Raw genomic sequence first — 72,089 nt, forward strand, 5'->3', positions numbered from 1 at the left:
AGTAAAATTTTAAGCATTTTCATTTCATAGAAAATGTGGGGAAGCTATGGTAAAAATTTTATATGAGTTTATGTATATATTAAATTCTATGTTAAAAGTGTAATTCTGAGCATTCTCATTTCATAGTAAATGCGAGGAAGCCATGGTAAAATTTTATCATTAGAAAATAAAGGTTTATGCATAAATTAATTTTTATGCTAAAAGTGAAATTTTCAGCATCCTCATTTCATAGAAAATATGAAAAAGTTATGGTAAAATTTTTATCATTAAAAAATAAAATTTATGCATAAATAATTTGTATATTAAAAGTGAACTTTTAAGCATTATCATTTTATAGAAAATGCGAGAAAACTATGGCAGAATTTTTATCATTAGGAAATGAATTTACGCATAATAAATTTTATGCTAAAAGTGAAGTTTTGAGCATTATTCATTTACTAGAAAAATAAAGAAGGTTATGCACAAATTCTCTAGATTCATTTAATTTATGAGAATTATGAAAATGATTATGAATATAATTCATTTAGATAAAAATGAATTAGTAGGTGTGCATAAGTATTTTAAAAGAGAACGAAATTTAAACTTAATTGAATTGAGTCGAGAAAAAAGTTACCTTTAACTGAGCCAAGTAATGACCGAGACTTAGAAAGTTCTGTCAATAATAAAAGTAGAGTAACTGTACTTTTAATCTGGTTGATATGGAACAAAGATTCTGATAACTAGATCAAGGAAAGTTGATAATCAAAACTGATTCGCTCGAAGCGAAAAGAGACCACCTTGTTTGTGAAAATTGGATTAAGGTGAGGAAATGATGTAGGGTGATGTGTAGTGATGTGTGGAATGATGTGAAGTGATGTATGAAAGGATATGAAATATGTGAAATGATGTGAAATGATGTGTGGAAGGATGTGAAATGTGTAGTATGATGTGTGGAAGGAATGATGTGAATGAATGTGAAAATGATGTGGGATGATGTGAATGAATGTGGAATGATGTGGGATGATGTGAATTGATGTGGAATGATGTTGAATGATGTGGAATAATGTCGAATGATAAGGATGATGAGCAATGATGAGAAATGATGTGAAATAATGAGAAATGACGAGAAATGATGTGAAATGATGGAATGATATGGAAAGATGAAAATTTTGCTTGGAGACTGTATTTGCATGTGAAACCTATTTTTTAAAGATTGTTTTACGTCAAGAATGCTGGGGAAGCATTTCACTATCTTATGAAATGAGGTCGTGGTGGGGGACCTAAGCAAAAAATGTTACAACAGCTGACGGAGAGTCAAAGAAGGACATCTCGCGTGACAAGGTCGACCGAGGTCTTGACCAGCCTCGGTTCGATTAAAATGGTGAGCTTCTGGTACGGTGGATGAGGAGCCAAGGAAGCGGCCTATGAGTGAAGCGTTAGGTCACTTGCGAAGGAGCCTAGAGAGTGCTGACCATACGGTGCTCGCCCAGGATATGCATAAAAATCGATAATGATGAAAGTAACACTTTTATAATAAAAAATATATTCTTTTATGCATCATTTTATGCATAAATTAAATTTTGATGAAAATAACACTGAGTGAGCAAGTGGTGAGCGTTTTGGTTGCCAATGAAGTCATAGGTACGTTGAGGAAGGAATGAATGGAATATGGATTTTATGAAAAAATCTTGATTATATTCTTGGCTAAGAACTATTGAAAAAGCCCCTTAGTGAAGTACTAGGTGAGCCTAGAGAGACTGACTAGGTGGTGAGCGTTCTGGTTGCCGATAATGCCATAGGAACGCCGAGGAAAGAATGATTGAAAATTGGATTTCATGATTGGATAGTGGAAAAGTTAAAATTGGATCCTGGAACTGGAATACTGAGGATTATGATGAAAACAGTGGTTTTATTGTAATGTTGTTTTGGAAATAGTTGAGTCTAAAAAAAGGCAATTTCATATTGGGTGCGTAAGTGGTGTCTATTTAATTTTTGCATGAGAGCCGGCTCCTAGGGGACCTCAGAACTCTTTTCCCTGGTATCCGGGACAAAACATAAAAAGAGGGGGATCTTCAACCATACAATCAGCAATGCTTCCACATTAGAATGTGTGCTAGACTTGAGCATCGAATTTTTTTTGGAAAGTTTTACCACTAATATGGCATTACTTTTTACAAGCCGTATTGAATCTTGCCCAAGACCATGATGAAGGGGAATGGTCAACCCAAAAATGGGTTGCCCTAAAGAAGGCTCCCCAATTTTCAATGGGTTTGATTTCTCCATAACCAATCACTCTCTATTCTACATATTTGCTTGGGGGGTGAGAATATATTTTTTTTGGGAACAAAGAGCCCCTCCTTTACTAAGACAAACAAAAATGATAAACTAAGCTATAACGAGTTGGTAACTCAACCAAGGAAAATCAAATCAAACACCCCTCTTCCACAATATACACCTTAAGAAAGTGCATGTATTACCTTTTTCCATCCATAGTCCTATGTTTCCACCTCCAAACACTACAATTTTCCCTCATGCTTCCTTACTATACAAGACCAAAAATTTGCTTCTTTTTATCTTCTTTTAATAGACTTAATAGTAGGCAAATTACCTACTAGTAGAGAATATCTACTAGCAATCCAACAAAGTGTACAAACATGTGCAAATTAAACTGTGAAGGACTAAAATTCAATGGCTTTGATGGCTTTGGAGGTACAGAAAGAAAATCCCCTACTCACTGGATTTCTTGGAGAGGGGGTGGTAACTGTTCCTCATGTGGAACCCGGGTCCACCCCACTGACGTCCACACATCAGCGGATAGTCGCACACACACACACCCACTCTCCCCTGCGCGTTCACTCAATATATGTGGACACATCCAATTAAACCATTAAGAGAGAAAAAACAGACGTAGGTCAAACAAAATGATAAGAATCTCAGTGCTTGCATGCAAAGCTAATGTGAAAAGATTTATTTGAAACACAGTAGTCTTCCACCTATATTACGTCACTTTATACACAAAATACACCTCTGAAAGTCACTCATCATGCAAGGGATAAATTCCTATTGTTTATACATCTTCCGTTGCTGAATTATTGCCTTTCGAAACATTGTACTTGCAAAGTGGACAGGTAGAGTTCATACGGAGCCATCGGTCGATGCATGCACAATGAAAATGATGGCCACACGGGAGCTCCCGGAGCTCTACACCATCATCGTAAGATGAGAGACAGATGCAGCATTCCTGCAGCAAAAAATTGAGCAAGTGAAGGGTCACCATTGGCCTACCTTTGAGTGGGGTGGGTCCTTTGAAGGAATTCAGGTATGTCTGTAATTATTGCATCAAATATTAAAGATTATTTTTGTTTTGCTCTCGCTGCATGTGTGCGTGCGTGCGTGCGTGCGTGCGTGCGTGTCTGTGTAAATAGTATTTTCAATTATTGAAATGATACATCAAATAAGAATAGAATAACAATTCATATATTTCATAATTATTTCAGATAATACGTAATAATGTACATATTAGGTTTATTATCTAGATATAAAACTGGATGTAAAAATATGTGTTGCAAAACATGGAGACTGGTGAGAACAGTGAGAGGAGAGGGATAAGGAAACAACTGAGTTCAAAAATTTTGCAACTTTCCCTCACAGCAGCCATCAGATTGTCTTACCGCATCTTCTGCAGGCAGAACACGCTCCACAACAGCTCCAGATGTGGCAGCAAGCATACTCATAACTCCTCCAGAAGGGCCTGCCATGTCCCCACCTGTTTTGGCAAAGGTCCCAGTGCGTCGAAATTTGTATTTTGGCAGCATGTTGATATCTTCTTCGGAAGCACCTTCCTGTCATAAATTTTTGGGGGAAAAAACTCAAATTACACCACCATCAAGCAAAATTTTTATCCTTAACCACTCTTCTGCATAAAATCAAGCATTTGCATAAGATTGATTAGCCGATTTATGTAGATTGACACTCCTCTTAATCACCTCCATCCAGCTCACAGTGTAAGCTTTGCATTTCCATCCCAGTAATTTAAATGTTCTCTTTCATTTGCCCCTTCGGTTAATGATTATTTAGGACCTAATTACCTCTACAGAGAGGATGAAAATACTTCATTTTCTGCAGGGTTACTTCAGTCCCTCACAATTGGTCAGCTAAGAGGGCCTTCAGACCCATCAGCAGACAAGGCCAACCATCCTTTCCCTCCTTGTCTGGGTGGTCTTTCACAAGGTGTGGGCACAACTTGAAAATATTATTTGTAGATAAATTTATTGAATCACAGCCGGGGTGGTAGGCCTAGTAAAGCACAGCTTTCTATTGGCAGAGGCCAGAACTCTCATCCGCGGGCGGATTGTGGGCCCTCATGGTATGGACTGTGTGAAGACGAAAGTCTGTGGACCTTCACATCTTGACCAGCAGACAAGTCTAAAGCCACCCTTGGACTATGTGATCGAATATCCCTCCCTACTCATGCCCTTAATCCCCAAGAGTCAGTGCAGGTCTTAAATTAAATATTCCCACCTCTGAAACTTCGACAAACACCATCAACGGGAAAAAACAAAAAGATTAACAAATAATGAGGCACGTGTTTAAGCGTTACCTGTTCGGCTACCGCATACATAATAGCAATGATGCAAGGTAAACAGCAACAGACAGCAACACCAATTATACACGCCAAAGATACACAGAAGACCACAAAGAAGACATCAAATGCCAGAAATGCTACACAAAGCCTGTCCAAATCAGCCACAAGAGTTAGTCATATGCAATAATGTTAAGCAATACACAAGAAATAAACATATGAGCTGCACATGTGTGTGCATGTCTGTGCATGCTCTCTACAGACATATCAGCAATTAGATGCACTTCATCAATATTATACCATCATCATACATACCAGAATAAAAGAGGTGCATTGTGAGACTGGCTTCCTGTGGTGGTCCAGTAGAAACCAACTACCCACCAAACGAATGAGAAGGACGTGTTGGCAGACTCAATCCGTTTAGCAATGCTGCCAATCCATGTAAGCTTGTGAGATTCAAACATTATGAAGACTTCGACGTGTGATGGCATAAATGAAACTTTAAAACATGCTAAGAGATATATACAACACTTGCATTTCTTTGCAGAGGTTGCACTACTCTAACGTTTATTCCTATCATGCATGCTCCGTGATTGTTTGATAGATATAGCTTCATAAAACCGAACTTAAAAGCCTGCTGCTTACTCAATAGATATACCTTCATGGGACAGAACCTTAAAAACTGTGCTGCTTACCAATAGATATACCTTCATAAACCCAAAACTTTGCAAGCTTACGCATCAAAAATGGCTCCAAAAAGAATTACATCCTCCGCAACAAGCTGAAGCATCCCCCCCATCCCTCCTCTCGAACGCTTCCACCCGCCTTCACCCTCTCCCTCCCACCCCTTCTCCTGTGCGCTGCGTCTTCCACCGCCTGCCCGCCCTGCATCATGTGCGCCCTCGCCTTCATCCCTCCTGCTGCCTGCCCCCAGTGCGCCCCCGTTTCCTGCGCATCTGCCCCCCACCCCTATGCACTCTTGCCTCCATTTTGCCCTGCCATCTCCTTCGATTCCCTCCTGCCGCCCTTCCTCCCCGCCTTCTCCCACCTCTATGTCGCCTCCTCTTTCCCTCTTGTGAGCACCCCCTTTGCCTTGCCTTCCTTGTCACGCCCCCACCTCGCTGCCTCCCCAATAGCGCTTCTTCACAGCAGGTTCTTACACTCAGGCTGTTTTCTCTCGGCAGGTGTCGCTTGCTTTGGTCTTCACCCCTTCAAGAGGACTCCATGGCAGCCACTCTGCAACTAAAAGGGGACCCAGAGCGATAAACCAACACTTCAAATACCATACAGCATGAAAACACAGTGGAAAAACCATAATCACGCCACACTGAGCTGGAACGGCCAGCCCCCCATAGGAACAACTTTATTCAGATAGAAACTTTTACAATAAACCAAGGTGTGGGTGCATACAGGACCAGATTTTCCACAAAGCATCAGCAAATCTCTTGCCCAGATCACTATCCAAGACCAAGATACTGTCAAAATGAGCAACGGAAATGAGACAAAAACAGAGCAAAAAAGAAACGCAAAAGTGCTGGAGAGAGAAACGCTGTATAAACTCTGCTATATACACGATATCCAGTACAAACCAAGCAGGGAGGCAAGGCCCACAATTATATGGGCTGGGGCTGCTGGTTGGCCTATGCAAAACAGGCCAACAGCCCCAAGAAAGCCCACGACTGGGATAATATCCAGTCGGCCAGCAAATAGCAAGTTGGCTAGTAGAAAAAAATAGTGGGCCCCACCTGAGCAGCCAAACCTACAGGCTAACAGGGAAAAGATAGCACCCCCATGACTGGAAAAATCTGGGAAAAACATGGACAGTGGGAAAAATGGAGAAACACTCACACCGGGAGGGCACACCCACAACACTGGCCCTCACTCCCTAAAGTGTAATATGGTACAGACAGGAGATCACTGCTAACACCCCCTCTCAGCTCTTGGATGTGGAACCAACCCCAGTGAGCTGGAGTGCTGATGGAGCATCTACTGCGGTAGAGGCTTCGTGAAGAGGTCCGCCGCATTGTCCTCCGTCGAACAAAAGACTAGCAGGATGTCACCAGCCAAAATCTTCTCACGAACAAAGTGATATTGTCTCATCCATACTTATCACATACACATCCATATCTATCCTTTCACATACATCCACATCCATATTTATCACATACACATCCACATCTATCCTTTCACATACACTCATCCACATCCATTCTTTAACATACATCCACTTCTATTCTTCACATACATCCACATCCATACTTACCACATACACATCCACATCTATCCTTTCACATACATCCACATCCATACTTATCACATACACATCCACATCTATCCTTTCACATACATCCACATCCATACTTATCACATACACATCCACATCTATCCTTTCACATACACTCATCCACATCCATTCTTTAACATACATCCACTTCTATTCTTCACATACATCCTCATCCATCCATCCATTCATTCCCATCTATCTGATTCGCATCCCATCAATCTAATAGACCGGCCACTGCAAAGAAGCAGCAAGGGCAAGAACTGTCCGAATCGTAATCATCCTGGCTGTCGGTGCAAAAGCGTCCTCATAGTCAATGCCTGGCTGCTAGGCATAGCAGCCCTTAGCCACAAGTCTGGCCTTGTGCTTGTCCACGAACCCATCGGACGTATATTTGATCTTGTAGACCCACTTGACACCAATGACTAACCAATTTGACGGCCTCAGAACTAACTCCCAAGTTCTATTCTTCTCTATGGCTTCAAGTTCCACTTGCATGGCTTTCCTCCAAGTCTCCTGGGAAAGAGCATCCTTAATTAAAGTAGTTTACCCATAAAGGCTCCTCTGACTGACTTTTATCACGAACTCTGGGCGATATTCGAGATCCATCCTCTGTGATCCACTCGAAAGGATACTCCATAACACCTAACTCCCGAATGGTATCCAACAACCACTTTGGTACGCGAACAAAACGCGAAGCCTCCTGTTGCTGCTGTGGCATATCTCCAACCTCGGGCTCAACCTCTACCACTAACTGACGCTCGCTAGCTAGAACAATAGCCTCGGACTCATCCTCATACACATTTGGCTCTCCAAGAAGCGTTGGCTCCTCAACAGTGGAAGCTGAAACATGCTTATCAAAGACATCATCTTTGTTGACAACAACCTCATTCCGCTCCGAGTCATATAACCTGTAGCCTTTGTAAAGAGAGTTATATCCCACAAAAACAAGCTTATGGGACTTTGAGTCAAGCTTCCCCCTTTGCTTCTTTGGTATATGAACATAGGCATCACTCCCAAAAACACGAAAATGGGAGACATCTAGTTTCCTACCAAAATCAGCCTCAAACGGAGTCATCGTAGGCACTAAAGTCGTCGGAGATCGGTTGAGGATATGGACAACCGTGGCCACAGCCTCTCCCCAAAGTGGACGAGGAAGGTCTCGATGCTCCAAAATCGCCCTCGCCATCTCCACCACATTCCGGTTCTTTCGTTCAACTACTCCATTCTATGAAGACAACCCTGTATCGACTAGCTCCCGCTTGATGTCATGCTCCACACAAAACTGCACAAAAGCATTAGAAGAAAACTCCCCTCCTTTGTTAGCCCGAACAATCTTCAACTGCAATCCAAACTCCTTCTCCATCAAAGCATACCAATCCTTGAACCAAGCAAAGGCTTGGTCCTTCTGGGAAAGGAAATACACCCATGGCAATCATCCACAATCAGCATGAAATACAAGGATCCTCCCAAAGATGGGGTCTACATGGGCCCATATAAGTCAGTGTGAACCAGCTCCAGAGGTTTCAAAGCCCGCCTAGTAGCTTGCTTCGGAAAAGACTCCCTATGCTGCCAACATCTAGCAAGCCATACACCATTTGGTCCCGGAAAGCCCGCCGCAACGCGTCCACATTCAAGTGGCCAAAACGGAAATGCCACAAATCACCAAGCTAAGTACCTGTAAGAGAAGAGAGTGCACGGAGTCTGTAAATCCCATTCTCCACTCTGCCTTCCCAATCAACCTGGCCTGTTGCTTTGTCTCGGATAGCAAACAAAATGCTCATCAAACTCCACCAGCATGCCAATCTTGCAAACCTCATGCACTGACAAAAGATAAAATGGGACATAAAGAACCCGAAGGAATGCTTCTCCCCTTTGCCATCGAGAATGATCTCCAACCTGCCCTCACTGCGAATTGGGATAGTGGACTTGTCACCAATAAAGATGTGACATGTTTGCCTTCGAAGATCATGTAACAACTCTCGAGAAGGAGTCATGTGCCTCAAAGAACCACTATCTAGAATCCACTCCCGACCTCTCTGCTCGAAGAAGACGAAGCTCCGGAGTCCATAATCTCCAAGTGTACAAAAGCTGGAGTCTTCGCAGCTGCAGCTGAGAAATTAGCACCTTTCTCAGTGCTTCGCTAAGGACATTTTCTCCAATAGCATTCATGTCACATCACATCTCTTTACATCACATCACATTCTTTCACATACACATCTATATCCATTCTTTCACATACATCCACATCCATTCTTTCACATACTCATTCGCATCCATTCTTCACATACACATCCATATCCGTTCTTCACGTACACATTCACATCCATTCTTCACATACACATCCATATCCGTTCTTCACATACACATTCACATCCATTCTTTCACATACTCATTCACATCCATTCTTCACATACACATTCACATTCATTCTTTCACATACATCCACTCACATCCCATATCATTCATTTACATCCTGATTCACATGACATTACATCTCACCCATTCATTCACATCTATTTGATTCACATAACATCTCATCACATCTATTCACCTCACATCTCATCACCTCTATTCACATCACATCCATCCATCCATTCATTTACATCCATCTGATTCACATCGCATCTCATCACATCTATTCACCTCACATCTCATCACCTCTATTCACGTCACATCCATCCATCCATTCATTCACATCCATCTGATTCACATCACATCTCATCACATCTATTCATGTCACATCCATCTGATTCACATCACATCTATTCACCTCACATCTCATCACCTCTATTCACGTCACATCCATCCATCCATTTATTCACATCTATCTGATTCACATCACATCTCATCACATCTATTCGCCTCACATCTCATCACCTCTATTCACATCACATCCATCCATCCATTCATTCACATCTCATCACCTCTATTCACATCACATCCATCCATCCATCCATTCACATCTATCTGATTCACATCATATCTCATCACATCTATTCACCTCACGTCTCATCACCTCTATTCACATCACATCCATCCATCCATTCATTCACATCTATCTGATTCACATCACATCTATCTATAGAATCTAAACATAAAATTTAAGAGAATTCTAATTTTCATATAAAAATTCTTTATGCATCTTTCTATGTATAAAAATCAGTTTTAATGAGAATAATACTTTTGAAATAAAAATAATTCCTTTATGCATCTTTCTATGCATAATAATCAATTTTAATGAGAATAACACTTTTGAAATAAAAATAATTCCTTTATGCATCTTTCTATACATAAAAATCAAATTTTATGAGAATAACACTTTTGAAATAAAAATAATTCCTTTATGCATCTTTCTATGCATAAAAATCAATTTTAATAATTAATATCAGTGATATCCATGCATATTCATAGGTGTACATGGAGTAATCATAATTTTTTTTTTTAGATGCAAAAATGATGGGAATTACTCTTTTAGAATAACATAAAAACAATCTTTCTTTTTCACAAAATTCTGGAGCCACAATGGTTACAGGTCCGCTCAGCCTTCAAAGCATCACGCTTTGAGTTGGGCTTCTTCTCAGAAGACTTCGACTATGAAGACTTCCCTTTACCCTTGTTGATGCTACTGTTGTTGTGGCTGGAAATTCAAAGCCTCAGAACCTCCACCCTTTGAAGGGTTCAAAAACCGCTCTTCCTGGTCAAAAACCATCGACACAAGCTCCTCCCATGTAATGGTGCTGAGCCTCCCACTGGTGATCAAAGAAGAATAGAAAGCTGAGTACTGAGGGGATAGCTGAGACAGCAAGGTGATGGCCATGTCCTTTGATGATATCTCCTTCCCAACTAGAAGAACCTCCTGTTGAAGAGCGTAGAGTTTGTTGATGTACTCACACATCGTCGAAGACTTTGCAAGATTCATCACTCGCATCTGCACTTCCAAAGAAATTCTCTTCATGGGCGATACCCGATTGTACAAAGAAGCCAAGTGCTCCCAAATCCCTCGAGCCGGCGTCATGTGTTTGATGTGGTTAATTACTTGGGGTGTGCAATTAAGAGAAATGAAAGAACGGACACGAGCATTGACATGATCCCATAGCTGTGCCTAGGCCTCCCGCTCTTTCTTAGTGGATAGTGAAAGTTCCTCCTCTAACTCTGGCCTTGGAACTTAAGAGAAATGAAAGAACGGACACGAGCATTGACATGATCCCATAGCTGTGCCTAGGCCTCCCGCTCTTTCTTAGTGGATAGTGAAAGTTCCTCCTCTAACTCTGGCCTTGGAACTCCAACCACGATGAAATCAGCCAAATCATAAGACTCCAAGACAGACTCCATCAATACCTTCCAGATGCCATAGTTGTTCCCGTCCAACTGTTAGTCCACCGGGCACGTCCAGAGGGTAGGGATCTTCACATATGTCTGCTATCTCGAGAAAATCTGCCATCTCGGGGTTCACGTGGTCTTGTGAAGGGAAGGTGGGTGGGAAAAAAAAATGAAGAGGAGGCTTCCCCTAAATTCAAGGTGTCTGTCCAGCAACGATACCACCTTCTACCTTCTTCTCCACATCCCGTACAGCCCAAAAACACTCCAATCAGCACAAAACGCAGCAGTCCCGAATGCTCTCACCGTCTCCAAAGCTTCAAGCCACCTAGGGCTCTGATACCATGTCAGAATGAGTAGCAAAAACGAGACAGAAACAGAGCTAAAAAGAAACAGAGAAGTGCTGTATAATAAACTTTGCTATATACATGATATTCGGTACAAACCAAGTGGGGAGGCAAGGTCCACAATATATATGGGTTGGGACTGTTGGGTAGGAGGACAGCTAGCCTGCACACACACACACACACACACACACACACACACACACACAAACTCAAGCACAGAGAAACGTGAGAGTGCTGGAAAAGATGTACTCAATAATAAATAAAATGAAAGTACAGATGAGTACTAAAAAGCCTAGGGCTAAGTGCCCAACACACAAGAGTGTGTTCACACAGGAAAAAAACCTGTGTCCCGCCACAGGAAAAAGTGCCCGTGAGTAAGCTAAGTTCACACCTAAACTGGCCGGGAGTGGCCGGGTGGACATGACCAACAAACCCCCCTCAAGTGAACGGTGTGAACGGGTAGCAAGATGATAAAGTTGTGAATGCTGCCTTGCACTAAGCTCCACAGTAAGAGTGCTCAAGAGAGATCACGATGGCAAAGATGAACTCCAGTGCCAATGGAAAAAGCAAGCACTATATGACGGGAAAAATGAGAAACCCCAATGTCATAGTGCTAATGGTAGAGCACAGTAGTACATAAACGCATCACTTGAAATGCATGTCAAAGATCATGTGGACATCAACTGCATCAAATCAAGAGGCATCACATAATACCCCCCCGAAGGCAAGCATCCAAATGCCAAACTGAACTGCATGTAATCCACATCAATGACAACAAGAGAGCAAAGCATAGCTCTGTAACTACACCAGTGATGAGCATAATAAGATGTGGCAGATATACGCATGTGTAAAGGCAACAGGATCCAGAAGTCATGCCTGTGAGACATGCAATGTATGTTGGGTTTTATGCTGTGTATGCACCCAGAGGAGTGCTAGTGATCATCAGTAGATTACTGGGGCACTTTTTACTTCAGTTAGTGGAGGTTTTTTCCCCCAGTTTAGCTCAGTTTCACTTATATGCAGTTTATAAGTGTTTTGGTCCACCCGGCACATTTATGGTCGGACATGTGAACACTTATCTTTAGGGTCACTATCATGTGGCTATTGTACTTCACTTTTTTATCATTGAAGCATACTGAAGTCGTGTTCTCTCTTCTCTTGGTTTCCACGCCTGATTGTACCTTCTGTAAACCCTAACCCTAACACCCATTCCCTTCAATTGGTATCAGAGCATTGAAGCTCTGCATTGCCCTGCCCGTACACTGCCAAGCTTTTGTTGCTGCTGCCCGTACAGCATACGTACATCCAGTCTGCGCCGCCTTCAGCATCTGCTGCCCGTACACCTAGTCTGCGCCGCCTTCAGCTACAACTGTGCGCCGTACAGCATTCCGTACCTGACAGCGCCGTACAGCATTCTGTACCTGTCAGCGTACGTGTACCAGCCCCGTACAGTAAGCGCCGCCAGCAAATCGCCGCCTGCAGCCTGTCGTACTTGTTCGCTGCTGTCAGCATCAGTACCAGCTCTTGTCAACGCTGGTCGCCTTGAGTACTCAGTCGACTTGCTTCCGTACAGTCAGCGCCAACCGTCACCTGCGCAGAGAACCGTGCAGCATTCAGTGCTGCGTACCTGGCGACTGTACCTGGCGACTGTACAAACCTGCGCATTCTGTACCTGACGTGTACCTGCTCGCCCAACACAGTACTGTACCTGCCCGTACAGTAAGCGCTACCTGCACAGTACTTCCACATCATCAGTCCTATGAAGTACAGTTAACTGTACTTGCACTTTGGTGATCTGTACCTGCAGAAATACCACAAGCAACTCAGTCATTTAGTGGTAAGCATTAAAATTCAGTTTTTGGGCATTTTTATTTTCTCTGTGAAAATATACAGGCACAACAAGCAGATTTTTCTAGCAAGGAAATATACAGGTTTTTTGCACAGTTTGGGTGCAGCAAATTTGGGCATTTTTGGGGCATTTTGGCATTGTGTACGCCATTTGCTGCTCTACTCAGTCATTGGTGCATTGAGCTGCACATTCAGAGGATTGAGAGTGCAGGCAGATTTGGGTGAACTGTATTCAGTGGAGTACAGTTATTATCAGGGTTTCTGCTATTGGGTTTTTTGGTAAACAGGTACAACATTGTGCGTAAAGCATAATGGCAAATCAACAGCAAAGTGATGTATTCACATATTTGTCTAAGGAAGACAAATTGGATGGCACGAACTACTCCTTGTGGAGTTTTATGCTGAAAAATGTGCTTGTGGCAAAAGGTCTTTGGGATTTTGTTAGTGGTGATGAACCACGTCCAGGTCCATTGGCTCCAGAGACTCCTCCCCAAGGGGGTGCTCGTGGACGAGGACAACAGGTACAGGCTCCAGGACAGCCATTGCCTGTTCAAAGAACAAATGCTCAAAAGACATGGGATGCCAGGGATGCACAAGCTTTGTCACTCATTGCATTGTCAGTACAGAGGTCCATTATACCTCATATTCGTTCAGCTGGCTCTTCACAGAATGCATGGGTGACTTTGGAGCAGATGTATGCTGCTCGTAATGAGGCTAGGATCTCATTTTTGAAAAGAGAGCTGGAAAATCAGAAAATGAATGAAGATGATATGTCTAGCCACTTAAACAAGCTGCAGGATTTGAGAGAGCAACTCATCAATGTGGATGAGATTATTCCTGAGACAGCTTGTGTCCACCATCTTGCACTCTTTGCCAAGATCTTACTTGGCTTTCCATACCTCTTTGAACCTCAGCATGAGGAATGCTGTTGAACCCCTCAAGTATCAGGAACTTGTTGCTCTCTTACTACAAGAGGAGCAAATGAGGAAGAATATGAATATGAACACAAATGCTGAACAAGCATTTACTACAGGTCAAAAGGGGAAAGGAAAATCTCAACCAAAGAGTGCAAATCAAAATTCAGGTGATGGTGGTTCTTCACAGGATACCAAGAAAAGTGATGGACAGCCCAAGAAGAAGGGCAAATGTCATTACTGTAAGAAGCCAGGTCACTACATCACGGAATGTAGGAAGAGGATTGCCAAAGAGAAGGCAAAGGAAGCTGGGATGTCTGTTAATGATGCTTCTAAAGCTCCTCCAGAGACTGCTTCTTTTGTTGAGGACAGGGATTACTGTTTTTATACATGCAGCTATGATGCCTCTTGGTCTTCACAGGCACTCAGTTTGACAGAGCATGCATGTACTTGGTATTTTGATAGTGGTGCCTCAAAGCATATCACATCTCGCAGGGATTTGTTTAGTCATGTTGGCCCAGCCCCCTGTTGGCAAAACTGTTGAGTGTGCCAACAATGCTTCATATCCAGTTCGTGGCATTGGGGAGATTCAGCTTACAGCCATTGATGGCTCCATTCTCCACCTTACAGATGCCTTATATGTACCAGGGATAAAGAAGAATTTGTTGTCCATTTCTTCTTTAGCACATTGTGGAATGCAAGTCCACTTTGATGATGATAAATGCATGGTCAAAGACAAAGCTAATGCCTTGACCTTGATGCTTACTGGTACATTATGTCATGGACTTTATCAGTTGGATGCATTTCAGCCAGTGGATCAGTCTGCTTATCATGCATTCACTCTTACTCCAGCTATGCTTGATGCGGAGTTATGGCATGCTCGCATGGGGCATGTAAATTTTGGTAGTCTTATGCTTATGCAGCGACATAACATGTTTACAGATCTACCTCTCATGGAGAAGCCTCCAGATCACATTTGTGAAGGATGTATTTTGGGAAAAATGCACAGGTTTTCCTTCCCACGTGATCAGGCTCTAAGAGCAACTGCAAAGTTGCAACTTATACACAGTGATCTTTGTGGTCCCATGCAGACGAAGTCATTAGGTGGTTGCTTCTATTTTGCAACATTTATTAATGACTTCTCTCGTATATGCTGGGTCTATCCTTTGACACAGAAATCACAGGTATATGATACATTTTTGGCCTTTGTAGCACTTGCTGAGACAGAGTCAGGATGCAAGGTGAAGACTCTCCGTTCTGACCGAGGGGGGGAATATATGTCACATATGCTGAATTCCTTTCTTGGGAGTAGAGGTATAAAACATCAGTATACTACTCCTTACACTCCACAGCAGAATGGGGTTGCAGAAAGGAAGAATCGGTCACTCATGGAGATGGCCAGATGTATGCTAAAGGCAAAAAGGCTACCACATATCTTTTGGGTGGAAGCAGTAATGTGTGCTTGTCATATTTTGAATCGATGTCCCACAAAGGCATTGGTTTCTATTACTCCTTTTGAGGCTTGGCATGGCCGCAAGCCTTCTGTATCGCATTTTCGTATCTTTGGGTGTCTTGCATATGCACACATACCCAAAGAGTTGAGGAGGAAGCTGGATGATAAAGCCACAAAATGCATTTTTGTTGGGTATAGCCGTGAGAGCAAGGGCTACAGGTTATATGACCCACTATCCAGGAAGATATTCACTAGTCGGGATGTGATTTTTGATGAAAAATCAGAAATATCCATGGCTGGTTATGAGGCAAATCAGGCTGAAAATGATGTGTTTGAAGGTCTACTACCCATGGAGTTTCATTCCACAGTTGGTGATCCAACTCTTGAGGGTACAGGACAGCCAGCAAATGATGTAGGTGGTGCAGAAATTCAGCAGCCAAATGAGCCAGAAGCTGAACCAAATATGGGGCAGCAGGCACCACAGGTCAGACATATACCTAGATGGTATTTGAGGACATTACAGGACAGCCATTTAGAGGGTCCTCTTGCTGGTCGTACTCGTAGGGAAACAAGGACCAATGAGCATGCACACATCATGGATTTGAATCTGGTTATGGCAGCCACTTTACAGGATGATGATGAGCCTGATTCATTTGTGGATGCACGAGATAATGTGCATTGGAACAAAGCCATGCAGGATGAGCTTGATTCTATTAAAAAGAATCAAACATGGGATTTGGTTGATCTGCCCAAAGGCAAGAAAGCAATTGGTACTAAATGGGTCTATAAGTTGAAAAGACATGCAGATGGATCCATTGACAGGTACAAAGCCCGTCTAGTTGCAAAGGGCTATGCACAGAAGAAGGGCATTGATTATGAGGAGACATTTGCTCCTACATCCCGTATGTCGACACTTAGGTGTGTCATTGCATTGGCTGCACATCGTGGTTGGGTTGTTCACCAGTTGGACATAAAGACTGCATTTCTACATGGGGACCTCGAGGAGGAAGTTTATGTATTTCAGCCCATGGGTTTTGCAGAACATGGTCATGAGGGAAAAGTTTGCAGGCTGAAAAAGGCCTTGTATGGTTTGAAACAAGCTCCACGAGCTTGGTATGCAAAATAGATGCTTTTCTACTCACTCAGGGATTTGTGAACAGTCCATCAGAGGCCACTCTGTATGTAAAGAAAGAAGAGACAGATCTGCTGGTCATCAGTCTTTATGTGGATAATCTCTTGCTCATGGGATCAAATGATGACAAAATTGCAGCTTTTAAGGAGATACTGCAACAGACATTTGACATGTCTGACTTGGGCCTTGTACATTACTATTTGGGCATACAGTTTGTGCAGGATAACAGAGGCATTGGGTTGTTGCAATCACGCTATGTTGCTAAACTTCTGGAGAAGTTTAAATTTCAGGATTGCAAGCCTATTAGTACTCCTATGGAGCCTGGGATGAAACTGTCACTACAAGATGACACTGTTTCCTTTGATGCCACTACATATGCTCAGGCTGTTGGGTGCCTCATTTACTTGTGTAATACAAGGCCAGATATTCAGTATGCAGTCTCTCAGTTGAGCAGATTCATGCACAGCCCACGGTTGTCACATTGGCAAGCTGTGAAGCATGTATTCCGTTATTTGCAGGGTACCTTGTCTCTTGGATTGCTTTATCCTGAGGGGGGTGACATGCAGTTACACGCTTACAGTGATTCAGATTGGGCTGGTAATTTTGATACCAGACATTCCACTAGTGGAAATTGTTTCTTTCTTGGCTCTTCATGCATTTCTTGGCTAAGCAAGAAACAGACCACAGTGGCCACTTCGTCTTGTGAGGCAGAGTACAGAGCAGCCTACACTACTACTGTTGAGTGTGTTTGGCTGCGTCGTCTTATGACTGATATGGATATTTCAGTGGAGGAGCCTACACCTATCTATACTGATAGTCAGAGTGCCATTGCTGTGGCCAGGAATCCTGTGTTTCATGCTCGCACGAAACACATTGAGATTCACTATCATTTTGTTCGGGAGAGACTCCAGGCAGGAGATATCAGTCTAATCTACTGTCCTACAGATCAGAATGTGGCAGACATCTTCACCAAGGCATTACCACGTCCGAAATTTGAAGCATTCCGCAATGCTTTGAATTTGTTTCCTTTTGGTGGATGATGTACAGTGATCACATATCACTCCAGGGGGGTTTGTTGGGTTTTATGCTGTGTATGCACCCAGAGGAGTGCTAGTGATCATCAGTAGATTACTGGGGCACTTTTTACTTCAGTTAGTGGAGGTTTTTTCCCCCAGTTTAGCTCAGTTTCACTTATATGCAGTTTATAAGTGTTTTGGTCCACCCGGCACATTTATGGCCGGACATGTGAACACTTATCTTTAGGGTCACTATCATGTGGCTATTGTACTTCACTTTTTTATCATTGAAGCATACTGAAGTCGTGTTCTCTCTTCTCTTGGTTTCCAAGCCTGATTGTACCTTCTGTAAACCCTAACCCTAACACCCATTCCCTTCAATGTAAGCTACAAGAGAGAAACTCATCAATGGAGGATCCGATGAGGAAAAATCAGCAATGGTAGGGCTGATAAAAGTAAAAATTCAGCAATGGGGAAAGCTGAAAATCAAGAGAAAAAGTGGAATGGGTAAACTCTCAGCGATGCCATGATCAGTGGCATGTACGGCAAGTGTAAAGATGTATAATCCCACAATGAATAATATACATGTGACATGTCAAAACCATGACGGCAAGCCAACACTGGCCAAGTGTGTAGAAGGCACTCCCAGTAAACACCACATGTGAGAAAGTGACAATGTCAACACTGTAGAAACAATCCCGCTGCAAGGGAAAACAGTATAAAAGGCATCTCCAGTAGACATCACATAAGAGAAAGCGTCTAGCATAGACAAGCAGGGTTAACAAGCGTAAGTGACCATGAGGCATCACCAACCGCATGTGGGCAAGTAAAATCCCCCCTGAAATACATCTGCCAAACAATGCATACCAAGGACTATAGAGCATAGTCATCAATTGCAACGACATCAGAAGACATCTCTACAAGTGATGAAGGTGTAATGGTCAAGACTGATACATGTGTAGCCAAATTGGCCTGACCTGCACCTGTGGAAGAAGATGCCAGCTGCTTCTTTTTTTTCACTCTCAATATGCTTCCTGCATTCCTCTATGGTGTGCCATGTTTTCCTGCAATAATTACAACGCTTTTTCTTTTCAAGCTTGTCATCTGTCTTGGGAGGATCCGATGGGGTTGGTTTAGGCCCAGATCGATTCCCACGAAAGGGAGCAGCCATTGCTGACTCAGCAGACATCATGATGTTCCTGTTGGAACGGGATTGCTCTTCAGTCAGCAAGAGAGTCACAAGGTTGTTAAAAGTGACCGCATTAGGTGCATTGCCAACCAACAACCGCAAAGTGGTGCCAAATGTCTAATAAGAGTCGGACAAATTACGCAAAACTGTCTGAACAAGATAGCCATATGTCAAGACCTCATGTTAATGAGCTGCTCTCAAAGGTCTTTCACATGCATAAGGTACTGATCAATCGAGTCACCTTCAAGCATGCGGTCAGTCTCAAGTTTGCCTTGAAGGTAAGCTACACGAGCCTCATTACGACCTAAATACAACACTGCCAAGGTATCCCAAGCACCCTTTGCGGTGGTACAGGAATGAATGTGCGGAATGATGTGCCTGTGGCACGAGAGAGCAATCAACGCATGGACCTGTGCATCCCAAGTACACTGCTGCTAGGTAGGAGGAGGAGGAGGAGGTGGACCTACAAGAGGGTGAGCGGGAATCACTTCGCCTTTTGCTCGAGCACGTGCGAGAGGACGCTTCTCAGTGCCATCCACATATAGCCATACATTCTTGGCAACCAATACACGACGCATCATATAAGCCCACATAGGGTAGTTATCCCTATTGAGCTTGTCCTCTTGAGACAACATGCCAAAGTGGTCGTTGTTACTGTTGGCCATGACAACACAGCAAATCTGTTCACAGGTCACCACAAGAGTAGGCAATGCCCAGCAAAACTGTAAGAATGCAGAAGATAAATAGCAGAATAATAAATGGACTGAAAGGGAACTCCTTCACCACAAGAAATACATATGCATGTCGCAAATCTGCAAGTGTACTGCGCGATAATGCAAATCTGTCAAAGTGTCTACAATGGCATACATATACTACAGCAAACCACAAATGTATACATGTGCCGTGAAAAACACGATTAGCTGACACCTATAAGAGCTGCAAGTGCTCAAATCCCGGCAAAATCAAAGGTAAATGGGTCAAATGTTGCAAAAATGGGCTCAATGTCGAAAAGCCCCAATTTTTAGGCAACCAATTAGACCTCTGAACCGGCACCTGCAAATCTGCTAAAGTGTCCAAATGGGCACTTGTCACCTGTACCAAATGCTATAATGTCCAAAAAATTGGGAGAAATGCCTCAATGCCAAGTAAATGTGCCTGTAACACCCAAAATGATTGCAAATGTCTATAATAGACCTGCAAATAGTGCCAATTTCTGCAAAATCCCCAAATTTCTAGTGCAATTTTGCACCAAATCTGCTGAAATCAATGCCAATGTGTGCCAATGTTGCAATTGCAAGCTCAATAGGTGAAAAGCCCCAAAATTAATGTAACTAATGTGCTAATTTTTTAGCAATTTCTGAATTTTGAAGAAATGCCAAAAAAAAAAACAGTAACAAATTACTATGCATTGGGCGGTTTCGTCAGGTCGGATGAGCAGGTACAAGTCAGGTACTGTCGATATGTGCAAGTTGGCACGTGTGCAGGCCGTCAGCAGATACAAGCGGCATAGGGAGCAAGGGCAGTTACAGTCGAGGGCGGCGCAGGTGCAAAAGGCGGCAACTACAGTAGGTGGGGTGCTCGACGGGCGGCAACAACTGAAGGTACAATCGGCAGCCGTTGCGAAGTCGTCAATTTTAATAAGGTTTTCAAAACCTTACGAAGCCTTGTTAAAAGGCTTTTTTAGTAAGCCTTATAACTCGACTATTGCGAACCGAAAACAAGCGATGCACAGGAGCTGTTCGACGGCGCACAGGAGCTGGTCGGGCACAAATACAACAAGTCCCTTCAAGGCGGGGCGCACAGCAGTTTGTGCAAAAGTGTGTTCAGTGCTCAATGCAGTAGGAATCCTAACCCTAATGTTGGGTGGTCAGTAGGGTGTAACCCTAACCCTAACTAGGCTCTGATACCAATGTAGGGTAGGAGGGCAACTAGCCTGCACACACACACACACGCACAAGCTCAAGCACAGAGAAAAGTGAGAGTGCTAGAAAAGATGTACTCAATAATAAATAATATGAAAGTACAAATGAGTACTAAAAAGCCTAGGGCTAAGTGCCCAACACATAAGAGTGTGTTCACACGGAGAAAAAACCTGTGTCCAGCCACCGGGAAAAAGTGCTCGTGAGTAAGCTGAGTTCACACCTGAACTGGCCGGGAGTGGCCGGGTGGACATGACCAACAGGGGTTGCCAGTCGGCCTCTGCAAAACAAGCCAATAACCCTAAGAAAGCCCACGACTGAGCAAATAGCAAATCGGCCAACATAAAAAATAGTGGGCCCCACCTGAGCAACCAAAACTACAGGCCGACAAGGAAAAGACAGCACCCCCACGATTGGAAAAAACTGGGAAAAATATGGACAGTGGGAAAAATGGAGAAACACTCACACCGGGTGGGCACACCCACAACAGTGGCCCTCACTCCCTATAGTGTAATATGGTACAAACAGGAGATAATTGCTAGCAGATACAAACACTCCATGCTGACATCTAACGGCTATGTATTGATGGTATGGGACGCCAAGGACTTTGCACGAGGAGCCATGTCTCGGAGGCTACTTTCCCCCCCGTGCTCAGGGGTGACCCTAAACGGCTCTATGGTTGGGCAGTGAGCTAGATGCCAGTGTCGATGTTTGTTTTTCCTATTTGTTTATGCGGGGGTGCCCCGGCGGGTGGGGGGAGGGGGAAGGAGGTGGGAGGAGGACGGTTATGGATGCATGAAGCGGTTTGGCTTGACAAGGATTTCTTCTAGAATTATCCAGCTTTATTAACGGCTTACCAAGAGACAAAGCGTCTTGTGCACCTGTTGTACTAGGGTGTCACATGGACACTCTGCGTAGTCAATACATTTGAGACATCTTTTCTAATGGGAAAAGAGCATGTTGTGAGCCCTAGTCCAAAAGACAAGTTGTCAGGTGCCATCTAGGTCATTAGAGTTAAGTTCGGTCGTGCCCACATCACAAGTCATGCGTCACCTTGTTCACAAGATGTAATGTTGTACACACCTACAACACTTATTAGACCTATGGTCAGGTGTCTGAAACAGCCTAGTCCAGTGTAGTAAGGTGCTCTAGCTTTCTTCTGTGGAAAATCCCCGTTCACACCTTGGTTCCGCCCAGTGTGTGAAACACTGGTCAAGACTGGCGAAGGGACCAAATGGTGGCATCCCCTCCGTCTTATAAAGCAGTTGTCCGCAACTGTATAAACCTGATATCACTAAGGTATCCTTCAAGTATAGCATATGCACTCCCAATCTAGAATATTTCAATCCCGACAATAAAGCCATAAATCCAGATCCACAATCCAACACTAGATACAGGCACAAGAGCCAACCGTATCAAGTAAGAAACTTTATCCATATCTTGAGTCAACAAATTTGATAATAACCAGACACAGGCACAAGAGCATAATTCCATAAGCCAAATAATAACTAGACATAGGCACAAGAGCCAACTGTGTCCCAAATATCCATAAATCCATAAGCTAGATAATCAATACACAGGTACAAGAGCCAACTGTGTCTCAAATATCCATAATTCCAAAAGTAGCTTTAAGTACCTGCAAAAATAAAGAAGCAACATACATAGCTAAAAAACATCTTGCCATGCCATTGGACTGCATAAGGGCACCACCCCTATGATCCATACACATGCCCAAGCCATATGGTCCACCAGGGCAACAACCCTTCCATGAAACCATACATGCTCGCTAGGGTTTTCCCTTCCACGAGACTTTACTCACCAGGGCAACTGCCCTTCCATGAGTTCACGACACTCACCAGAGTTACGACCCTTCCATGAGTTCACAAAAAGATATCACTCACCACGGTTACCACTCTTCCATGAATGAACATACTCGCCAGGGTTTCCCCTTCCACAAGGCTTCACTCACCAAGGCAATTGCCCTTCCATGAGTTCACGTCCTCACTCACCAGGGCTACCACCCTTCCATGAGTGGATCCAAATCACATGACCCTTGGCGTAGACATAAGTCCCCAGCCAACAAGGCATCATGTCCACTACTCCATGCCGGTACCCAGAACATACACTAACATACACTTTGGAGGAGAGATGGGCTCACGTTCACTCTACCACATGCACTCTGTATTGGTACTCCGACCACACACCTAGGAGAGGTGGGCTCAAGTTCACTCTACCACGTGCACTCCGTAGTGGTATCCTGATCACAGACCTGGAAGGAGAGGTGGGCTCAAGTGTAGAAGATAAGATGAGAATAAGTCAAAGGCATAAATATCCTAGTTCTCCATAAACATGTCCGCGAGAGATGTTTTATAGGCATTTCGGCCGCCAATAGAAATTCATAGGAAAATCCTCGATCCATGAGATATCCATAAATTCCAGAAATCCACTACATCCCAAATAAAGGGAGTGAAAACATACTCCATCCGAGCAAAAAGAAACCAAAAACGCAGTCCATAGTCCTTGGTCATGTCTGTATGAAAAACCATGTAAACCAAGCTTTTCAACCATAATGTTTACCTGAAACAATTCAAGGCAAACAAACAACACACAATTCTCCTTGTACAAACATACAAGGGTTAAGTGTCCAAAAACGCTTACAAAAATTTGCAAAAAGCAGCAACTTTGCAAAACTCAGTATATACTTAGCTTTTATCTTTGCCAGGTTCGTCATGAAGCCAACAGAAATATCTCCTCATAAGATATCTTGAGATATAGCTCCATATAGCTTGCTCATAAGCTGAGCCCAAAACAGTCCCAAATTCCGTGCCAAAACAGCCCCAAAACTGAGCCTCAAATCAGCCTCAGAGGAGCTCTCAAAACTGTCCCAGATTCCTCCAAAACAGCCCACGAACAAGCCTCAATATCAGCCCCAAGATCAGTCAGATCTGCAAGAGAGAAAAGAGGTCTTCTAACACCACGTGTGGGCCCGTACGGCTGTACAACTGTCATGTCTCTACTGAAGTCAAACGCTGCTGTACTGAAGCTTTGTACGGCCAGCATAAGGCAGCCCAACTGCTGTACCTGCTGTTTGTATGGACAGCACAAGAAAACACAACCAATCTGCTGTACGGCCTGCACACAGCCACCCACAGCCACCTCCCTATTCACACCTTGGTTCCGCCCAGTGTGTGAAACACTGGTCAAGAGTGGTGAAGGGACCAAATGGCGACATCATCACCCCCCAGGTACCGCACCACCCTTGTCACCAGAGCCTGCACCACTTCATCCGACCAATAAAAGGATCATGTTAGCCGCTATGCAACTCACTGGAGAAGCTAGCATATGGTGGCATGATTGGTTGAGTCAACATACCGATTCTTTGACGGGTGTGGTTGGGTTTGTGGAGGACCTCAAGACTCATTCCTTCCCTCCACTATCCACAATACCTTGCGCCTCTTGGGGATGAGTTTCAGGGCCTATGGTAGGCTTCGTAACCCGTCCTCACCTATGCAAACGGGGTCACCCAGTTGGGGCTCCAATTGCAAAAGTCAAATGAGGATATATTGGATGCTCTTTTGTATGGGTTAGACCAGCAAAACCAAAGAGACGTCCGATGTTTTGGCAAAGATTGTCCCCTACAAAGGTAGGGCAGTATAAACAAGAGCAACGGTGCTTATTCTGTCATACTATGAAGCATCCCGAGCATGAGTGCCCTAAAGGCTACACGCCACCTACTCCCATAAGTAATCCTACCTCTACGACTTATATTGGTTGTTCAGGATCCTCTAGCTCAATTTCCCGCACCACCAGTATACATGATGTATCTCTCCATGCTCACTAAATGTTGCATGTGCAGAAGCCTTGCTGTACTGATCCATAGCCCTAAGCCTAATTAAGAACAGGATGCTGATTTAAACATGATTAAGATAGAGGAGAGAGAAGAAAAGAGAGATTGGTGTCAAGGTTTTTCCTATATTTAATATGGTACAAAAAGGTGGCTTAATGAATGTACATGGCTGAGGCCCTTGGTCATCCTCCATGGCTGGTGGGTTCAGCCAGGGCCTTCCTGGCCCTCATGGGGGTGGTTCCACACTATCCCCATGCCCACACAAAGACCCGAAACCCAATGGGCTGGCCCCTTGTTCTAAACGCAAACCCTAACTAACTACTCAATGATGTGGCATCCGGTACCATACCAGATACACAAAATCACTGACATCATTCCAAAGGGAGACTCATAGCGCGGACTGGCACTGTTTCATGTGCAGGACAGTGCACACCTGACCTTAGACTCCTATGCAGGACAATGCACACCTGACCTCGGACAACTGAGATGGATCCCTGGCTGACTTGTCCCAGACTGGGCTCACATGGGACCAGTTCACCATCCCACGTCCGGCACCTTCTGTACAGATATGTCTCCGTGGCATCCAAGTGCGGGATGCACGTGACATCCGCTTCTGCTTGACTTGACGGAAGCTGCATAGCCTCCAAATAATCCGTCAATAACGCCGGATAGTCTTCGAAAAACTCTTTGTCGAGCCATGGGTCCCTCGGTCCTGAAACTTCGTGAGGAACTGTCGTAGTCTTCGGCCTGAGCCATGCTTGAAACGGTGCAAAAGGATCTATTTTGGAACCATAACTTCTGCTTCATCAACAATATCTCGTTCCACTTCGTCTTTGCCCTCTCAAGGGATAGGACCTGCATATGGCTTTAACCAACTGACGTGAAACACATCGTGCATAGTCCAACTCGGAGGTAGGTTTAACTGCATAGACACCTCATTAATCTTTTTCCTTATGGGAAAAGGTCCGAAGCTCCTGAAAGACAACTTTGGGCATCGCTTGCCCACCTGTTTCAATCTTTGCTTCATAATCCGAAGATAAAACCAATCCCCTTCCGAAAACTTCATATCTCTTTGGTCTTTATTGGCCTGTCGAGTGTAGGCCTCTTACGTTTTAGCCAATCTGTCTTTTACTGACTCTAAAATCTCCTGGTAAGACTCCGTCACTCTGTTCGCTTCATGTACTGAAGACGAGGTCCTGGTCAACAATGACTGGAAAGGTCTTCCAAATGCTGCCTCATATGGAGTCCTGCCAATAGCTGAAGAAAAAGAATCATTCAAAACAGCTTGAACTAAAGGCAAATATGATTCCCACTTACCTTGCTGATCGTGGACATAACACTTCAGCACATCAAAGGCCAACTGGTTGTATATCTCTGTCTGGCCGTCTGTCTGTGGGTGGAATGCACTGGAAAAATTCAACTTAGTACCAAAGTTATCAAACAATGCCCTCCAAAAATGACTAGTAAACTTGGCATCTCGATCTGACACTATGGTCCTAGGAATCCCGCCAATCGGGTACCAATGCCGAATGAACAACTAGGCAACATCCTCGGCGGTCACATTGGCCCTGCAAGGAATAAGCATAACAAATTTGCTAAATCTATCAACAATAGTTAAGCACTGCGTATTACGCTTACTCGGACTGGGAGGCAGATTCGTGACAAATTCCATGGAAATGTCTTGAAAAGGACCCTCAGGAATTGGCAAGGACTGTAACAACCCTATCTTCTTTCCACAAGGAGCTTTCACCTTTTGACAAATATCACAGCGTTGTACATATGTAAACACATCATGCCTCATCTTTGGCCAATAGTATTGTCGTTCCAATTTCTCTAGAGTCGAATTCATGCCCCTATGACCACCTGTAATGGCATCATGGGCATCATGGAGAAGAGCTGCCCTGAACGACTTCATGACACACAATCGGCCTTTGTAGAAAAGCCAACCATCGCGTATCAGAAAGTGGCATGGTCTTGTGGCATCCAATGCCTGTTCTCACTGTGTACCGAATTCCTCAAAATCCGCGTACGTGTGCTTCATGTCATCTAGTCCTATACCAACAAGATCAAGTCTAGTGGTCTGAATCGTAGTCACCTGTCTCTTCCTGCTCAAAGCATTAGCCACTGGATTGGCCTTTCCTAGAAGGTACTCAATCATACCACCGAATTGCTGGAATATCTGACTCCAACGGTGTTGTCGATCACTCCACTGTGCACTTGGGATTGTCTGAATCCAGCGTAATGCCTGATGGTCAGTGCGAACCTCAAAGTCACAGCCATACAGAAAATGTTTCCAATGTTTCAAGGCCTGTATAACTGCTAGGAGTTCACGATCATAGACTAAGTAGTTTCTCTCTGCGGGTAGTAACTTACGAGACATGTAATCTATTGGATAACCATTCTGTTGCAATACACCTCCAATTGCGATGTTACTCGCATCGGTGATCACCTGAAATGGTTCGTCCCACGAGGCAAGTGCTAAACAAGGCGCTTCTGATGAAGCCACCTTAAGGTTCTGGAATGCCTCCAACGCTCGTGGAGTCATTCGAATCTTTTGCGTTTTTGTCTTCACTCCCTTTAGCAGATCGGTGAGATCTGTTGAGAGGTCAGAAAACTTGTCGATGTGGGTGGAGTATGCCTGGCATATACCCACAAAGGATCTAATGTCATAGGCTGTCTGAGGTACTTCCCAGTTGACAATCTCGCCCACTTTAGCCGGATCAAGTCGAATGCCTTCAGCACTAATTATGTATCCCAAATAATGGACCTGGAACAGATAAAATTCCGACTTCTTTTCATTGACGTAGAGCTCGTTGCTTTCCAGCAACCTAAGGACTTTCTCCACATCAACATCATGCTGCTCAACTGTAGCTGAAAATACCAGTATGTCGTCCAAAAATATGAACACACACTTTCCAATCAAATCCCGAAAAACACGCATCATCATGCGTCTAAATGTAGCTGGGGCATTCGTCAAGCCAAATGGCATGACCACAAATTCATAGTGGGCCCGTTCCGTACGAAAGACTGTCTTGGGGATGTCCCCCTTCACAATCCGCACCTGGTGGTACCCACTCTTTAAATCAAGTTTCGAGAACACTTTTGCTCCATTCAGCCTCTCGAGAATATAGTCAATTTGAGGCATCGGGAATCTGCTCTTGATAGTCAGCTTGTTGAGTGCACGATAATCGACACAAACGGGAAGACCCATCTTTCTTCTTGACAAATAAGATCGGTGCTACAAATGGCGACACGCTGGGGCAGATGAAGCCAGATTGCAACAATTCTTGGAGTTGGCGGTCCAACTCCGATTCCATTGCCTTGGAAAGGCGATACGAAAACTTGCTCGGGGGTTCCAAGCCTAGGAGGAGGTCAATCTTGTGGTCCTCCGGTCTGGACGGGGGGAGCTGGGGAGGGAGGCTGTCCCAAAGAAAAATCTTTTGGAACTTTTCATGGAGAACCGAGTACTTCTCAGAAGCAGGCCACCGTCTGGGCTGTCTGGATGTAAATCATCGCACACTGTGCACCTTTCCTGACTACTCGCTTAGCCTGCAAGTGGCTTATGGGCGTAAAGTTCAGAATTCCTGGCTCACACTTAATGGTCACTGGGGCGTTTGACACGTTCCGATTGATCTGGAACGTGTGCTTGTCCCACTTGACATCAAGAAGAAACTTGTGAAACCACTGAATACCCAAAATTATGTATTATGTTTGCTCCTACAAGAGGGTGACCATAAAATCATGCACAAACTCTATGCCCTGAATAACTAACTTAGCACCTAGAGCTTCATACTTGACGCTCGTTGTCATGCCTGCGCTAAAACCCTCAACCTGTTTGTCCATCGAAGTCAGATCAAAACGGGCACACCTAGCGGCCTGTTCCGTGACCACATCCTCCATGCTGCCGTTGTCAAACAAGACAACGACTCTCTGGCCACCTATGTAGCCAAAGGACTTGAGCAATTCGTTGCGCTCATACTCCTGATCATGGGCGCCCTTTTGCTTATCTTCGAGCTCCCGGCTAATAATTGCCGCAACTGAAGCACCGGGGTTTGAAGAACCAGGGGTAGCCGCTGGGGTCTGTGTGGGAGCTGAGCTCACCACGGAAGCTGTGGAGGCGGCGGCGGCGGGCTTTGGAGGCTTCTTCGGACAATCCCGAGAAGTATGTCCTTTTGTATGACAAAAGAAACATCTACCCTCCTCCTTGTACTGAGAAAGCTCCTCAACACTCAACTTGCCACACCTGTCTTGCCTGCCTCCGCTTTCTGGTCTGGAGTAAGCTTAGATGCATTGTTCGAGTTCTTGGAGCTAGAGGCTCCCGGACTCTGTCCTGGGGAAGACCCCGTCTGGTTCTAGCCTTTGCCTCCCGAGGCCGTAGCCCTGGGAGAAGCCGGCTAGGAAGTCTTGGACTTGCCACCATTATGTTTCATTTCTGCACTCTGCGCAAGCGAGAGTGCGTCTTCAAAGGTGGCTGGCCTAAACATACACACCTCCCATTGGATTTGCGTGTCAAGGCCATACAAAAACTACCCTTTCTTGCCGTATCAGATAAGCCTAATTGCAGACATACAGTCGAAATTCTATTGGCAAACTGAAGGACTGGTTGCGCGTTCTGACGCGCTCCCCTGAACTTGTCTTCAAGGTAGTTGGGCGATAGAAACCGCTGCTTAAGGTCGCGGACAAACTCGTCCCACACATAAGCTGCCATACCTAATCTGGTGTGGGCATGAGCCCACTGAGTCCACCAAGGAATGGCCTCACCTTCCAAGTACCAACTAACTAAGATCACTCTGTCAGTATCTGTTTTTCTAACTGCGGCAAAGTAAGCCGGCAAAGTAAGCTTCAAACTGATGCAACCATGAATAAAGAGTTGTGGGGTCGAGTTTACCATTATACTTACTGAAGTTCATTTTCTCGAGAAAATGATTCGAGGGTGCCGTCGGTGTCAATCTGGCGTCCAAAGCTTTGAGGTAACGCTCGTGTTCCACGCGTCGCATGGCTTCGTCTTCTCGTTGTCAGATCTCCGATGCACGCATCTACAACTCAAGCAAAGAGCTCCGCTGCGGCTGTGACCCCACGAGAGGGTCCCTGTGTCGAGGATCTGGAATCTGGGATACAGAAGGAGAGGGAGGAGGAGATGGAAAACGCGACGCTGGAGAACGGATACGCTCTTCCAGAGCCAAGATCTGCGCCTTCTGCACATCCAACTTGGTTGTCTGTTCTGCGATTGCTCGCATCATCTATTGAAACATGTCTGTAATACTCAAGCCTGGTGCCCTAGCTGGGCTGCCTGGTGCACTCTAGGCCATGGTTCTTGGTCTCTCTTGTCATCGAAGCTCGCCATAGCAGGAAAATGCACTTCCTTTCTGGAACGCAATCCACTATCTGTGTGGGAGATGTCCGAAGGCTGCCAGAGGCTAAAAACCAACCGTCCTTCGAGGGACAGGAGTCACTCTGAAAGGGGTGGTCCACCGGCGTCTAAAAACCAACCACACGAGCTAGAAAAAATTATGGTTTCTTTGCTGAATCTTTGCACTTGAAGTAGGCTCTGATACCACTGTAAAATGCGGACGCTTCAGAGAAGAATCGGTAACTTCAATGCTCAGAAATCAGCACTCTTTTCACGACGGAATTAACGCACAAACTGAATGAAGATGTGCAGAAAAGAGAGAGAGAGAGAGAGAGAGAGAGAGAGAGAGAGAGAGAGAGAGAACACAGTATTGGGTCCCAAATACCCTCTGTAGGGCCCCCACCACGGATGGTGTATTTGCTTTATTAAAATGATGTAAATCTGAAAGAAAATACAGAAATCCTTCACCTTTCTTGGCTGGAAAATCCCTGCCCTTGACCTGTAGTCCTTCACCCCTTTGCTTAGCACCTTCTTGGCTTGTCTAGCCTCTTTATGCTTGAGCTCTTGGTGAGAAATGAGATGAGATTATGGGATTGTGGGCTCACCCTTTAATACTACTCTATCAACAGCAGTCGGCCAGCATTAATTCAGGCTGCCAGCAATAAATGTCCCATGACTGAATACTTTCAGCATTTAAAGCTGAAATAAATCACATAAAATGCTGCGTTTTTTTCCTAACTAGCTGGGCATCATGCGCCTGCTTCTGGATGGCTGGACAGTGCTTTTGCAAACCTCTTGAGGGCTGGGCAGCCTGTATGGGCTGCCCCATACCTGCCCTACAGCCACACAGAGGCTGTATCTCCTGAAATCTGCCTTTAGCTTGCCCCCAGGGCTGTCCTACAGCCCCTCCATGGCTGGTGGGTTCAGCCAGGGCCTTCCTGGCCCTCATGGGGGTGGTTCCACGCTATCCCCATGCCCACACAAAGACCTGGGGTGCCCTATGGGCTGGCCCCTTGTTCTAAACGCAAACCCTAATAACTACTCAGTGATGTGGCATCCGGTACCATACCAGATACACAGAATCACTGACATCATTCCAGAGGGAGACTCACAGCGCGGACTGGCACTATTTCATGTGCAGGACAGTGCACACCTGACCTTAGACTCCTGTGCAGGACAATGCACACCTGACCTCGGACAACTGAGATGGATCCCTGGCTGACTCGTCCCGGACTGGGCTCACATGGGACCAGTTCACCTTCCTAGGTCCTGCACCTTCTGTACAAATATGTCTACGTGGCATCCAAGTGCGGGATGCAGGTGACACATATACCTCTGGCCAGTGTCATATGCTTTACATGATTGATTTACCTGCGGTGTGCAGTTGAGGAAGATAGATGAACGGACCCTGGCATTGACACAATCCCATAACTGTGCCTGTGCCTCCCGGTCCTTACGGATCGACGGTAACTCCCCTTCCTCTACCTCCGGCCGTGGAACCCCAACAACGATGAAATCAACAAGGTCGTAAGACTCCAGAATAGATTCCATGATAACCTTCCAGATGCCGTAGTTATTCCCGTCCAACTGACGGTCCACTAGGAACGTGGGGAGTGTAGGATCTTCACATGCCTCTCAGCCATCTCTAACAAATCTGCCATTGCGGGGATGTAATCTAAAAAAGGGTGGGTGGATGGGAACAAAGAAGAACTTACACCTGCAAGTGGCTGTCCAGCAAATCAGCCCACCGTCCTCTTGCTTCTCCTCTTTCCGAACAGTCCCGAACAGTCCACCAATCAGCAACACAACAACCCCCCTCTTGCTCACACAAATCCCAAGAACTATCAAGAGCCTAGGGCTCTGATACCATGCCAGAATAAGCAGCGGAGATGATGACCAAATCTGGGAACACAGGAGCAAACACAGTGCAGAAAAACAGCACAAGAGAAGGAGAGAGATAGAGGCGTGTAACTCTGCTCTATATACACAAAGAAGATCCCGAATAATGATACAAAAGTGGCAGGGCTGTGGGGCCATTTTATATGGCCCCCATAGTGCAGTCGGCTTGCTCTGGGACAGCCGACAGACCTATAACCTCCACGACCAGCATCACATACCAGTCGGCCAGCTGAGGGTGTGTCGGCCAGCACACATGGGTGGTCGTGGACCTAAAGCAAAATGATCAGCCACCTCCAATATAAACAAATGCAGTCGGCCAGCATCACAGGTCCACCTGCCACCACAGGACTGCCCCCCAAGCCACAGAAAAAATGGGAAAAATATGGGGAAAAATACGGAGAGTGAGGAAAAATGAGAACAACACCTACAAGGGTGGGCACACCCACAACAGAGACCCTGGTGTCTCAGTAAAGACAGGAGATGACTTCTAACATTACTATGGTACAAAAAGGTAACTAGATGCATGTACCTGATGTAGGCCAATGGTCAGCCCCATAGGGGTTACGGAGGCCCCTTCTACATGAGTCTATTGATGCTATGAATGAATGAATGAATTATAAACTAACTGAATTCTGCTGAATACTGATTGATGCTTATATATGAGCTTGAGGACCAGGTCGGCCAATACCACTGCAGTCGGCCTGTTTTGGTGGACAAACAAATGCTGAATTTCCTTCTAATTTCTGCGCTTTACTGATGTTGCTCACCCCCCATGCCATGCCATTGGCCCACATGCAACATGTAGCCTGGACACAATGCTGGCTGCCGACAGTGCTCTGCAGGCTGCCGACAGGGTATTACAGGACTGAGTATTTTACCTCTTTTCTTAAGCACTATGATTATGTTTAAACATGTTTAGCATTCACTGATCATGTTTAATTCTGTATGTGCATGTGTAAGTTTGTACACGTGTGTGGATGCAAGTTCACCACCGAATAAGACACCTTATAGGGTGAGTGTAGCCCAACAAGAAGAGATTATGAGCCAAGTGCGTGATATGTTGGACAAAGGGTTGATTCAGTCGAGCTCTTCGCCTTATTGTTCACCAGTGCTTTTGGTACAAAAGAAAGATGGTTCCTGGCGGATGTGCATTGATTACAGGGCACTGAATAATATTACCATCAAGAACAAATTCCCTATACCACGAATCGATGATATCTTGGATCGGTTACAGGGAGCAGCTTACTTCAGTCGCATTGATCTGAAGAGTGGATACCATCAAATTCGCATTAGGCCAGAAGATGTGTACAAGACAGCTTTCAGGACAACTTTTGGACTTTATGAGTTTTTGGTCATGCCTTTTGGTCTTACAAATGCTCCAGCGACTTTCAACAGGATGATGGATCGGATTTTCCGACCCCACCATGCTTTTGTGGCACCTTCTTTGATGATATGATTGTGTTTTCTCATTCAGAAAAGGAGCATCAAGAGCATTTGACCAAAGTGTTTGAAGAACTTAGAAAGCATAGGTTGGTTGTCAATGGAAAGAAGAGTGAATTTTTCGTAAGGAGATTCATTTTCTTAGTGTCAAAGGATAGTGTCAGGATGAATCTAGCCAAAATTGAAGCGATAAAGAATTGGCCGGATTTGCAAACTATACATGATGTGAGAAGTTTCTTAGAACTTTGTTCATATTATAGGAGGTTTATCCGAGGGGGGTGACTCCGCTCCCTTGTCACGGAGTTCACTCGGATGAGATCTGGAAGTCGCTTGGTGTTCTTATCAACACACCCGAGATACTGAACTGACAGTATATCTACCTATGGGATTTCTATGATATATGTGTACTAGTCACATGGTTTGATTCATGGATATACGGATCTTTTAAAAGAATGGAGACGCCTAATCTAGACTTTCATTTGATATGCATCAGTGTTTACTCATGTTCATGATGTACTGCTGATCGTGGGTCCTATGGGATGGCCATGAGCGGAGCAGGTAAAGTATCCAGGGAGACATGACTATTCATGAGGTGGATGCTCTTGATTTATGTTACTCAGATGTTATCCAGGGAGACATGACTATTCATGAGGTGGATGCTCTTGATTTATGTTATTCAAATGTTCTGTTTCAGTTGCCAGAACATAGCTTTCTCATTGGCCTCTTAGGTCCTGTTTCAGTTTAGCACATCCTTTGAATGAACAATCAAGGACGATTGCTTTGTTTTAAGAGGGGGGTAATGTTAGAGGACTGAGTATTTTACCTCTTTTCTTAAGCACTATGATTATGTTTAAACATGTTTAGCATTCACTGATCATGTTTAATTCTGTATGTGCATGTGTAAGTTTGTACATGTGTGTGGATGTCAAATCCCCACGGATCCCCTCGTGATCGATCTTGGTTCGAAACTCGAATCCTACAAACAAACGAACAAACAAACAAGCAAGGGGGTGCAGGCTTGACTCACCTCCCAACCATGACAGCCGTGGACAAGCCCACAGTCTTGGCTGTCCCCACCGAGCCACGAGCTGAGCTAACTAGGTTGACGTACCGACCAATCTCCTCCTCGCGACGTCCCATACCGCCACGAAGCTGCCCTCGCGGGCCCCGAGATTGCTGCCGGCCTCGGCTGCACAAAGCAGGTGCACGTCTGCACTAGATCCAGGCTCCAAGACCATAGAGCTCTCACAAACTCGCGAGACTCTCTATAATACAATAACTAACCTTGGCCACCCTTTTATAGATTCTTGGCTGGTCCACACTTGGCCGCCCGCCCGTCCATACTTGGGTGCCCGCCCGTTAGTATTTCCCTAACTCAGCTCGTCAATCAGCCTGCCTAGTTCCAAGCTTCCCCAAGCCTCGAAACTAGTCTTGCATGCGTGTAGCACACGGTAGATACCCACTGTGCACATGACATACTCCCCTTCCTCTAAGAGCTCACTCATGAGCTCACTAAAAAGCCAGGGTAATCTCTCTGAAGAGAAGTCAATGTCTCCCATGTCGCGTCCTCCTCAACACGATCCTTCCACTTGATCTTGTATTCCGTGATAAGCGTATGACGCAATCTTCGTTCACGAAAGCCAAGAATCTTTTCAGGTTTGTGCGGAACAAATGTCATGTCCTGGACATCTATAATTTCTTGAGGAGTAACTAACTGATCTGCTCCACCCAGTACTTCCTTAAGTCTACTGACATGAAATACAAGATGAACTTTCACATGAGAAGGCAAATCCAATTCATATGCAACTGAATCAATCCGTCGTGTAATACGAAATGGTCCACAGTATCTAGGGGATAATTTCGGAGATCTACCTGTCCGTAAAGTCTCGGAATCTTTCGGAATGCGCAAATACACCATCGTTCCTTCAGAGAACTCTCTGGGTGAACGATGTCTATTAGAATAAAACCTGTCTCGGTCTTGAGCACTTCTAATAGATTCCTTTGCAACTTGTAACATTTCCTGCATATCTTGCAAAAAATTACGTGCTGCATCATGCTGAAGTCCTGAGAATCCTACTGTAACAGGTGATCTAGGTTGAAAACCGTACATAAGCATGAAAGGACTAAACCCTGTACTCGTATGCTTAGTACTGTTATATGCAAATTCTAACATAGGAAGATAATCCTCCCATGAACTCTGTCTTTTGGATACATATGCACGAAGCATATCCTCCAAAATCTGATTCACTCTTTCAGTCTGGCCATCAGATTGAGGATGATCAGAGGAACTCAAATTCAAAGTTGTTTCCAACTTCTCAAAAACAAGTTTCCAAAAATCACTCGTAAACTTAGAGTCCCTATCACTGACTATGTCCTGCGGTAACCCGTACAATCTAAATAATTGCTCGATAAACTGCCGAGCTAATTGCGTAGCTGTAATAGTCTTTCGGGTCGGTAAAAATCTAGCCATTTTTGTCAAGCGATCTACCACAACCCAAATAGAATCGTGGCCTTGATGTGTTCTTGGCAATCCGGTAATAAAATCCATGGAAATACTTTCCCATTTATTACCTGGGATTTGCAAAGAATGCAACAACCCAGCCTGTCTAAAGCGTTCAGCTTTATTTGCCTGACAAATTTGACACTTGAGAACATAATCTTCTTCATACCCTTTCATCTTTCGCCAATAAAAAGTGTGTTTCACTAATGATAGTGTCCTGTGTACCCCAGGGTGTCCAGCAGAAGGGGCGTCGTGACACTCCTTCAGAATCTTGGACATAATGTCCGGGATCTGTGGTACACAAATTTTGTCATTACGGAACAGTAAACCATTCCGAATCATCCACTGGCCTCCTACAGCCTAAATGGTAGACTGCTCAGTCATGGAGTCTTGGTCAATCAATGAGCTCCCGTCCTGGATCTTCTGCCAAAATGGACCAAAATAACTATCAGTCCTGCAAAGCCCTCTCAATGACTGAAATAATTCAGTAGAAATCTCGGTGAACGACAAAGTATTCACCTCTCTAATCCGACTAAGCGCATCTACAATACTATTCATGGACCCTTTCCGATAACGGATCTCAAAATCAAAATCTTGCATTAACTCTGCCCAACGAGCTTTCCTGCCTCTCAAATCATCCGCATCACACACATACTTGATTGACTGATGATCAGTCAATACCACAAACTTGGAGCCATATAAATAATGTCTCCAAACCTTGAGAGCATGAATCACAGCATAAAGCTCCTTCTCAAGGGTTGGCCAACGAGATTGAGTGTCGTCTAGCTTTTTACTTTCAAAAGCAACCGGTCTACCATCTTGAAATAAAGCAACCCCGATAGCATAGTCACTGGCATCAGTTTCAAGAACATAAGGCCAACTAGGATCAAGCAATGCTAAGATAGGTGCTTCCTTGACTTTATCTTTCAAAAGTCTGAAGGCCATATCCAAATCGTTGTTCCAAGTGATAGGCTGATTGGACTTACGTCCACGACCTTTCAATAAGTCGGTCATCGGTAGTGTGAGCTAAGAGTACTCCCGTACAGATTTCCGAAAAAAAACAACAAAACCGAGAAAAGAACGAAGTTGTTTCACTGTTCGTGGTATAGGCCAGTCCAAAACCTTCTGAACTCGGTCATAGTCAATGCTCAGTCCATCTCTAGTGATCTTGTGTCCCAAGTAAATGATGTCGGTCATAAAGAACTCACATTTACTCAATTTAGCATATAGTCGATTCTGTCTTAAAATAGCTAAGACAATCGTGAGGAGTCTGACATGATCCTCAAGAGTACGACTATAAATCAAAATATCATCCAGGAACACCACCACAAATTTCTCCAAATGTTCACGAAAAAGATCGTTCAAAGTGGCTGGAGCATTGGTTAACCCAAAAGGTAATACGAGAAACTCGTAATGGCCATACCTAGTCCGAAAGGCGGTTCTTTCGACATGCCTTTCATGAATACGCATCTGGTGATAGCCAGTACGTAAATCTATCTTCGTGAAATATTTCGCTCCTGCTAACCGGTCAATCAGATCATCGGATCTAGGGAGAGGATAACGGTTCTTAATGGTCAGCTTGTTCAATCTCTTGTAATCTATACATATTCTCCAGGTATTGTCCTTCTTTCTCCTAAGCAACACAGGTGCACCCCAAGGTGATTTACTTGGACGGATCTGGCCCATCCTCAAATAATCTTCGAGTTGTTTAGCCAACTCATCTTCCTCAACTTGGCTCATTCTATAAGGTGGAATACTCACAGGATGAGCACCAGGGATCAAGTCAATACGATGATCTACTGCCCGTTCAGGTGGTAAACCCGATGGCAATTCCTTAGGAAATACATCTTGAAACGAATCAAGTATCTTCTGTAATTCTTTGCTTTCAAACACACTTAATTCATTCACATCCATGGAAGGGATGAGAAAAGAAGAAAGTGGAATCAATACACAATGGAAAGCGGTATACAAAGAAGAATTCATTATATTTCCAAAATCAATTGTATTTACAAGAGGTCCCTGAGAGGGATGAATACAATCACCTAAAATACTATACTTGGTGTCCCTATGCTGAAAAGAAAAAATATGACTAGACCAATCTATCTGGACGTCAAGAGTCTTAAACCACTCAATCCCTAATAACAAGTCTACATTTTCCAGATGCATAACATAGCATTCCAGAGTATCTTTGTAGTCCTGAATCTGGATTGCAAGCATCTCCACCTTGCGATCCCAAACTTGTCTGCCCGCAGGTAAACGTACCTCATAGGTATGGCCGCTGAGTGTCGTAACAAGACTCAATTTCTGCACAAGTTTGTAGTTAACAAAGTTATGCGAACTGCCAGGGTCTAAAAGAATGTGAATTTTATGGCCATTTACTTCTCCATAAACTCGGAGAAGATCATGCAAGCCAAATACTTTAGAATTGAACAGACAATCAGAACAAGTACTAGGGCGAGAAAGTACAGTAATTGACGTACCTGTCAAAGACAACTGGTTAGCTGCCTTTGGCTTGGGTCCTGCGTTTGACTTGGTACCCTTTTGCTTCGGGCACTCGTTACGCATGTGTCCTTTTTCTTCGCAGATAAAACAACGTCCTTCCTTCTTGAGCTTCAAAGCCCTAAGGAGTCGTTTCTTCTTGGCTGGTGTCAAACTTGAATTCTTCGAAGGTTGGTCCGAAGACTTGCCTTCTGTCGTGTTAGCCATAGGTGCGGAGAACTTTCTTTTATGCTTGTTCCCCTGCTCGGTAACAGGTTTCGACTTGAAAGAGACCATCGTATCGTCATAGATACGCGCTGAATGAATGGCCTCGTCCAATGTTTTACATTTGTTATTTTTAACCTGTAATCGGTACGAGTCTGGTAAACCAGCTATGAAAAACCCCAAAAGAGTAGTGGGATCCATCTTTGTAGCTTTCATCTGCAAGTCACGAAACTTCTGGAGGTAGACCTCATAAGTGAGGTGCTGGGAGGTCATGGTCAAAGCTGAAAACCGGGCAACAACATCATAGTCATCCTCTTTCTTGAGGAATTCTTTCTTGAAGATATCTTCAAATTGTGCCCAAGTCGTTGGCTTAGGGTTCAGTTCCTTCCACCAAAGCAAAGCTTTGCCGGACAGGAAACCTGCTGCTAACTGTGTCTTCTTTCCATCATCATATGGATGAAACTGAAAGTGAACTTGCCACTTGTGTAGCCACGTGTCCACGATCTCCTTGGTTCGCTGCTTTTGCTCGCCCCCGAACGGTTCCGGAGTAATATTGGGGCCTAAAGCTGAAGCCAAGGTATCCATACCCGAGAAAGTAGAGAGGATAGTGGTCAATAGAGCGATGGAGTTCTGCAAAGCTTGCATCTCGGCTGCGATTTGTGCCTGACGTTCCGTCGAAGAAGCTTTGAGAGCTACTTTGAACTCTTGGAAATCTGATTTTGACACAAAATTGTCAAAAAGATCGGCATCAGTTCTTTCCGTAGCCGGCAAGCCTTCGCGTTCCACGAGGGGCTCCAACTCTGATTCTTGGGTCGACATCGTGAAGAGGGTACGTGGAGAGAAAATTCGATCTTTGCACAATGAAAGTGCGAGCGAACTCGAGAGCTTGAGAGCTTGAAAACTTGAGAACTTGAGAGATGTGTGGCAAGAAGCCCACTAGAGGGGTTTATAAAGGTTTCCCAAAAGCCAAAAATTTGCAAAAGCTAGGCTTAGCTTTTGCTTTAGCTTTTGTGTTTTTTTTTTCGTGAATAAATATATATATATATATATATATTCTCTTTTCTTAAAAAAGAAAAAACACCTTGGAAACCTTAGAGAGGAGAGAACTTTTAAACCTTTTTTTTTTTTAAAAATTAAACTCCCAAAAAAAAACGAAAGCACTAAAAAAAACGTAATGCTTTACTTGCGTTTTTTTTTTTTCGCTTCCCTCTTGGATTAGCCTAACGGTGGACTGCCGGCGCCATCTTTTGCTCTCGGCAGATGCTGACGTCAGCTGTGGTGCAGCCGTCGCCTGTACCTTCGCTCGAGCGCCTACGTGTGAATCTGCGCCAGTCGGATGTGTTACCTGCGGCGCTGGGCCGCCTACAGGGCCTGGCTGGGCGCCTGGGCTAGCCTGGGCTAGCCTGGGCGCCGGCCGTACTGGGCCTGGGCTGGCTACGCAAGCCTGGCCTAGGCACCAGCTCGCCTGGCCTAGCCTAGGCGCCTACGTGGCTTGGCTGCCTGGCCGCCTGGCTTGGCAGGCCTTGGCCACCCTCAGCCGACAGTAGCCCCTCGCCAGCAACAACCCGCTAGCGCATCGTTCACCCAACGCTCTCTCTCTCTTGCGCCAAAAAAGCATCGTGCTTTTCGTTCCTTTTTTCTGTTTTCTCTCCCTGCAAGTTATGCGACTGCACAACAAACTTTCTCTTCCTTGCAAAAGCAATCAACCCTTTTACACTACCATCTCCCATCAACATGGGGTTCTTTGATGAAGAAAAAACACATACCAAATCTGAAAACTGCAGTATGCACAGAAAAAACGTGTGTGCACATGTGTGTGCATGCTCATATGTTTGTTCATGTGCATGTATTTTTGGTCTTTCTCTTACCTTGTTGCAGGTGTAGCAGTTTCTCTCTCTCTCAAGGCTACTTGTGGGTCAGCCCTGCAAGTACAACCAATCAGCAGCTGACATGGCACTGCCACGTGGCACAGGTGGCTGGCTGCACACACATGGCACACCTGGCTGCAAGCGATGACACGTGCTGACGTGTGGCACACCTGGCTGCAAGCGATGACATGCAGCTGACACGTGGTGGCTGACTGCACAGGCAAGACTACAGGTGACGTGGCCGCTGACGCGAAAGCGCCGGGCAGCAGCTAAACGCGATGGAGAGAAAAAGCGTCGGGCAGTCCATAACGCACAAGAGAAAAAAGCAGTGGGATTTTCGAAAAACGCTAAGCGCCATGTGTATTTTTTTTAATTTAAAAAAGGAAGGGAAAAAGCTATTCGAAGAATCTTTTGGAAAAGCACTTGTAATAATTTTTTTTTAAGGGGGAAAAGCTATGCTTTTCACCCCTTAAAAAAGCTATGCTTTTCATCCCCAATCTTGTATAAAAAGAGGGCCAAGGCTCTCTTGTATCCCACAACACAAACTGGGTGAAAATTTCAAGGAGATCTCCTCCACATGAAGCAAGGAGGCATCTTCTCGAGAATTGTACAAGGGCTACGCCGACTTCGAGTGATAAATAAATACCTGCCGGGACGCCACGCTTTGGGGCCAATTGGTATTTTGTGTAGGAGCACTCTAGCTCCACTTATTCTTTTTCTTCTTCCTCCAAGTTTATTATTCCAGTTCGTAAAGAGTTTTAAGTGTGATTAAGTGTGCTCACAGCCCGTCAAGTTTCTGAAGGCCGGTTTCACAGGGTGCCCAATGAAAAGATGCACGGGAGAAGAGAGCTTGAGCTCTTGCAGGCACACACACACTCACAAAACCCTAAAAGAGAGCACACAAGGTGAGAGGCTGAAAATCTTCTTCTTCTTCACACAACACTCAACAACCATATACAAAGATAAGCGTACACCAAATATGAAAAGGTACTCAACCAAATACATACTAGGGTTCTCTATAGTGTAAACCCAACTAAATGAGCTGGCGCTATAACTATGCCAGTCTCTAGGATGGCTGTCACACAGCCTGTGATCCCACTGGCCGCATATCACCCATGATCTCACCAACCATGCCAATGGTGTAAGTGTGGAGCCTATCCCCCAGGCGGGTCATCAGTGTCCACCGCCTCACTAGATGAGCTCGATATCTCAACACTCCCCCTCGAGCTCAACTCCATCTCATGTACACCAAGTGAAGCCCTGAATTTGCGGAGCTTCTCTGTACCCAATGCTTTGGTGAAGATGTCAGCGACCTGATCCTGTGTGCTGACATAAACAAGGTCAACGTCTCCTGCCAAAACCTTCTCTCTAACAAAATGGTAGTGGACCTCTATATGCTTCGTGCGAGCATGAAAAACTGGGTTCCTGGTCAACTGTATACTGCTAATGTTGTCACAGAAAATGGCAACTTGTCTATCCACTGATAGACCCAAATCTGCAAGTAGCTTTCTCAACCAAGCTGCCTCACATGCTGCCATAGCAGCACCTCTATACTCGGCCTCTGTACTGGATAGAGCAATCGTAGGCTGCTTCTTGCTGCTCCAAGTCACAGCAGCACTCCCCAAAGAAAACATGAAGCCACTAGTAGATCTTCTATCTGAGATACTACCAGCCCAATCAGCATCTGTGTACCCACATACACATATCTCTGTCCCAATTTCATAAAATAGTCCACAATGCAAAGTAGACCTCACATACCTCAGTATGCATCTCAATGCATCCAAATGCAGCTTCCGAGGAACCTACATAAACTGACTCACCAACCCAACAGCATAGCTCAAATCTAGCCTGGTGATCGTCATGTAGATCAAGCTTCCTACTATGCGCCTATACATAGTAGGATCCTCCAAAATCTCTCCTGAATCTGCACTCAACTTGCCATTCTGATCCAATGGCACTGAGATAGGCTTACAGCCTGTCATACCATACTTGGACAACATGTCCAAGCCATACTGTCTCTGCAGTAATCCAATACCATGTGGTGACCTAATCACCTCAATGCCCAAGGAAGTGCGTGACTATTGCATAAAGACTCGAGTAACAAATATGTCACAGATGATAGAGAATGCTATGACAGCAAATGCGTTACTCACTGGAGTCTCATCTGGATTTAAAGGCAGTAAGAACTCAAGCAAGAAATCTGATAAGTCAGGGCATGCTTCGCGTGATGCAAAAGAGTCTACAGAGAAGCGGTATAAGAAGTTGCCAATGCCCAAGAGAACTCCTGAGGAGAGACAGGCTTTGATGGATGCTCGGAAATGTTTTTACTATACAGAGGAAGGACATATGTCTTTTAATTGTCCCAAGAGAAAGTCCCAAAAGGACTCTGACACCAAAGGAGAACCCAAGTCAAAGAAACCAAAACCTTCTGCAGGGTTAGTTCCTAATCTTGTTGGGGAACAGCCAGGTGGTGAAGAGACTGAGTTGTGCAGGGCATGGGGCAAAGTGAGAGATCAAAATGCCTTGATATTCTTTGACACAGGTGCTAGAGCCAACTTTATTTCACCGGATTTGGCTGGCCGATTGGGATTCGTGCAGAGGAGATGGGGCCTTTATATGAGGCTAACATGGATTGTCCTGGGTATGCAGAACCCGTCACTCCTGTTATTGGGAAGCTTAGGCTTCATTTGCAGGGTTATGTGGACAGCGAAGAGTTTTTCATCATGCCACTTGATGGATGTGATGTTTTGTTGGGAATGCCATGGTGCCACAGAGTACATGCGGTGGTGGATACATACAATAGGAAGATCACTTTGACTCATAGAGGGAAAGAACATGTTTTGGATGTAAAGCTAAAAGGGGAATCTGTTCCTATTGTATCAGCTTTGGCAATTTCATCAGTAATGAAAAAGCATCTTTCCGCGTACTTGATTTATGTAAAGGATGCAAAAGATGATGAGTCTAAGTCTAATCTGTCTACGTTAGATAAGGACAGGACTGATTTCTTATGAGAGTTCCAAGATTGTTTTTCCGAGTCATTGCCAAGGGAACTTCCTCCGGAAAGGCCAGAAGATCATGCCATTGATCTAATTCCTGGTAGTACTCCACCAAATAGACCACCGTACCGTGTTAGTGCAGCCCAACAAGAAGAAATTATGAGTCAGGTACAGGAGCTCTTGAGTAAAGGGTTGATACAGCCTAGCTCATCACCCTTTTGCTCACCTGTACTCTTAGTGCAAAAGAAGGATGGTTCTTGGCGCATGTGTATTGATTACAGGGCGCTGAACAAGAATACCATCAAGAATCGATTCCCCATTCCGAGGATCGATGACATTTTGGACCGCTTATAGGGCTCCACAGTCTTTAGTCGGATTGACTTGAAAAGTGGGTACCATCAGATACGTATTAGACCCCAGGATGTGCATAAGACAGCATTTCGAACTACTTTTGGGTTGTATGAGTTCTTGGTTATGCCCTTTGGTTTGACAAATGCACCTGCCACATTTAACAGAATGATGGACAGGATTTTCCGGCCTCATAGAGCGTTTGTGGACACATTCTTTGATGATATGATTGTGCATTCACAAACTGAGGAGGAGCATAGAAGGCATTTGGCCATTGTGTTTGCAAAACTCCGGAACCATAGGCTGGTTATTAATGCCAAGAATAGTGAGTTCTTCTTGCAAGAGATACACTTCTTGGGGCATATTGTGTCTAAGCATGGAATCCGTATGGATCCATCGAAGGTGGAAGCAATTCTTAATTGGCCAGATTTGAGGACCGTACATGATGTACGCAGCTTTTTGGAATTGTGTTCCTATTATAGGCGGTACATACGGTATTTTGCTGAAATTGCTTCGCCCCTTCATGCCTTAACAAAGAAGGCAACTCCGTTTAGATGGGCTGATCAGGAAATTACAGCCTTTAAAAAGCTTAAAGAAAAGCTTACTTCGGATCCAGTATTGGTATTACCGGACCTTCGAAAGGCTTTTGTTGTCCAATGTGATGCATGTGGAAACAGCATTGGGGCAGTTCTCATGCAGGAAGGACATGTGATAGCCTATGAGAGTCGAATATTGCAGGATGCTGAGAAGCATTTACAGGTTTATGAGAAAGAGATGTTGGCTGTAATTCATGCTCTTTCTACATGGAAACACTATTTGCTTGGGGCTGATTTCACTGTGCAGACAGATCATCAGACCTTGCGTTATTTCCTCACGCAAACTAAGCTTTCAGAGAAGCATATGCGATGGGCAAACTTTTTGTCTATGTTCCACTTCCAGATTGTGCATGTGGAAGGCAAAAAGAATGTTGTGGCCGATGCTTTGTCACGCAAGCCACAGGTCTCAGCAGTTTCACTTGCTTATCATCATGAGCTTGATGAAATGAAAGAGCAGTATGCCCATGATGAGGACTTTGAAAGGTTGTATGATCAGATGTCCGAGGGTCAGCGGCATGAGCACTATACTCTCAGAGATGGGTTTTTGTTGATGCATGGTAAATTGTGTGTTACCAGGCAATTGCGCCTCAAGGTTATGATTGAAAGTCATGCCCCACCGTATGCAAGTCATAGAGGAATTGATGCCACTGTAAAAGCAGTGGAGACTTTCTTTTATTGGCCAACCTTGAGAAGAGATGTTGATGCTTTTGTTAGGCAATGCATCGTATGTCAGAAGGTAAAGTTTGACCGTCAAAAGACACCAGGGTTACTTCAGCCTTTACCTATTCCAGATAGACCATGGGAGAGCATTGCCATGGATTTTATATTTGATCTTCCACGTACACAAACGGGGAATGATGGCACTTGGACTATCATATGCAGGTTCAGTAAGCAGGCTCATTTTATTCCCGTGCGTAAGACGATCAAAGTTGATCATATGGTGAAGTTGTTCATGGCGAACATCTTCAAGTATCATGGCTTGCCTATGTCTATTACTAGTGACCGTGATCCGCAGATGAGGAGTTTATTCTGGAGAGGGTTGTTTACAACATGGGTACAACTCTCAAATTTTCATCTTCATTTCATCCACAAACAGATGGTCAATCGGAAGAGGCTAACTCTACAGTGTTAGATCTTCTCAAGTGTTATGTGTCAGAGCACAAGCAACAATGGGAAAAGTATCTTCCTTTGGTGGAGTTTGCATATAATAACACCGTCCATACCTCGACGGGCAAGGCGCCTTTTGAGATTGTGGAAGAAGGGAAGAAGGTACCACCTATTTTGCATACAAAGGATAAGATCTTTGAGGCTCATCAGTATGTGGAGAATATGGATGAAGCTTATCGGAGAGTTAAGTTGGCACTCTAGAAAACTCAGCAAAAGCAAAAGAAAGCAGCAGACCGTCACAGACGTGCTTTAGAGTTTGCATTGGGTGATTGGGTTCTTTTGCGATTCGAAAAGGCTAGGCTCAAGAAGATGAAGGGTAAAGAGCGCTTATTCCCTAAGTTGAGCATGCGCTATTATGGGCCTTTTCAGGTATTGGAAAAGATTGGTGAGGTGGCCTATCGCTTGAAGCTACCAGATCACTGGCAGATTCACAATGCATTTCACGTGAGTCTCCTTAGACCTTTCCATGGGGATGTGCCTGAGGATGTATCAGATGAGGCTCAGCCGGAAGTTGAGGAACTTGATGAGGTTCTTATTCCAGAGCAGATACTGGCACATAAGGAAAGAAAGGTACGAGGTAAAGTTTCCTGTCGCTATCTTGTGAAGTTCAACTATTCACCGATGGATGCGAAGTGGATGGAGGAAGGTGACTTAACAGATTCACCTCAGGTTTTGCAGCTTTATCTCGATGCCTTTGAGTTGGAGCCGACTCTTGTTATGGCTCATTCAGGTTCAGCAGAGCATGGGTCTAGAGCATTGCCTAATGCTCAAAAGGGGGGGTAGCACCTCCACTCCCTTGATACAAACAGGCTCAGATGACATCTAGAGGTCGCTTGGTGCAGTTTTTGTCTCACCCGAAGGTACTGATGGCTAACAGTACATCTGTTTATGGGACTTCTATGATATGTGTGTACTAGTCACATTGGATGTTGTGGTTGTGTATGGTTCACAGTGGTATACAACTTGGACTACTACTACACCATTGGTTTGCAGTGAATGTTGTTACATGTGCATGGCTTAGAGAGATTGGGACGCTGATCTTGCCATATTGTATATTTCACTTTGGATATTTTGCTATATCACCAGATTGCAATCGAGGACGCTTGCCATTTTTCAAGAGGGGGATATGTCATGACCCTGTGAAAATGGAACAGCACAAGTGTGGGCATGGTGGTTGCTGAGCAAAATAAATATTAAATGATTCATATTTGGGGTGCCCGGACAAAGGGAATGATGTGTGGACATCTTCAGGTGTGAAGGGGGACCAAGAACATTAATGTTTTTAATGTTCTAACCATGGGTGGCCCCTAGGCCTAAGTGGCCCTTAGGAACTTTAATAAACATTAAAGTAAGGGCCTTAGGATATTTTTGGAGAGAGGAAACTCCACTTTTGATACACGCCTCCCTCATCTCTCTCTCTCTCTTGCTTTTGGGGAAGCGTGCAAGTTACATGCGAGGAGAAGGAAAACGTTGTGGACTGGCTGCTGGTGTTTGATTGTGTACAGAACTGCCCGTACAGACATGCCGTACAGTACTGGCCGTACAGACCTAAAGACTGCAGGCCGTACAGAGCAGGTGACGGCTGTGGTTGCAGGCGGCCCTGGCGACCAGAGTGCAGACGGCAGGCTGGTTTCCGTACAGACCCTAGCCGTACAGTCCACGTGGCTGCTATACGTCTGCAAGTACAGGTTCAGGCGGCTGCTGTGCAGGTGCTGACCTGTACGGTACAGGCGGTTGCGGACCTGTACGGACAGGTACAGGCGACAAGGAAACCTCTGTCCAGCTAGTACAGTCGGGTACTGTGCAGACCCGTACAGCTGGTACAGGCGGAGGTGCATCATACAGGCAGCAGCTACAGCTACAGGCGTAGAGACTGTACGGACAGGTACATTAGGGTTTTACTGACCTGTACGGACAGGTACAACCGGCTTCTGTACTGTTCAGTCCTGAACAGATTGCAGGCGGTGCATTTCCAACTGCAGGCGCTGCTTTATCAGAGCATAAATTGGTGCATCAGCCATAAATTGGTGAACAGATTGCAGGCGGTGCATTTCCAACTGCACGCGCTGCTTTATCAGAGCATAAATTGGTGCATCAGCCAGGTGGTTACAGGGAGGAAAGTACAGACAGTCTTTCTCAAGTACAGACTCGTACAATCAGTCCCACGGGTGCAGAACCACGCATTGAATTGGTAAGCTCTAAACTTGTCCATCTTTCTTTCTTTCCACTGGCTTATGTCTGCTGCAGAGTTGTGTTATCTGGCCCCTTGTGAGAGGAGGGGTATGGCAGTTTGAAAGGGTGGAAACAAAGATTGGACAGTGGATGTATGTTTGTACTGAGTTGTGGAACCATGTTCATGGAATATGCCAGATGTGTGCTCAAGGCTGCCCTGCTGAATTGTCTTGGTTGATCAGAGGGAAGCACAGTGTGTTGCTTTTGTGGGACACAGATCTGTGTGAATCCTCTGTGCTAAGAGGTCTTGAGGGCTGCCAGATCACACACAATGTCTGCACAACCAATCTGTCTTCCTGAAGTTCCTAAAACAGAGTTATGCACAGAATCGATGACTTACCCGTTGTGCTCGAAATCGCCTGCTTTCTGAAAAACAGAGGTCCTAACGCGCCCGAAACGCGTTTTCGGCCCGAAAATTATTGTCCGATAAGACGGAAGAGTTGCCCTGTCACGATTGTGACTTAGTTCATTATACAGTCTCCTTATGATTACAGATACTGAAGTGACATGATTACAGAGGACCCCTACACTTGGATGGTCACGACTATTCACTCTAGAGACATGCCTCTTCATCAAGAGCCACACTCCTTCGACGACTGGTCACACCCCTTCGCTCTAGGGTTGCAACTCTTCATCCAATGGTTGCAGCTATTCGTCCAAAGGATGTGTCTCTTCGCCTAGAGTCATGACTATTGGTCATGGGATGTGTCTTTTCATTCGTGTCTCTTGAACTCCTATATAAGGAGCCTGTTGTATCACAATTTAAATCAATCAAACATCTGTGTTCAAGTCTACTTTCAGTTTCAGTCTTAAATACACAGATAGTGGATGAAATACTAAGTAATAATAGTAATCCTCACAGTGGTATCAGAGCAAAATTTTTTCCCGGGCCTACGGTTGTGAGCCTCTCACCCTCTCCGCTCTACTCCCCTACCCGGCGTTGTATGGAAGCAGAAGAAAGATGGAACCTGCATCTACGAGTATGAGGTAACCTAAACCTTCTTTCTCAATTCACATATAGAAGACAGATGCACAGATGTGTGTGTGGCGTACCCGGTGAGTATGCAGTGATCTCCTGCTGGTAGCCCTTCGTGAGCCCTTCATCGGGTTGTGCCCTTTCGTGCATGGGTTCGCACCCCTTCACACGAACGATGGCACCAAGAGATGGCACCTCTTCGCATGGCACCCCTTCGCTGCTGAATTTGGAAGCCCCCCCTCTCTTCGCCTTGTTTGCTGCCAGCGTGCCTCTTGATTGCTAAGAGTGGCTGCCGGTTGTGAGCCTTCGTAATACTGCCGGTGGCCCACTGTTCGAAGAGGCGCACCCTTCCAGTCGGCGAAGCGTCAACTTTTCAAAAAAAACGAAACGTTAACCAACAAGCCTTATGATTTAAGGCTTATACACTTAAGCTCTTTTTTTTAATACACGTGGCTTCCACCAGCCACGTGAGCAGTCGGGCACCAGCACCCAACGGCCGCCAGCGCAAGGACACCCGCCGCCGCCAACCAGCGCAAGGACACCCAGCCGCCGACCAACACATTTTTAAAAAATAAAAAAATATAGAGGAGCGAATGGGGCCAGCGCAACGACTTCATCCGCCGGCCAGCCTGTTCGTTTCACTCGCACGCCGTTCGAGAGAAGGTGCGCTCCTCTCCCACTCTGCCACGCCAGGGACTTCTATCCACTGTGGCACGCATTTCCATTCTCAACCAGGTGTCCAATGGAACCCAACAACAATCAGCCCGTGCCTTACATCTCGTACATAGACGAGGTCCCGGAGGCCATATTGCCCGAAAATCCTCGCGAGACACCCACACCGGAGCCCGCCCCATTACCCGAACCTGTTGCAGAACCTGTTCCGGCTCCAGTTCATGTACCAGGTCCCCTGGACTTTTTATTATACGTCAGTCACCGCCACGCCACTCAGTTCCAGGCGTGGGTGATCTGGCATATTTACTTGACGTGTCCAGCACACCATCTTGCTCATTACGAGTTTATTTTGGGACGGTACCCACATCTTGCATATTTCCTGGACGAGTGCCGTGTGGATGCAGTGAACCGGATCATCTCGCTCCAGCCCTTGGTTCGAGTATACAGCGAGCTCATTGTGCCCGATTACACTCCCTTAACCCCTGCAGAGACACCTCCTCTCGACAAGGTGGAAGACTTCGAGCCTTCGGAGTTAGGCTCCGATTTCTTAGCAGAATTGGGAGACGATTCACTGTCACTCTCTCCTCCAGCGGTACCACATATTTCACCGGCTTCTCCGCGCTACTCCCTCTAGCAGATCCAACATGCCATCTATCTCAAAGAAAGAGGGCCAGCAACAAGACGAGCAAATGCAAGCCATTACATTATTACGCGAGCAGATGGAGACACTTCAGCAGACTTTTTCGACAAGTCTCTCTACCATCAGCAGACGGCTCGACCAATTGCAGCGGCCCCATCCAGCGCGCACACCAGCCAGTGATCCACACCCATCTTCTTCAGAGACTTCGGTAGCAAAAAATGAAGATGAACCAGATCCAACTGCCGAGGTAAACAATGCAGAACTCCAACTTCTTTATAAAATATTAACTGCTGCACAAAAAAAGAAACTCGATGTCAAACTGCCTGCCCCTTATAATGGTCGCCGCGACAAGCGCGTGCTTGACCAATGGATATTCAAAATGGAGGTATATTTGACCAATACCGATTTGGTCGAAAGCAAGAAGGTTGCTTTAGCCAGTTCCCTACTCAAGGATACAGCACTTCTATGGTGGCAACGACGTGTTGCAGATGGTAAACACACTCCTACTTGGGATAAATTCCGGCGCGCCCTCCGCAAGGCCTTTGAACCTGCCAGTGCGGACTACCATGCCTGGTCTGCTCTCCGCTGCCTGAGGCAAACAGGATCCTCAGCCGCATATATCACAGAGTTCCAACGTTTAACTCTGGAAATTGAGAGCCTCAGCCCCGCTGACAAGCTACACAGCTTCATCGATGGGCTTGAACCCCACTTACAGGAAGATGTGCAGAAGTTTAACCCTCTCACCATAGATGCTGCTATTGCCTACGTAGAGCGCCTTGGAGATTTACGACGACAACCCAGGACATCCTTCTTTGGCAATCGGTCCTCAAACAGTGCTCGTTTCTCCCAGCCCAATCGCAGAGGAAATTTATCTCAACCTGCGTCTCAATATTCCCAATCCTCTGGTCAGCAATCTACTCGGCAACAGTCCTTTCGGCCTAGATTTTCAGGTCAGGCAGCAGCCTCACAAACAGGATCCTCTTCCAACAACAACAATCGGAATCGAGGACGCAACTGGCACGATCGCCGACCCAACAATCGCCGCAATTTTCGCCGCGATACCTCAGCAGGTCAGCAAGCCTCTACATCGGCACCTTCAACCTCTCAGGCCAACCCTTCAGGTCTTTGCACAATTTGCAATGGACCACACAGGTGGTATGAGTGCCCAAAGCGTAATTCTCGCCAGAATTCCAACATGGAATGTTTTCCAGAAGGTGAACATGGACATCATCATCCTTCTACGTCAGAAAAAGGCAAGCAGGTGGTTCATGCAGTGCGAGTTTCTAAAGTTGTCAGTGCTTTAATGCTGAATGCCCACAACCATACTTCAGTGCCTGTTAACCTTTCCAATCAAGTTTTGAGCTTATTGGGATTTATTGGCCAGCATCCTATCAATGTTCTAGTTGATAGTGGATGCTCGACTAATTTTGTGGGAACTACTCTCGTCAACAAGTTGCGATTACCTACTCAGCAGAGTGCGGAAGTTTTCCAAGTGGAACTTGCAGATGGTTCTTTCTTGCATTGCAGCAAACGGATTCAACAGTTGCATTTTCAGATTCAGGACTATCAGGATCAGCTGAATTTCTCTATTATGCCTTTGTCACACTATGACATGATCCTTGGACAGTCTTGGTTATATGAGTATGATCCTTTGATCAGCTTTCGAGATCATTCCATTCGACTTTATCATAATCATCAAGAAATGGAATTACGAGGTCTGTTTAATTCTAAGCCGATTACTGTGGTTTCTGCTATGCAAGTCAAACGCTTAGTGCGTAAACGCGACAGCACTTCTGCCTTAGTTATGTTGCGAGAAGCAGAAGATAATACAGTTGACCAATCGGAATCCTCGCCATCAGATATTTCTTATTTACAACAGCCCTTCTTTCAACCTTATAAGGATTTATTTCCTGACGAGCTGCCAACGACATTGCCTCCTCGACGTTCTGTAGATCATATGATTGATCTAATTCCTGGACAACCACCGCCAGTTCGAGCTCCTTATCGAGTTTCTTATTCAGAATCTCAAGAAATTCAGAGACAATTGGCAGAGTTGTTAGATAAAGGTCATATACGTCCAAGCAAAAGTCCTTTTGGTGCTCCAGTTTTATTGGTCAAGAAGAAGGATGAATCTATGCGACTTTGCATTGATTATCGTGCCCTTAATAAGCAGACAATCAAGAATAAGTTTCCCTTGCCTCGCATCGATGAGCTCTTTGATCAGTTGCTTGGTGCAAAGGTATTTTCGAAAATTGATCTGAAGTCAGGCTATCATCAAATCAGGATTCGAATTGGAGATGAGTATAAGACAGCTTTCAGAACAAAGTATGGACATTATGAATTTTTGGTCATTCCTTTTGGGTTAACCAATGCCCCAGCTACTTTCATGACTTTGATGAATGACATCTTTGGTCCTTACTTGGATAAGTTTGTCATCGTTTATCTGGATGACATTTTGGTCTTCAGTAAGACTTTAGCAGATCACAAGCAGCATTTGCAGATTGTCTTCGACGTACTCCGTACGAATGTCTTGTACATCAACAAGAAGAAGAGTCAGTTTTTCAAAGATCATGTGGAATATCTTGGACATATCATCTCTGGACATGGTATTGCAGTTAATCCTAAGAAGATAAAGGTCATTGTTGATTGGCCTTTGCCACTTACAATTTCAGACGTGCGATCTTTCTTGGGATTAGCAAATTTTTACCACACCAAGGTTCACAAGTTCTCAGATATTGCTGCTCCTTTGACCGACTCTCATTTAATCACAAGGGTTTTATTTTAAATGGGAGGGAATGTCACGATTGTGACTTAGTTCATTATACAGTCTCCTTATGATTACAGATACTGAAGTGACATGATTACAGAGGACCCCTACACTTGGATGGTCACGACTATTCACTCTAGAGACATGCCTCTTCATCAAGAGCCACACTCCTTCGACGACTGGTCACACCCCTTCGCTCTAGGGTTGCAACTCTTCATCCAATGGTTGCAGCTATTCGTCCAAAGGATGTGTCTCTTCGCCTAGAGTCATGACTATTGGTCATGGGATGTGAAGTCTACTTTCAGTTTCAGTCTTAAATACACAGATAGTGGATGAAATACTAAGTAATAATAGTAATCCTCACATGCCCTATAGCTTTACTCCCGCGAAGAAAGCTCCTCAATCAGAGATCGTTTGCCGCTGCCTCCCGTAGAGCTCCCGACAAGAGTGTAGTCGCCAACACAAATAGGGAAGAGTAGTTGAAGCTCTTACCCTCGTACCGCTTCCTGTGCTTCTCTTGCTTGCAGCTCAGCCCTTAGCATGAACCAGGCTTTGATTCCGTGAAAAGATGCACGGAAGAAGAGAGCTTAAGCTCTTGCAAGCACACACACTCTCACAAAACTCTAAAAGAGCACACACAAGGTGAGAGGCTGAAAATCTTCTTCTTCACACAACACTCAACAACCATATACAAAGATAAGAGTACACCAAATATGAAAAGGTACTCAACCAAATACATACTAGGGTTCTCTATAGTGTGAACCCAACTAAATGAGCTGGCGCTATAACTATGGCAGTCTCTAGGATGGCCGTCACACAACCTGTCATCCCACTGGCCGCATATCACCCATGATCTCACCAACCATGCCAGTGGTGTAAGTGTGGGGCCTATCTCCTAGGCGGATCATCAGTGTCCACCGCCTCACTAGATGAGCTCAATATCTCAACACCGAAGACCCCTCATGCTCTTGATAACTATGTGCTACTGCTGCTAGTAAAGATGGTGATGATACTAATGATGATGACCATGCTGATGTTGTGACTGCTGAGGATAACAATGATGATGAAGATACTTCTGATGCTACTTGACTGCTAACTGATCAGGGATTAAGTATGTTCATGTTGAAGATTAGCCATGGCACGGGCCTACATGTGACATAAATATTGTGTCTTGCTACCAAATTTTTCCCTAATTTTTTCAATTTCGTTGACATTTCTCTCGATTTCACTAATGTCACCCAATTTCCCTAATTTCTTCAATGTCACTCAATTTCCCTAATTTTTCCAATGTTTCCCAATTCCCCCAATTTGTTCTAATTCCTCCAAAGCCTCTCCATTTTCCCAAATCACCCCAATTTTCTAAATTCTCCCAATATTCTCAAATTTTCCCAATTCTTCCAATCTCCCCAATTTCCCCTAAGTCTTGTCAATTTCCCATAATTTTTCCCAATTCCACCTTGGCAACGAGCAACTAGAGAAGTCGACAATGATGGTTTTCTCTAGGCGCACACGCATCAAAACAGTCTTTTATATATATGAGCTTTGCTTTTACATTTTCTTTCCCACACTTTTACTTCACTTGCTTTCCCCCAAATTATCAAGCTAAGGCTCAAGCCTTAATGTGTGTGTAATGTCCAAGGACCTCACGCACTCAAAATTATAATGAGTGTGAATGCTTTCTCTCATGAGGGGGCCAATTAATAAAACTTCTGGCCTTAAGTACTAAACATGTCCCAATGATGTGAACACAAAGAATAACATGTTTTAAGCATGTTTTCCACACCACGGGTCTTCCTATCAGTCCCATGACCTATAAGGCCATGCCCTCCATAATCCAAGGCCTGTGTCTTGTTCTCGGACGTCGTCAAGGTGTCCAAGGTGTGCCCAGAACCCATATCTGGATAGCCTCCCATTCCCAAAGCATGTCCAAAAGTTTGGCCAATTAATAAAAAGCCCGACCTTAAGTAAAAAACATGTCCACCATTTATAAATAATGATGTGAACGCACAAATTAGCCTATTTTAAGCCAATTTCCACACAAAGGGTCTTCCTATCAGTGACCTATAGGCCGCATGTCCGCCATAATCCAAGGCTTATGTCCTACTCTTGGACGCCCCCATCAAGGTGTCTAGTGTGCCTAGAACCCATATCTAGATAACCTCACATTCCCAAAGCTTGTCCAAATGTCCATAAATCTAGTACATCTGTAAAATACGGATAAACGTATGTGAATCTGGTAAATCTTGATCATTAGGGTTGAGTCCGGTCATGCCCGTGGCACAAGTCATATGTAACCCTCTTTGCAAGAGTAATGTTATACACGCCCTACATGACACTTATTAGACCTATGGTTGGGTGTCTAGGACAGCAAAGTCCAATGTCAAGTCCAAGTCCCGGGTAAATGAGGCATGCCATGTGTGAAATTGTCCTTTATTACTAGCAATGTCATTTAGGGGCCATGGTGGCTGTGGACAGCCCATGGACACCCATGAGTCAAGCACCAAAAAGGGGCAATAGGTATTGTCCAGTCAAGTGAGATCTGAGGTGACCTAAAAGCAGGAGCCTGTCTCTAGAGAGGCATAAGGTGCCATGTGGAAGTGTGCCCTTGGCACACCTTTTCATGGGGGTGCTTGTTGCCAATCCTAACCATCCAGGTACTCTATATATAGGGGCTTTGGGGGCTGAGATCTCCATCAAGCCATAACTCTGCTGTACGTTTCGCATCTTCAGCCCTGTGGTGGGCGGCCTAGAGGAGAAAATGCAAGCAAGCAAAGAGCAGCCAGGTCAGTAGTCATCTTAACGCACCATCCAAGCAGTCCACAACGCAGCCCAAACAGGCGCAATCAGTAGCAGCACAGCCCGAGCATATGCCTCTAGTCATTACCGCACATCTTCCCAAATGAATCTAAACTTACGAATAATTTTAAAAGAAGAAGAGAATCACTAAAACAAACAAATCAAATATAGGAAAGCTTAATATAGAACACCCAAGAAGAAATAATAATAAAAATATAACTACATCACACACCCCCACATACACACACACAAATTCTTTATTGAACCACAACAAAAGAATTTCTAACAACCAAGCTAAACAAATTTTGAATGACTAATTAGCAACGACAAAACAAACTTTAAATGACTAATTCACTAAAACAAAACAAGCAAAGACAAGAATACAAAAAGTGCAAACTTTACCTCAAAGATTGTCCAATCATGAAGTATAAGGTTATCAACTCCATCATGCATAGCATGGACTTGGTGCTACGACATCCCTACTCACATCATTAGTGCCTAAGAGTAGGTGCAGGTTTACATATAATGAAGTATAGATCATCAACTCCATCATGCGTAGCATGGACTTAGTGCTACGACATCCCTACTCACATCATTAGTGCCTAAGAGTAGACACAATTTAATATACAGAGGCCAACAAGCTAAGTTTCTATCACTACTCCAGAGGTGAAGGGCAAACTCTGTCATGATGAAGGCTAGCACTTACAACTAGACTAGCAAAACAATCACTTCCCTATTAAAGCAATGATTAAGCAAGACTAGAAGCAATGATAAATAACAACTAAGAGCTAAAATGATCTAAACATAAAGAAGATACACCTATTAGATGGGGGGCCTTGAGGGGGTGGATTGGGACCCAATCTAGTGTTCATGTGTACTTCTCTCAACCCTAAAACTCAGCATTCAGTTTTAAGAAGTGTTCTTTGCATTGTCATCTTATGTTGAAACGCTTCCCCAGTAGGTGTGTTACGCACAGCTCCTGTCAAGCTACACAGGAGGAAATCTCACGTGCATCCTGCCGTGGACATTAATGGACATTAGTGTACAGGAAAGGTGCAAGCTCTATGGCTAGACACCTGGCCCCCTTTGTGAGCCCTTGTCTAGGAACATGTAAGCTAGTGTGCCGCCACAGGAAGGTGTCAGGGTCAGATGTGCACGTCCCCCAGATGCCAGTCATGCTTGTCCCCTACACACTGATGTAACCCTCTTGAATGATGAATTGGGTAGTGAGTGGACACATGTATTGCCCTTGGGTGCATGGATCTTGTGTGAGTCTAGAAGGCTCTCTTGGATCCTATAAATTGTGATATACTTTGCCTCTTGGATCACCCAATGAGATTGATTATGAGTGCCTTGCCTTGATCAACGTGCTACTGTTAAGCTTATCTTAATCGAATTTTGGACTTTCATCCACCATAGATTAGTAGAATGTTTACAATTTTGAAACCGCAATCTCCCTGCCGGAAATCGTGAATTCTAGCCACTCTGCTATTAACTTGGGCAGAGTTGCTAAACTCCAATATACAGCAAGTCTCTTTTGCTAGTTTTTGAAAAAAGAGAATATTTTTCTGCTAGTCTCCCAATCCTACTTAACCTACCTGTAATTTTCCCAAAGCCCCTGCTAGTCACTCAATCTCTACAGAACCTACCCATGGTTTGCTCAAAGCCCCTGCTAGTCGCTTAATCCTACAGAACCTACCTATGACTTGCTCAAAGCCATCTGCGAGCATGCATGACCCATTGAGAAATATCCTTGTACATAAACAACTTTGAGCTTTATATACCTTCTTATATGAAAAAATCCTCGAAGTTATATACCTTATTTACAACATATACATAGGTTTTTACACGTTAAAAACCTATCACCCATTTTGTATACACCATTTGTCCAAGACCCAAACACCCTTATTGTGCACTCCGTCTTACATACTCTTTAGATAACTGAAAAGTCACTTGCTATGTCTGCATTACATGAGTGAAAACCCTTTGGGATGTATATGTGTCTGCTGAAGAGCTAAAGAAGGCAAAAAACAAATGCCAACGAAGGGTTAAAGTGAAGCGTTGTTGCACCTTATATGTGACATAATGGCTTCATCGAAGGTCTGATCAGCATCTCTGTCCACTTGAGATCTCTCAGAGTAAGAGAAATTGGCCTCATTGGATGAGAGTTGGGGGGTTTCAGAGCCGTAACGCCTGCTGCCACGGGCGCGGCGCCGTTGGTACTCAACCCAGACACATGTCATGTGGATGCAGCATTGGGCAGCATAGCCCACAATCCATATCCTGAGGGGATTACTGGGTCTCTCCTCTCTGCTCATGATGAGCACAACAATGGCCACTGTGATGAAGGCAAGGTTCCATATGAGGTCCAAGATGACCACTGGCCTTGAGTAAGCCCAATCACTCTGCCTTTCTTCGAGCTGTTCTGCTGCTGTCTCTCTTACAAGCACAGAGGGTTCTCTCATTAGTCTGCGGCTACTTCTTACTCTCAGCAGGCGAAAAACCCTAGATAGCCTTCCCCTCCTTGCAGACAGTCTCCCTGCTGCTTCAGAGCCATTGGTAAGATCTCCTGAGCTCGCTAACAGAGGAGAAGAGTCCATTGATGCATCAGAATTAGAAACAATCTGCTGTTCCTCAGTGTTTGCCATGGCTGGCTTACAGGTCGCTAATATTTCCCAATTCGTCCCCAAACGGTGAGATAATTTCACCAAAACTTCGCTAATCTCCCTTTCTCTGTACTAATGTTACCAAAATCTTTGTTAATCCGACCCAATCAGCAAGCTAATCTGGCCCCAACTTCGCTGATTTTCCTGTCTTTAAATTAGCCTGCCCTGATTTGTGTGCCGATCTGCCCCAGATCGCCACCTCAACTTCGCTAATCTGCCTGTCTTTGCGCTAACCTGCCCCAAATTGTGTGCTTATCTGCCCCACCAGGCCAGTTAACCTTGCCAATTTACCCCAGATTGTGGACTGATTAGACCCGAGTTGTAGGCTAACCTGCCCCAAATTTGTGTTAATGTGCGCCAAAATGTTTCCCAATTCTTCGCAGTGAGCTCTAGCCGCATTTCTGCTGCTAATCTGGCCCCATGTCTGCACTAATCCGGTCCAAAGTGTGTGCTAATCTGCTCTTACAACGTAATCTGAGGAAGGGGAAGAAGACGGGAGAAATGATACCCTTGTAGGGTTTATTATAAGAAACGACAGCAGATAAGCTATATTGAAAGACCAAACCTTTGAAAGACTTTTATTTTAGCTTTTATTTCAGTTCCTATCTAATGTGACTATGGTGTAAGGTGATTGCATTTTTAAAACGAGACTCTCACCTAAGGTTGTCACATTAATGTCTTCTCATAAATAGGTAGAAAAAGGTGGTCTCTTGTGTTGCTGCCCCAGTCAAGAGTTTTTATCTCATTGCTAACCCAAGCTGCCCCATTCATGTGGGTAGCTTCTGAGTGGTGGAAATCGATGCCTTGTTTCACAAACCATCACTTACCAAGTAGGATCAAATAAGCCCATCTAAAAGCTATGCACATCTCTTATGTCTAATGCCTGATGTGATGTAGATCCACATTTTTTGTTCTAGTTTTCAATCATATATTCTCATTCCTCTCGAAAAAAAAGCCCTTCCCTCTTGCATTCACAACATCTCTATCTCTATATTATCTTAAGGAAGAGTTTCACAAAGCTGCCACGTGGCAAGAATTTGGAGGTTCAGGAAGAGGAGGAGGAGGTTTGAGGAGGGTTTGGATAGAATTTGATTTTGGAAGCCTCAAAAGATGTGCGAAGCACGGGTTCCCAACTAGTAAGAGAAATGCCCCACACATGGACTTGGAGACTTAAGACTTCACTTTTTGCATTCAAGTCCCTCCATAATAAAATGTTGCAAGTCGCAAAGGCCCAAGTTTATCACTTAGAACTATATCCCATGCGAACTTCAGAACTATTTTTAGTAAGACAGTACTCCAAGATGATGCGTCCCTTGCGTACATACTTAAGCTAACTAGAAAGAGGCCCTTAAATTCCAGAGTAAGTGTTAAACCCGAGACTACTTCCCTGACTTGAAGGGTAACCTCCTCTCATTGCTCTTCTTGCCAATTCGAAAAAAATATGCTGAGGATTCCTCCAATCATTTTTTGGAATACTTCTAGCTATCCCCAAAGTTCTCTTTCTTAGTCATCATGTAACATCTACTTAAAGCCTACTTATATTTACTTGCATCCATGCAAGTAAATATAGCTATCCCCAAAGTTCTCTTTCTTAATCATCATGTACCATCTACTTAAAGCCTACTTATATTTACTTGCATCCATGCAAAGTTTAGTTTACGTGGGACACAACTCTTACCTCCTTTCTTAGGTGACAGCCCCTCATGTAAGTCCCTTAAGTAGTAGAGGGGCATTTTTCTAAGCGTAATTTCCTTATTAGCAATTCACTTTTCATAACTAGACCTACCCTATTAATAGGTGCTAGTAGATTGGAGTGTGTGTGTGTGTGTGTTTTGGGAGGAGGGAGTAAAGTAAACTTGGTTTACGAGTAAGCTTTTGAGCAACTTAAACTCTTGGGTGGCATAGTATGAGAATGTAAGATTACACAATATAATTTATGGATAATATGAGAATGTAACATTACAAGGTATAATTTATGGATATAAGATAAGAATATATGATATACTGATATACAACTTACATTTTAGGAAAATTTACCAATTTGGCCTTAAATTATGCCGAACTTCCCAATTTAACCCTAGTATTTTTAAAATTCCCATTTTGATCCTTCCAAATTACCGAATTAGCCTTAAATTTGACTAAATTCTCGTATTGACCCTCTTATTTCTACCATTTCTAATTTGGCCATATTGCTCCATCAAAAGTACCATTTTAACCCTAAAATTTACTATAATTCCCACATTGGCCCATCAAAACTAATGGCTCCCTAAATTGTAGTAGAAGTTTGCAAGAAAGCAAAAGAAATGGACAATAAAAGACATGTGATAAAACATGTTGAATTCGCATTAGAACACTCTCAATTTGTCATCTTAGTTTGAGTCTTGACAATACAAAGGCCACGCAAAGTAAATTGACAATCTACTTGAAACAAAAACATGACAATCACTCCTTTAAATTATCGGCAATGCCGACACAATCCTCTAGATCGTTTCAGGAGTCTATCATGGGTGCTTTACTAGTGCAAGAATTGTGACCTATTTTAAACTCACACCTTGAGCATGTGAAGACACGTTTCTCTCTAAAGAGGTTTTCAATGCATATCTCATTGTTTTAGATATTCAAATCGCAATTGGATGATTCCTAACTTTACCATGCTATGCATTTAGGGTGAATAGAGGAAAAATAGTTTTTTTATTGTGCTTAACTAATGTTATGGCTTGAATGTTAGACCCTCGACCCTACCCATATCCACGTTGAATGAAGACCGCTTTAAAGAGAAACATGTCTTCATATGCTTAAGGTGTGAGTCCAAAATGACCTATAATTCTTACACTCAAAGCACCCATAGTAGTAGCTGACTCCTAAAATGATTTAGAGGAGTGATTATCGTGTTTTTGTTTCAAACAAATTGTCAATTTAGTGTGCATGGCCTTTGCATTGTCAAGACTCAAACTAAGATGACAAATTAACAGTATCGTAATGCCAATTTAAAATATTTTATCATGTGTCTTTTATTGTCCATTTCTTCTACTTTCTTAAAAACTTCTACTACAATTTAGGGAGCCATTAGTTTTGTGGGGGGGGGGGGGAATTAGAGTAAATTTTAGGATCAAATGGTAATTTTGATGAGCAATACGGCCAAATTAGAAATGGTAGCAATACGAGGGTCAATATGAGAATTTTAGTCAAATTTAAGGCCAATTTGGTAATTTGGTAGGGTCAAAATGGTAATTTTGAAAATACTAGGGTCAAATTAGAAATGGTAGCAATACGAGGGTCAATAAGAGAATTTTAGTCAAATTTAAGGCCAATTTGGTAATTTGGTAGGGTCAAAATGGTAATTTTGAAAATACTAGGGTCAAATTGGGAATTTCATCATAATTTAGGGTTAAATTGGTAATTTTTCTTGCATTTTAAAATGTGGGTGTGTGTGTATGCATATCATTGAAGGAAGAGAGAGAGAGAGAGAGAGAGAGAACATGAAATATATAATGATGTTTTTATAGACATGAACAATCCCAATGGAAATGATAAGCTTCTTAAGTCCAAACTCACTTCTTCTTCCCTCAATGCTTTCTTAGAAATCTATGTGTGTGTGTGTGTGTGTGCATGTGCACCCAAGATCTTGTTACCAAAGTAACTTGTCTTCACAATAAAGTCTACCAACACAAGGTCTTGCTACTACCAAGGTAACTTGTGCTCCATAAGAATTCTTTCTTTGTAATAATAGTTGCCATTGGAAGGGATTCAATCCTTCCTTTATTGATGCAACTTTGAACTGTCAACACTTTAAATGTTCATCCATCTTAAGCTTGAGTTCAAAATCTCTCTCTCTCTCTCTCTTTCTCTCTCCCTAAAAATAAACCCTAGTGTTAAGCTTGTCCAAAATGAACACTTTAATTTGTGAATTGCTCGTCTTTTGGAGGAGTAGTATTTTCATAGTTTGGGTGTGAATAATTTTATTAAAAATATGTATACATTATTATGGTTCAAAGCATTTACATAGAATAGTTTTGTAGAAAATGCATTGTTATGGTTCAAAGCACTTACACATATAATTGTAACCTCATATCCGTAAAGTATGATATACATGAATCTTCCCAAGTTTACCTTGTCAACCCAAGCTTACTAGCTCCTAGTTTATGCAATGGTAATATGTCTCCCTCTTTCTACTAGCCATCCTCCCATAGTCCTCCTCTTATCCCCTAGTTTACACCATCCTCTCACCCCTTAGTTTACATGACATTCTAGGTAAACTCTAAGTAAACTCTCATCCCTTAGTTTACATGACACTCTAACTCTTAGTTTACTCAATGGTAATATGTTTTCCTATTTCTACTAGCCATCCTTCTATAGTCCTCCTCTTGTCCCCTAGTTTACTACCATCCTCTCACCCCTTAGTTTACATGACACTCTAAGTAAACTAGGGATCATTCCTATTTTACTGTTGTCTAACTCCAAATTTTGAATCCACTCAATACTCTCAAGTCCCCTCCATATTGATCTTGCCTTCAATGTCTTTTCGTATTTATTAGCAAGGTAAATCCAAGGCAATGAGACAACCCACCTTAGGGCCCCACCACAAGGGTAAAGATGGTGGGAATATTTAGTATACATCATTGGATATGCCTATGAAATTTTAGTCTACATCATTGTATATGCCCATGAAATTTTAGTCTACAATTTTATTATCCCTATCAAATGCTAACTCAAACCTAATAATTAATTTTGGAACATGGGTAGTGTCTTCTAAGAATTAGGAGCTTGTCTACCTTTGAAATTATTGTTGGCAAGGTTTTGCACATCATCTTTCTACCACTGTGTACATGACATGCTAGTTCTTCTATTGGCTCTAGTTAATATCCAAAATGTAATATGAAATTCAAATGTATAAAACATATCAACTATCTTTATACTATGGAAGCATTGAAGTGTGACCCCTTGGGCACTCATTAATGGGGGTCACTCCGGTGTGTGTATGGCCACACAATACACAAGAGTGCCACATGTAAATGAACTGTGAAGTGAACAATGAGGATTACTTTACCCAACCCCATTGAAGATCCCACCATTGCCCTTAAGGATGGGATCACTTGTGAATGCTAAGATTTTTAAGCCCCCTAAAAAATCCCAAAATCCCTAGTCATTAAGATTGATTTTTTTTCTGTCATAGACCATAAAAACCTTTGTGTTAAGCTTGTTCAAACAAACATTTTAGTATGTGAACTGCTAGTCTTTTGGAGGAGGAGTACCTCTTTTGGAGGCATAGTACCCGTTTTGGTGTGTAGAGTTTTCATTGTTTGGATGTGAATAGTTTTGTAAAAATTGTTATATGATATGTTTCAAAGCATTTGCACATATAATTGTAACATCTATTCTCAAACTTAGTGGTAGGATAAAAGTGTAGAGTCCATGCACATTTCTTAATTGAAAAAGTGCTCTTTAAGTGTTACAACTTTAAGTGTGACAACTTTACAAGGTATTTGTAATCACTTTAGTGTGTTTTATATCAACCTTTATGTACAAAGGTTTTTGTGACAGTTATTACAAAGAATAGGCCATGTGGTTAAAGGAAAAGGAAACAAGTAAAAAGTAATATTGCATATGGATTATGTGCTCATATAGGAACTTTGGAGGTCATGCCCTACTTTGTTAAAGGAAAAGGAAACGAGTAAAAAGTAATATTGCATATGGATTATGTGCTCATGTAGGGAATTTGGAGGTCATACCCTACTTATCAAATTTGAAAGGTTTTAAAAACAAATTCATGTCTATATGATCCCTTTATAATAGAAGTAAATCCCATGATCACAAAGTCATTGATTCCCATGTAGTCAACCTCATTTTTTAAAAAGTTCAAATCACTAATAGTGCTTAAATGATGAGCAAGTAAAAAGTAATATTACACATGGATTATGTGCTCAACGCAGGGAATTTGGAGGTCATGCCACGCCCTACTTTGTTAAAGGAAAAGAAAACAAGTAAAAAGTAATATTGCATATGGATTATGTGCTCATGCAAGGGATTTGGAGGTAATACCCTACTTGTCAAATTTCAAAGGCTTTTAAAAAAAATATCATGTCTATCTAATGCCTTTATTATAGAAGAAAATCCCATGATCACAAAGACATTAACTCTCATGTAATCAACCTCATTTTTTCGACTTCAGGTCACTAACAGTGCATTAATGAACAAGTAATATAAAATATGGATTATGCTCTCGTGCAAGGAATTTGGAGGTCATGCCCTACTTGTTAAAGGAAAAGGAATCAAGTAAACGTAATATTACATCTGGATTATGTGGTCATGCAGGGAATTCGGAGGTCATGCCCTACTTGTTAAAGGAAAAGGAATCAAGTAAACGTAATATTACATATGGATTATGTGGTCATGAAGGGAATTCATAGGTCATACCCTACTTATCAAATTTTAAAGGTTTTAAAAAAAATTCATGTCCCATGATCACAAAGTCATTGATTCCCATGTAATCAATCTCACTTCTTTGAGTTCATAGTATGAATAGTGCATTAATGATGATGTAGAAGGTGTTGTGTAATGTCCAAATACATGATGATGTATTCAAATACATAATAAGACTTTGTCATAACTTTGACAACCTTGTTCCTATGGTTCCATGTTACTTAGAGTCACCTCTATACGTGAAATAACCTCAAATAAGTCAAATAATTTGATTTTTTAAAGTCTAAGTGGATTTTAAAACAACCTAATATATGTGCTATGAGGTTTTTGTATAGTAGAATTGTGTCTATCCTCAGCACCAATATGAACATATAAGATTTAAAATGTCCTTCTTCATCAAGAGAATTTTAAATCTTTGCTAAAAATGACATATATTTACACCCATGTGTAGAGAAACCCAACATATACTACGAAAACTATCATATTTCTTGTTGATATCAGAGTTCTAAGGATTTTGTAAAAGAGATGCCTTATAATCTCAAAATCTAAGGGGATATTAAATTAACCTAATGCATGTGTTATAAGGTTTCCATATAGTGTAGTTGTGTCCCTCGGTTTCCGTACAGTGGAATTACGTCCCTCTCTAGCACCAATATGAACACATAAAATTCAAAATGTCCTTCTTCATCACGAGAATTTTAAATCAAGTGCAAAAATGGCACATATTTATGCTCACATGTGTAGAGAAAAACCAACATATACTACTAAAACTATCATATTTCTCGTTGATTTCATTAGAGTTCTAATATATTGTTCACCATTTTAAGAACACTTGAGCCTTGCAGGGGAGAGAAGAAGTGAAGAATGCAAGGGTCTGTGCTAGTTTGTAACCTTAGTTGTTTGTGGTAAACAAGCCTCTAGTCGAGAAGGTAGAGTCCTCAACCTACCTTTGTTGTGTAAGGAAGCTTGTGAAATAGAGATGGAGAGCGGGAGGGAGAAGAAGAACCACATAATCCAGACAAGCAAGAGATAGAGAGGGAGAAGAAGAACCACATAATCCAGACAAGCAAGAGAAGCATCAACACAAGAGCACAAAACTAAACTCAATTATGATAATGGGATTATGTGTGTTCTCATTAGTCAAAATGATAATGGGATTATGTGTGTTCTCATTAGTCAAAACTAAACTCAATCTCATAATGGGATTATGTGTGTTCTCATTAGTCAAAATGACTCATTACAAGCTTCATATTTATAATTTCTGATGGCACATCTCATGTTTGGGGGCCCAAAAGCTAGAAATAGGCTTATTTCCTAGGTTAAGTAAATACTACTAGTGTTACACAAGTCGTAAGCTTGGTAAATAGCTATCATCTTGCATTACACAAGTTGTACACTTGGAGATATCCCAAAATTTGTTACATGAAGTGCAGGCACAAAATGATATGGCAAAAAAGGGTGTAATCGTGCATCCAAAGTAATGTTAATCATTGTGGTTAATATACCTGCTCCCTAATCACAATTATGTCCTTGGAATCAACATGGAGGCATGAGTGAGGTCAATGGTAATAGTTATTGTAGTGCGAGTAGAAGTTGTAGTAGTGGAACGTCACGTGTACTGGGTGCTACGGTGGACAGAATGGTAGGAGGTTCAGAAGGCTAATTCAAACATGTCTTCAAAGGTGATGAGCTTCTAGCCTTAAACTCATGTGTAATTTTGTCAAAGATCTGCTAGATAGTGGGGTCGGTGCCAAACTAGGAATTTAACCAAAGGGTGATAAGGTTCAAGAAGCAGATGGTGATAATGATGTCAAGGACAAGCACATTGGGTTATATTGCTAGATAAATTATGCATTGTGTGCAATTTATTTAGAACGAGCACACTTAACAATGATGTCAAGGACAAGCAAGCGTGCTCATACTACTAAATAAGCTATGCATGGTGTGCAACATCCAAGCTTCATCAAGGAGGATCCTTGGTGGCTTTGGAGGAGGGAACCATGGAAAATTGAACTGCAGCTTTAGGTTCTTCTCGAGATATGGCCACTTGCATTTGATGGGAATGAGCACACTTAACAATGATGTCAAGGACAAGCACACTTAACAATGATGTCAAGGACAAGCAACGTACTCATACTACTAAATAAGCTATGCATGGTGTGCAACATCCAAGCTTCATCAAGGAGGATCCTTGGTGGCTTTGGATGTCAAGGACAAGCACACTTAACAATGATGTCAAGGACAAGCAACGTACTCATACTACTAAATAAGCTATGCATGGTGTGCAACATCCAAGCTTCATCAAGGAGGATCCTTGGTGGCTTTGGAGGAGGGAACCATGGAAAATTGAACTGTAGCTTTAGGTTCTTCTCGAGATATGGCCACTTGCATTTGATGGGAAAATAGATGGGGCCAATCCTTGGGTAACAAAGAGGAGCATGACAATACTAGTGGGTGGACTTTAACAAGTATGGCCTTCTTCAAACTGGCTATTCTCCGATCATTTCATGTGTGATTGGCATGAGGCCTCTTCTATCCTCTATGGTGTCTTTTCATAGGGATTTAGTTTCTCCTCGAGGTAGCCTTGTTGATGATGGAGATTCTAATTGTGTTGGTGATGAGATTGGGGTTCTCACGAGTGTGGAGCAATGGTCGAGCACCTGAATGGCTGTCTCGGTATGCTAATTGAAGGGAGAAGATCTATTTAGACTTCTCTCGTAGGGGTTTGCAAGATCTCACCATCTTTGAGGTTGGGTGGTGGGTTACCTTCCAATGTCGAGGCTAAAGGGGCTTTAGCAAGGTCCCCAAGTCCATTGACTTCACCCACAGTGGTGGAGAGTGGTGAGGGTTTGGGTGGAGAGGAGGGTGAAAGTGGTTTTGGTGAGGTGGGGGTGCGATCTTGGGTGATGTGGTTGTCAGAGGTGGTAGTGGAGGGGAAGAGGTTAGGTTGTCACTATCTATATTGAGGAAAGTGGCTCCATGAGGAGCGAGGAGTGGATGTAGAGGCCATGAGGGCTATGGGTGGGTTGCTCAAGGAGGGGGGATAGCCTTGCAAAGATCCTTTGCTACAAGGTGGTTTTGATTGCCAGTGGATTATTATGTTTGAGGGTTTGAGTAAAGAGGACTCTCCTCCTGAGGGAGGGCTTAGGGGTGCAAGCAAGAGGTGCACCACCCATGTCTGAACCATGGGAGCTATCCTTTTCATCCTCTCTAAGAGGAAGGTCATCACTCATCATCGTTGCCATCTCCTTCATCTTTCGACTTCAACTTGGAAGTCCATAAAGTGGCTAAGGCTACCCATCATATCTTGCATGAGTGTAGTACATCATGCTCAAAAATATAATATTGGTCCCTTTAAGTTCAAAGGGCAGTTGTGTAAACCATTCTTAGGAGGATATAATGCCCCTCGTGGATCTACTAGAGGGTAGCAGGTGGAGCTCTCTGCCATGAAGTGCCTTGTGGTGCCAGAGAATTGGCATGCAGAGTGTTTGCCAAGAGTCGTGGTGTTAGAAAGGTTTGCAATTATTGTACCTGTAACCTCTGTCCTGTGAGGGCTCTAGCAGATGCAATTGATTGGGGCTTTGTGATATTCTCCCACCATTTTCATTCCAGTGGAGGTGGATGAGTAATGTGAGGGCTCTCGCAAGTGTAATCAGTTTGTGGGACCTGGTGATATTCTCCCACCATTGACCCCATGTGATTAATGATGCCTTTGATGATGCCCTAGTAGACTATTAAGATCTTTTGAGAAGGTTCAATGTCCTAGGGCATGTGGAGGGCATCTCTCATAGATTCCAAGGTAAGGAGGACACCAGAGGGATCTTTGACATTTCTCGTGCACTAGTTGGTATCGTAGTTGGAGATGATTCTCATCTAAGTGGAGAGATCTAGGACCCAAATAGGGAGTGTTGCCATGCCTCGCAGGCCTTAGTTGTTTAGAAAGGTCATCACTAGCTTGTGCTCCACCTTATTAAGAGACATGATCTTACTATAGATTATGTGGCCACATGTCTCGTAAAGAGACATGATCTTACTATAGATTATGTGGCCACATGTCTCCTAAAGAGACAATGTTTTCCACGAGATGGTGCCTTGAGGGCCTTCCTCTTCTTTGAGGGAGTCTATGAGGGGTTCAAATGAGGTGTTTGAAGTCTGCTACTTGGCCATGATGGTCTGATGATTGCAAATGGCTTTAAAAATGGAGTCTAGAGTAGTCCTCAAAGGCTTGTGTGCAAAGGTTGGGCAAGTGAGAGTGATTTTGTGGATAAAACTAGCAAGATTCTGGCTAGAAATAGAGGGAATATTGAGAAATGAGCAAGGGGGGCCTCCAATTTATAGGTCCAATGAGGGAGAACATGCATCATTGTGAACAAGGTTACTTGGAGGAGCATGCTTATGTAGGGGGCAATGGCGAATGTAGAAAAAGAACAAGTGTGGCCAGGTGGAGGAACATGTATGACTTGGTGAAGGATCATGCATTTAGGTGAAATAGACAATTTTTCCAATTTTGCACAAAGTTGTTGCTGAGAGGTGTAATTGAGTGCTTTTATGCGCACGAGGAACCGTGGACAATAGAAATCTTATAGTGAATATAACAAGTGTAGTGAATAAGCTCTATGGCGCAATCTTTTATACTTTCCCCCATTGGTGTTCGGCCAAGCGATAGGTCATACATGGACTAGCCTTCCACCCACCATGGAGCAACATGCAAATGCTTCCATGAGGGACTCTCCATCACAATTGACCAACACTTCTGAAAATCCATGAGCTTTTTTCACACATTTGGAGTTAGTCCTAGCCATATCTATGAATTACAATCAAACATGCTAAATTTATCTACATAAATCCTAAATACCTTTATGTATACATATAATCAATTTCTTCATATAGACCATGGTTGAGATATCAAGGAGAATAAATATGCATGTGACATAAAAGAGATTCTACATGCTCTAAGTCCCTTAAAAAAATTTATGCATACACAATTTGGCCTTTTTAACACAACAAATGCTCTAAGTCCCTTGAAAAAACAAATTTTTATAGATACATAATTTGGCCTTTTTAACATTGGAAATGAGCTCATAAGGCCCAAAAACCCTAGAAATGATTGTAATGGGTAAATTTTGATGAGTTTGCTAAACCTTCACATGGCAAGAAAATTGCCTCTATAGGACCCTATTAGAGTCCGCACGCGCGGACCCTATTAGAGTCCGCACGCGTGGACGTAGAAAGCCCAAAAACCCTAGAAACGACTATAATTCACCTGGCAAGAAAAAGGCCTCTCCTACTAGGTGAAGGTTTAGCAAACTCATCAAAAGGTACCCATGTAGGAGAGGCTAGTAGGACATGCCTTTTTCTTGCCAGGTGAAGGTTTAGCAAACTCATCGAAAGGTACCCATGTAGGAGAGGCCTTTTTCTTGCTATAGGTGAAGGTTTAGCAAACACATCAAAAGGTACCCATGTTTACAGTCGTTTCTAGGGTTTTTGGGCTTTCTAAGCTCATTTTTGGTGTCAAAAGGGCCAAATTGGGGTATCTATAAAAAGTTAATTATAGCTTCTAAAGATTGTGTTATTTAATGTTTACTAGAGATTTGTTTCTTTTTTTAAATCATTTCTAAAAGACCAAATGATTTAAATCATTTCTAAAAGACCAAATGATGTATCCAAAAAAATAAATCATTTTTAATGTTATTTAATGTTTACTAGAGATTTATTTATTTTTTAAATCATTTTTAAAAGACCAAATGATGTATCCAAAAAAATAAATTTTTAAAAAGAGATTAGAGCTTTTAATGGTTGTGTTATCTAATGATTACTAGAGATTTATTCCTTTTTTCATCAGTTCTCATTGAAGCATTGAGGTTCTATAGGTACAAAGGCATATATATTATTAATGGTCAAGTACATACATTAGAAACATTGAAGAATGGAAAATATAAAATTAGAAATGTTATACATTAATGGTCAAGTACATACATTAGCAACATTGAAGAATGGAAAATATAAAATTAGAAATGTTATACATAATATGAGGGAAAATATTAGAGTATACAAAAGAAACGTGAAAGTGCAAGAGACAAGTGGTCGTTGAAGGAACACACATGTAAGTTATAGTCAATGAAATAAGGGGTTTCATATCCACACAAGAGGATAAGGGCAATGGTCATAGTGCACTCAGATTTATGTATAAAAAGAGACATGTCAATATTTGTGGATTTTTTTAAATCCACACCGAAAAAGTGCCTCTGGGCGTTATGTGTTTGTGTGTGTGGGAGAGGGATCTAAACAAAGCTTATAGATTTTATTGACTTCTCTAAAAAGCTCATGACAAAAAGCTCCCCAAAAAAATCACCCATGGTGGTTGCATGTGGTCGTGGTTTCAAGGGGACTTTTAATATATCCACTATTGTATGGTGTTTGACTTTTAGAGAGATATAGAGGGTGCAAACTTTCATGCGGTAGATTTGGGGACCCAGATGAGGTTATTACCATCAAGATACCCTTGTGCCTTGAGGAATGGTTTAGGTAGTACCCACCATCTGTTTAGTGTGGGCTGGGCTCATGGGATTCTTGGTATAGAGGTATAGAGGGTGCAAACTTTGATGTGGTAGATTTTGGAACCGAGACATAGTTATTACCTTCAAAAATACCCTTGTGCCTTGAGTAATGGTTTGGGTAGTAACCACCATCTATTTGGTGTGGTCTGGGCTCATGGGTTTCTTGGTTGAGGGTGATGAGGGGTGAGGTCTTAGGGAGAGAGAGTAGAGTGTTACATTCATAATAGCCATGTCCTCCACAACAACTTCTCTTCAACCCACCACGTTTGTTGGGAAGGGGAGGGGGGCTTTAAGTTCGTACGGTGGTCCCTTCTTTTAGTTTTTAGTGTTGAGGATGGGTTAGAGTCCTTGCTAAGGCATAGATTTTCGTTCCTTTCATAGTAACCTTGTGCTTCACCATTCGTTTCCTTCTTGATGATAGATCATGTTGTGGCAAGGATTAGGGGACATTGACCCAAAAAAAAGTAGCTTTATCTTACTTGTCTTATCAGTAAAGGTGGCGTTAATGGTGCTAGTGTGTGGTGAGGGTGTTTGTTTTGAGGGGGAAGGTAGAGAAGAAGCCATGCTTTGGAGAGGCTTTTGATGGATCTAGGCATGAGTTGAAGCAAATGATTCTTGTGGGTTTTCTACTATCCATTTGTGGTTATTAAATCATTAGGGTCTAATCTT

At 43.5% G+C, this 72,089-nt stretch overlaps 2 protein-coding genes across 2 annotated transcripts; one reads left to right on the forward strand and one right to left on the reverse strand.

Moving 5' to 3' along the window:
* Positions 1-2,919: 2,919 nt before the first annotated feature.
* Positions 2,920-59,080, reverse strand: LOC147604578 (E3 ubiquitin-protein ligase At1g12760-like). The gene is made up of 5 exons (XM_086794486.1): positions 57,848-59,080; positions 4,877-4,990; positions 4,580-4,712; positions 3,651-3,821; positions 2,920-3,220 (listed from the first exon to the last, which is right to left on the reverse strand). Exons 1-5 carry the CDS (start codon positions 58,423-58,425, stop codon positions 3,047-3,049), a joined length of 1,170 nt encoding a protein of 389 aa, XP_086650612.1. The 5' UTR covers positions 58,426-59,080; the 3' UTR covers positions 2,920-3,046.
* LOC147604579 (uncharacterized) lies at positions 50,219-52,999 on the forward strand. Its single transcript, XM_086794726.1, has one exon. It carries the CDS (start codon positions 50,219-50,221, stop codon positions 52,997-52,999), a length of 2,781 nt encoding a protein of 926 aa, XP_086650852.1.
* Positions 59,081-72,089: the final 13,009 nt, after the last annotated feature.

This window comes from Cibotium barometz, chromosome 61 (assembly GCF_041138505.1).
Source record: "Cibotium barometz isolate CiBa-2024 chromosome 61, ASM4113850v1, whole genome shotgun sequence".
NCBI lineage: Eukaryota > Viridiplantae > Streptophyta > Polypodiopsida > Cyatheales > Cibotiaceae > Cibotium > Cibotium barometz.

Excerpts from the sequence above, each read along its gene's own strand:
- LOC147604579 (XM_086794726.1), top strand. The coding sequence starts at position 50,219 with ATGCCATCTATCTCAAAGAAAGAGGGCCAGCAACAAGACGAGCAAATG.
- LOC147604578 (XM_086794486.1), bottom strand. The coding sequence starts at position 58,425 with ATGGCAAACACTGAGGAACAGCAGATTGTTTCTAATTCTGATGCATCA. Across the intron at positions 4,713-4,876 it reads AATGCACCTCTTTTATTCTG|GCTTTGTGTAGCATTTCTGG; the intron begins GTATGTATGATG and ends TGATTTGGACAG. Across the intron at positions 3,822-4,579 it reads TGTATGCGGTAGCCGAACAG|GAAGGTGCTTCCGAAGAAGA; the intron begins GTAACGCTTAAA and ends AATTTATGACAG.